The 70,860-nt window shown below is 46.4% G+C and overlaps 3 protein-coding genes and 2 pseudogenes across 5 annotated transcripts in view; 3 read left to right on the top strand and 2 right to left on the bottom strand.

Moving 5' to 3' along the window:
• Positions 1 to 6,161: 6,161 nt before the first annotated feature.
• Positions 6,162 to 11,190, bottom strand: LOC129694570 (zinc finger protein 271-like; annotated as a pseudogene).
• Positions 11,191 to 11,289: 99 nt separating this feature from the next.
• LOC129694572 (cytochrome P450 2D26-like) lies at positions 11,290 to 25,696 on the top strand (annotated as a pseudogene).
• Positions 25,697 to 28,564: 2,868 nt separating this feature from the next.
• LOC129694571 (cytochrome P450 2D26-like) lies at positions 28,565 to 53,612 on the top strand. Of its 3 annotated transcripts, none has more exons than XM_055631300.1 (9): positions 28,565 to 28,916; positions 42,862 to 43,030; positions 44,503 to 44,655; positions 44,797 to 44,957; positions 48,796 to 48,969; positions 49,658 to 49,799; positions 50,528 to 50,715; positions 50,838 to 50,979; positions 51,370 to 53,612. In XM_055631300.1, the coding sequence occupies exons 1-9, from the start codon at positions 28,806 to 28,808 to the stop codon at positions 51,549 to 51,551; spliced, it is 1,422 nt and encodes a 473-aa protein (XP_055487275.1). In that variant the 5' UTR covers positions 28,565 to 28,805; the 3' UTR covers positions 51,552 to 53,612. The 3 variants fall into 3 exon arrangements, with proteins under 3 accessions (XP_055487275.1, XP_055487274.1, XP_055487273.1); XM_055631299.1 differs by lacking the exon at positions 28,565 to 28,916 and adding an exon at positions 39,007 to 39,399 and having other exon boundaries at positions 42,868 to 43,030; XM_055631298.1 differs by lacking the exon at positions 28,565 to 28,916 and adding an exon at positions 39,009 to 39,399 and having other exon boundaries at positions 51,370 to 53,611.
• Positions 53,613 to 54,185: 573 nt separating this feature from the next.
• LOC129694568 (cytochrome P450 2D27-like) lies at positions 54,186 to 61,393 on the top strand. The gene is made up of 6 exons (XM_055631296.1): positions 54,186 to 54,596; positions 58,278 to 58,333; positions 60,433 to 60,632; positions 60,730 to 60,736; positions 60,931 to 61,101; positions 61,205 to 61,393. Exons 1-6 carry the CDS (start codon positions 54,350 to 54,352, stop codon positions 61,370 to 61,372), a joined length of 849 nt encoding a protein of 282 aa, XP_055487271.1. The 5' UTR covers positions 54,186 to 54,349; the 3' UTR covers positions 61,373 to 61,393.
• Positions 61,394 to 69,225: 7,832 nt separating this feature from the next.
• LOC129694569 (zinc finger protein 271-like) overlaps positions 69,226 to 70,860 on the bottom strand; it is a 3,211-nt gene continuing 1,576 nt past the window's right edge. Inside the window, exon 1 of the mRNA XM_055631297.1 lies at positions 69,226 to 70,860. This exon is cut by the window's right edge and continues 1,576 nt beyond it. Within this exon, the coding sequence (XP_055487272.1) occupies positions 70,676 to 70,860 (185 nt within the window). The 3' untranslated portion in view covers positions 69,226 to 70,675.

Here is a 70,860-nt window from a genome sequence, read left to right as displayed (position 1 = left end):
CCATTTCATCTGTCAACTTGAAGTGGGTGCACCAAACCCATTCTGCCAGGCATTGAAACAGCCGGCAGCTACTAGAGGTCGAAACTCTAACCTTCACGGTGTGGATCAATAACCCAAGCAAGGAGTTTCGAGAATGCCGGTGGAAAAGGAGAGCGCCACGCAGACTTACAAGAGGAGATCTAAGGTAGATCTGAATCTGTTAATAGACCAAGATAAAATGTGCAGTGACTCAGCGGGTCTTATTCTTAAAGTGTGACCCCTGGTTCTGGACTCCCCCTACATTGGGAACATAGGGGCGTAGGGCTCTTCTGCCACCTCTGAGCTTTTCATTATGGGAGAGAATCCTATCCTTCCAGTTACAATCTGTCTCCAGTCTACCAACATTCCCCCAACTCCTACCCAGCCTGCTACCCTCTCCGGACCTTTCTATATCCACTGTTGGTGCAATAACTGTTTTGACTTCTCCACTCCCACTGGCCCACTCAAACCGGAAGTGTCTCAATGTGAAATGACGAATGTCAGGGAGCATCTGTGGAGAACATGGATAGGTGACGTTTCACAGGACAGTGAAGCTAGTTGGAGGACTAGGGTGGGGGAGGGATGGAGAGAGAGAGGGAAAGCAAGGGTTATTTGAAGTTGGAGAAATCAATATTGATATCGTTGAGTTGTAATCTGCCTGTCCCGCTGAGTTTCTCCAGCATTTTGTGTCTATCTTCAGTGTAAACCTGCATCTGCTGTTCCTGCACATTTTGTCTTGCCCACATTGACCAAGATGCTCCATCTACACTAGTTCCTACTGCCTGAATTTGCTCCATATCTCTCCATACCTATCCTATCCATGTACCTGTCAAGAGTCAAGATTATTTTATTGTCATATATCACAAAATGAACAATTAAATACTGACTTACGATACGATAGAACGTTATCTATCCCAGGAGGGAAATTGATCAGCCAACAGTCATAAAACACAAGATAAAGGTGGTCACGGTGCGCAGCGGTAGTGTTGCTGCCTCACAGCGAATGCAGCGCCGGAAACCCAGGTTCGATCCTGATTACGGGTGCTGTCTATACGGAGTTTGTACGTTCTCCCCGTGACCTGCGTGGGTTTTCTCCAAGATCTTCGGTTTCCTCCCATACCCCAAGGACGTACAGGTTTGTAGGTTAATTGGCTTCAGTAATATTGTAATAGTCCCTAGTGTGTGGAGTAGTGCAAGTGTACGGGATGATCGCTGGTTAGTGTTAATGAAAAAGAGTCTCTGTCCTGTGGCGTTGCCAATGTGTGGCATCTGGTGCTGGACTCGTGTCTGACAGTGCTCCTCAGTCTGTCATGGAGCGTGTTACATCGCAGCACAACGGATATGTAAACATATTGCACTGTAAAACCTTTACTAAACAGCAAAAAAAGTTCAGTATATATTAGAGAAACAGACAGTTAGTCCAAAGAGTCCTGTCCAAATGTCTTCTAAATGCCATTGTACCAGCCTCCGCTACCTCCTCTGGCAGATTGTTCCATATACCCACCTTCTGGGTGAAGGTAGTGAATTAATTATGATAGACAAAAATGCTGGAGAAACTCAGCAGGTGAGGCAGCATCTAGATGCATACTACTGCCTCATCCGCTGAGTTTCTCCAGCATTTTTGTCTACTTTCAATTTTTCCAGCATCTGCAGTTCTTTCTTAAACAAGGTAATTATGGTAGTGCTTTAGGAATGTTGGATGCAGAACAGCGTACAGCCGAGTCTTAAACGATGCCTCTGTAGAATAATTTATTCAGTTTTGGACTAATTAAGCTTTTATTGTTGATGGGGTGAGAAAAAGTAGATCTTTGAGGCTAGACCAATAGCCATGGGACTGGCAAACAAGATTAAATTGGACAAATTGCATCTTCACTTCAAATGAAATAAATTGGCTTGTTTAACTGTTGCTTATTCTTCCACATGAACTTGTGTACAGCAACTACAGACTCCTTTTAATTTAAAATTATTTTAAAATAGGGTTGTCAAAGCTTCACTTGTAAACGCAACTCTTTGCATCTTTGAACCATGAATTGGAGACCCAAAAATCTCTGTCCAATTGGTTATCAAAATTACCGAGTGCTCCCCGGAATGTCGCCAGCTCTTGGGAACATTTTCATTATAATTCTTCACTTTTCCTTCAAATTCGATTTTTTAAAATAAAGGTTCAGCTTGCGAACTTTAAACAGCCTTTTTATTTTAAATATCCTTCGCAGACTCGATGGGCTGAAGGGCCTGTTTCCACTCTGCATCTCTAAAACTAAAACTAAACCCATACGCACGGCTTGTTGTGGGAATTACAGAGACATGGCTGCAAGAGGGCCAGGGATGGGAACTGAATATTCAAGGGTATACCTCCTATCGAATAGGAATTGTAAGGGTAAATAGACCCTATATTTGTACTGTATGGCTGTATGGTGATTACATTTCACTGTGCCAACTGGCACATGTGACAAATAAATGTATCTTGTTATGAGCACATTGGAAATAAACCAACCAATAGAACAGTTTTTTAAAATATATATTTTATTGGAGTAATTGTTCAAAAAGAAAGACTTGACAGTTCTACAACTCTAGTACAGCTTCAATTTTAACATTTCAAGATAAGGTACGAAGGTGAGCTAACCAAGAATATAAAGGAGGATAATAAAAAGCTTCTTTAGGTATGTGAAGAGAAAAAAATTAGTTAAGACAAATGTGGGGCCCTTGAAGATAGAAACAGGTGAATTTATTATGGGGAACATGGAAAAGGCAGATGAGCTGAACAGATATTTTGGATCTGTCTTCTCTAAGGACGACACAAACAATCTTCCTGATGCACTAGTGGCCAGAGGACCTAGGGTGACGGAGGAACTGAAGGAAATTCACATTAGGCAGGAAATGGTGTTGGGTTACGGATGGGACTGAAGGCTGATAAATTCCCAGGGCCTGATGACCTGCATCCCAGTGTGCTTAAGGATGTGCCTCCAGAAATTGTTGACGCATTGGTGATAATTTTTTCCAATTTTCTATAGATTCAGGATCAGTTCCTGTGGATTGGAGGGAGAGCGAAAACATGGAATTATAGACCAGTTAGCCTGACATCGGTGGTGGGGAATGAATTAATGAATAGGTTTATTGTTCAAGTATTCACATACAAGGAATTTGCCTTGGTGCTCCACCCGCAAGTGACAACATGACATACAGTGACAGTTAGGAATGACATAAAACATTAAAGATGCTCGAGTCAATTATAAATGATGAAATAGCAGCACATTTGGATAGCAGTAACAGGTCCCACATAGGAGATTAGTGGGCAAAATTAGAGCACTCCAGCAATCTGTATTATCTGAATGATGTCAGGTTAGGAAAACAGGAAGTACAACAAGACCTGGGTGTCCTTGTGCATCAGTCACTGAAAGTAAACATGCAGGTACAGCAGGCACTGAAGAAATCTAATGGCATGTTGGCCTTGATAGCGTGAGGAGTTGAGTTTAGGAGCAAGAAGGTCCTACTGCAGTTGTACAGGGCCCTGGTGAGACCACACCTGGAGAATTGTGTGCGTTTTGGTCTCCTACTTTGAGGAAGGACATTCTTGCTATTGAAGGAGTGCACCATAGGTTCACCAGGTTAATTCCCAGGATGGCGGGACTGTCATATGCTGAAAGAATGGGTCGACTGGGCTTGTATTCACTGGAATTTGGAGGAATGAGAGGGGATCTTATAAAATGGGATTGGACAGGTTAGATGCAGGAAACATGTTCTGGATGTTGGGGGAGTCCAGAACCAGGGGCCATAGTTTAAGAATAAGGGGTAGGCCATTTAGGACCGAGTAATGAATCTGTGGAATTCTGTGCCACAGAAGGCAGTGGAGGCCAATTCACTGGATTTTTTTCAAGAGAGTTAGGTTTAGCTCTTAGGGCTAACGGAATCAAGGGATATGGGGATAAAGATGCCAGCGGAGAAGTTGAGGCTGGGACTATCCCAATGTTTAATAAAGTTAGACAGGTACATGGATAGAACAAGTTTGGAGGGATATGGACCAAATGCAGAAATGTGGGATTAGTGTAGCAGGGACATCTTGGTCAGTGCGGGTAAGTTGGGTCAAAGTGCCTGTTTCCACACTGTACAAATGTGGAAGTGCTGGAGTAACTCAGCGGGCCAGGCAGCATCTGTGGAGGACATGGATAGGTGACGTTTCACAGAGTGCTGGAGTAACTCAGCGTGTCAAGTAGCATCTGTGGAGAACATGGATAGGAGATGTTTAACAGAGTGCTCACCGCAGCCTATGACACTGTGTGGCACAAAGGCCTCCTCCTAAAACTCACCAAAGCACTCCCTGCCTGGGCATCAGAAACCATCAAATCTCTGCTCTCCAATCGCAGGTTCAGAGTTCACCTTGGTCAGAACAAGAGTGCATGGAGAACGCAGAAGAATGGGCTCCCGCAAGGGTCAGTCTTAGCCCCAACCCCGTTCAACCTTTACACAAATGACCTACCCACCACCAAATCCCGCAAATTCATCTATGCAGATGACATCTGTTTGGCCTTCCAAGCACCAGATTTTGGTACATTGGAACAGGTGCTCAATGAAGACCTTGCTAAACTGGACAAGTACTGCAAAACCTGGCGCCTAAAACCAAGCCCAGAAAAAACGGTCTCCAGTGTGTTCCACCTCCATAATGCAGAAGCCACAAGAGAACCAAACATCTATCTGAGCAGGACCAAACTGAAGTATGCCCCCACTCCAACCTACCTCGGAGTGACCCTTGACAGGACCCTATCCTTCAAGGAACATCTCAAAAGAACAGCAGCTAAGGTGAAGTCCAGAAACAATCTCCTCAGTAAGCTTGCTGGCTCAAAGTGGGGGGCAGCAGCCCCCACACTGCGCATTTCAGCACTAGCCCTTGCATTTTCTTCAGCCGAATATTGTGCCCCTGTTTGGTCCAGGTCATCCCACACACACCATGTGGACACCCAATTGAACTCAACAATGAGGATCATCACAGGAACAATCCGCTCAACACCACTGCCCTGGCTCCCTGTCCTATCCAACATTGGCCCCTCCACACATCCGGCGAGTAGTCCTCACTCAAAGGATGCTCCAAAAGACCAAAAACTCCCCTCACCTGCCAATTCACATGGACATCTTCAACCCACCAACTGCTCGACTTCCATCTAGACGACGAATTTGGAAGAACCCACCACCAGCTGATTTCATCATCCAATCAGCTTGGAAAAAGGAATGGGAGTCCAAGGACATCCCAAATAAACATCTGGTGTCAGACCCCACCCTACCGGTCCCTGGCACCAATCTCCCAAGGAAGCAGTGGACGACGCTGAATAGATTCAGGACTGGACATGGCCCCTGCTTGGCCAGTCGTCACAAATGGGGCAGCAGTCCAACCCCACGGTGTGCTTGTGAAGAGCAGCAAACAATGCAACACATCATTGAAGCATGCCCTCAACAAAGACTCAAAGGAGGACTTGTCACCCTTCATACAGCAAATCAAGAGGCAACTGCTTGGCTAAAGGACTTTGCATTCGCTAAATAAATACAGAGTGCTGGAGTAATTCAGCGGGTCAGGCAGCATCTCTGGAGAACATGAATAGGTGACATTTCGGGTCAGGACCCTTCATCAGACTGACATGATGTTTACAGATGAGGGGGTCATCAGCAGATGAGTGAAGTAAGTGACAGAGGCAAGAGAAAATAAGGAGATAAAAGGATGTGAGATAAGGAGAGAGGTATGTATATGTGCAGATTTAAGGGACATTGGTCAGGTAGCATTTGGAGTGTTGCATAGAGTTCTGGTTATTCCATTACATGACTAATGTGGTAGCTTTGGGGAAGTTGTAGAGATGGTTAACCAGAAAACAAGGAACTGCAGATGATGCTTTACAAAAAAGGACACAAAATGCTGGAGTAACTCAGTGGGACAGGCTGCATTTCTGGAGAGAAGGAATGGGTGACGTTTTGGGTCGAGACTAAAGAAGGGTCTTGACCCGTAACATTACCCATTCCATCCAGCATTTTGTGTCTACCTAAACAGTGCTTATCCACGTGGCGGTGTGTCAGCAGGCTGGAGGAGCGGGCAAATGCCTTGTCACAGAGCTGGCAGGTCTAGGGGCGCTGGCCGGTGTGGACTCGCCGGTGCTCCAGCAGGTGAAGCCCTTACCACAGGACGGGCAGGGGAAGGGACGCTCACCGCTGTGGGTACGCCGGTGCTGCCACAGGCTGGATATGCGGGTGCAACCCTTGACACACTCAAAGGGTCTCTCTCCGGTGTGCTTCCGCTGGTGCTCCTGCTGCCCCCGTGCACTCTTGAAATGCTTCCCTCAGTGGGAGCAGCTCGTTGCCGGCGTGGGCCCGCCGGTGCTGCCGCAACCCCCGCAAGCTGTCAAACCCCTCACCACAGTTCGGGCAGTCGTAGGGCCGGCCACTGGTGTGCATGCGCTGGTGAGGCAGGACGTGAGAGGCCCTAGAAAAGCGCTCTCCACACACCGGACTGGGGATGGAATGGTCGCCGGCGTGCACCCGCTGGTGAGACAGCAGATAGGTGGAACGGGTGAAGTCCTTGCCGCACTGGGCGCAGGTGTAGGGGCGCTCGCCGGTGTGGGTGCGCTGGTGCACCAGCAGGGTGCTGGACTGGGTGAAGCTCTTGCCGCACTGGGCGCAGGTGTAGGGACGCTCGCCGGTGTGGATGCGCTGGTGCTCCAGCAGGCTGTTGGAGTGGGTGAAGCCCTTGCCACACTGGGCACAGGTGAAGGGGCGCTCGCCAGTGTGGATGCGCTGGTGCACCAGCAGGTCACTGGACTGGGTGAAGCCCTTGCCGCACTGGGCGCAGGTGTAGGGGCGCTCGCCGGTGTGGATGCGCTGGTGCTCCAGCAGGTGATGGGAGTGGGTGAAGCCTTTGCCGCACTGGGCGCAGGTGTAGGGACGCTCGCCGGTGTGGGTGCGCTGGTGCACCAGCAGGTGACTGGACTGGGTGAAGCCCTTGCCACACTGGGCGCAGGTGTAGGGACGCTCGCCGGTGTGGGTGCGCTGGTGCACCAGCAGGTTGCTGGACTGGGTGAAGCCCTTGCCGCACTGGGCGCAGGTGTAGGGGCGCTCGCCGGTGTGGGTGCGCTGGTGCCGCAGCAGGTGACTGGAGCTGGGTGAAGCCCTTGCCGCACTGGGCGCAGGTGTAGGGGCGCTCGCCGGTGTGGGTGCGCTGGTGCTCCAGCAGGCTGTCGGAGCAGGTGAAGCCCTTGCCGCACTGGGCACAGGTGTAGGGGCGCTCCTCGGTGTGGGCGCGCTGGTGCTGCAGCAGGGTGCTGGTCTGTGTGAAGCCCTTGCCACAGTCGCTGCAAGTGTAGGGGCGCTCGCCGGTGTGGGTGTGCTGGTGCACCAGCAGACTGCTGGAGCGGATGAAACCCTTGCCGCAGTCGCTGCAGGTGTAGGGCCGCTCCCCAGTGTGTAGGTGCCTGTGCATCTTCAATTCCGACGATGACTTGAAGCCCTTGCCGCAGTCGCTGCAGGTGTAGGGCCGCTCCCCGGTGTGCACGAGCCTGTGAGAATATGTAGAATTGGGGATACTTTAGGACTAAGGTTCAAGTATTCTGAGCTCAGTTTCAATTTCTTTATTTTGACATAATTTGGCTAAGTTTCATCATCCTTGCTGTGACATCGCTTTTCCTGCAAAACATGTGATGTTTAATGCTATGGTAATTGGCTAAGATGTATTATGCTGTGATTGTAATTGGGTAGAAAGATTGTCTGCACCTGTATAACCGTGTGATACTGTAATTATTGATCTAGAATCCCCACCCTTTGTTTGTACGTTTTCCCCTTGACCTGTGTGAGTTACCTCTCACTGTATCAACCATATATATATTTGCTAATTCCTTTGTTTGAGTACATGTGTTTCTCCGTGATCCACTGAGAGAGCTTCCCAGGGCTGTACAGAGAAACCTGGTCACCATGGTAAAATAAAGGATGATTTAAAGTATTCTAGACGGGGTTTTCACTGAACGGACTAAGGGATATAAATAGCGCAATTATCACCTGTGCATCTTCAGTTCCGAGGACGACTTGAAGCCCTTGCCGCAGTCGCTGCAGGTGTAGGGCCGCTCCCCGGTGTGCAGGCGCCTGTGTAGCTTCAGTTCTGCCGAGGACTTGAAGCCTTTGCCGCAGTCGGAGCAGGTGAAGGGCCGCTCATTGCTGTGCACCCGCCGGTGCCGCAACAGCCCCGATGAGTCGGTAAAGCTCTTGCCGCAGGTGGAGCATCCATAGGGCTTCTCGCCCGTGTGCACCCGCTGGTGGTTCTTCAGCTCATCCGCCCTCGTGAAGTCCTTGCCGCAGTCAGAGCAGTCGAAAGGGCGTTCTCCCGTGTGCACCCGCCGGTGGATCTCCAGCCGGCTCGGGCTCTGCCAGGCCTTGCCACACACGTCACATTCATAACGCTTCTCCTTTTTGTGCCCCGTCATGTGGTCCTCCATCAAAGCTCAGCCTCTTGACGCTCAGCGAGCACACAGATGGAGGGGGGGGGGCTCACCGGCACCCTGGCCGCCCTCAATGGCTGCTCACGTCCCCGTCCCTCCGTCCACAGCAACGGCTCCTAAACCCTGCAGGAGGGGAACAGAGCGTCAACAAGCTGGCAAACAGGACATTACTAGCACATATTGGGTGCGTTTATTTGCAGAGGAAACCGTTACATAATTCTGCACAGCGGTACAGCTGGTGCCTCACCACCAAAGACCTGGGTTTGATCCTGGCTACGGGTGCTGTCTGTGTGGAGTTTGTACGTTTTCCCCTTGACCTGTGTGGGTTTTTACTCTGGGTGCTCCAGTTTCCTCCAACATTTCAGAAGTTCAAGGTTGTAGATTAATCAGCCTCCGCATAATTGTTAAATTGTCCCTAATGTGCGCAGGATAGTGCTAGTGTACGGGGTGATCGCTGGTCGGCGCGGACTCCATGGGCCGAAAGACCCATTTCCACGCTGTATCTCTAAACTAAACTAAACCAAACCAAAGGGTCTCGACCCAAAATGTCACCCATTCTTTCTCTCCACAGATGCTGTGTTTAAGAAGGAACTGCAGATGCTGGACAATCGAAGGTACACAAAAATGCTGGAGAAACTCAGTGGGTGCAGCAGCATCTATGGAGCCAAGGAAATAGGCAACGTCTTCAGAAGGGTTTCCCCGAAACGTTGCCTATTTCCTTCGCTCTGATTTCTATGGGCGCAGTGGCCGCAATTCTGTTTTCTCTTGGTTAAAAAAAGCTGGAGAAAACTCCGCGGGCTGAGGGAGCAGCATCTATGGAGCGAAGGAAATAGGCAACGTTTCAGGGCAAACCCTTCTTCAAAATGGGGGGGGAGAATTCAATGTTCATGAAAGCCCCCCCAGGATGCAGACTCCCCAAGGGCTGAGGGAGAAACGGGGCCTATTTCCTTTGGCAAACATAATTGGGAGAATGCAATGCTGCCCCCGGATGCAGACTCCCCAAGCGGCCCGAAACGTTGCCTATTTCCTTCGCTCCATAGCTGCTGCTGCACCCGCTGAGTTTCTCCAGCACGTTGTGTCTACTCCACAGATGCTGCCTGACCCGCTGAGTTACTCCAACACTTTATCTCCACAGATGCTGCCTGACCCACTTTACTCCAGCACTTTTTGTGTCTATCCTCTTCACAGATGCTGCCTGACCCGCTGAGTTTCTCCAGCACTTTCTCCTAGAGTCATAGTGCTACAGTATGGGAAAAGGCCGTTCGGCTCAACTTGCCCACACCGGCTAACATGTCCCTGATACATTAGTCCCACCTGCCTGCACTTGGTCCATATCCCTCCAAGCATGTCCTATACATAGAAACATAGAAAATAGGTGCAGGAGGAGGCCATTCGACCCTTCGAGCCAGCACTGCCATTCATTATGATCATGGCTGATCGTCCCGTGCCTGCCTTCTCCCCAGATCCCTCGACTCCACTAGCCTCAAGAGCTCTATCTAACTCTCTCTTAAATCCATCCAGTGCTTTGGCCTCCACTGCCCTCCGTGGCAGGGAATTCCATATATTCACAACTCTCTGGGTGAAAATGTTATATATGTTCTTATAGAAACATATAAAATTATAAAAGGACTGGACACGCTAGATGCAGGAAAAATGTTCCCAATGTTGGGCGAGTCTAGAACAAGGGGCCACACAGTCTTAGAATAAAGGGGAGGTCATTTAAGACTGAGGTGAGAAAAAAGTTTTTCACGGTGGAAGAAGGAGGGGAGGGGAGTGGAGGGAGAGAGGAGTGAGGGGGAGGAGGGGGGGGGAGGTGGGAGAGAGGGGAGAGGAGGAGGGGGAGGTGGAGGGGGAAGAGAGGGGGGGGAAAGGGAGAGAGAGGGGAGAGGGGGAAAAGAGGGGGGGAGGGGGAGGGAGGGGGAGAGGATGGGGAGGGGGGGGAAGAGAGGGGTGGGGAAGAGAGAGAGAGGGGGGAGAGAGGGGAGAGGGAGAGGATGGGGAGGGGGGGGAGAGGGAGGGGGGGGGAAAAGGGGGGGGGGGGGGGGGGGGAAAAGAGAGAGAGAGAGAGAGAGAGAGAGAGAGAGAGAGAGAGAGAGAGGAGGAGGAGAAGGATGAGAGAGAGGAGAGGAGAGAGAGAGAGAGAGAGAGGGAAGAGGAGAGGATGGGGGGAGAGCGGGAGAAGGAGGGGGGAAGAGAAGGGGGGGAGAAGAGTGGGGGAGGTGGAGAGAGGGGAAGGGGTGAGGGGGAAGGGGGGGAGGAGGAGAGAGATGGGGGGAGAGAGGAAGGGGGGGGGGGGGGGGGGGGGAGAGAGGAAGGGGGGAGAGAGGAAGGGGGGGAGAGGAAGGGGGGAGAGAGGAAGGGGGGAGAGAGGAAGGGGGGAGAGGGGAGGGGGGGAGAGGAAGGGGGGAGAGGGAAGGGGGGAGGGAAGGGGGGGAGGGAGGAAAGGGAGAAGAGGGGGGGGGGAGAGAGGAAGGGGGGAGGGGAGAGAGGGGGGTAAAAAGGGGGAAGGGAGGGGGGGGGGGAGAGGAAGGGGAGAGAGGAAGGGGGGAGAGGAGGGGGGAGAGGAAGGGGGGAGAGAGGAAGGGGGGGGGCGAGGAAGGGGGGGGCGGTAAGGCGGCGCTACACCGACCTGGAGCCGCTGAGTATCCGTGAGCCGCCCGTACGTACCTACGTTCACCCGACCCGCACCGAGACGCAAAGATCCAAGAGCGGAGAGACGTCCGCCCGCCCTGCGCCGTGACGTCCGCCCGCCCAGCGCCGTGACGTCACCGCCAACCCGAGGGCGTGGCTTGGGGAAGAACGTTGGCGCAAAGATCTTATAGCGAAGCAAGATAGATTACTCTCACGCAAACGTGAGGTCCGCTCATGGGCGGTTTCAATCGCTCTAAGATCTTTGGTAACGAACTCGGATATAAAGTGTTTGGTTCAAGACGTGGGGTTACCGGACCTGGGTCAGGCTCGCCCCGCCCACTGGACCAGAGACCACGGGCTGTGAAGGGAAGGAGCAGGTTGTGTTTGATCTCATATCTGCTCCAACACCCACCGCACACAACAACCACATCTGGGCGTCAATGTGCAATGTCTGCGTGAGAGAGAAGGGGTCAGTGGGGGCGTCTCCCAGTGAAGTTTCCTGGCATCCACTCGCCTCTCTCCGCTCACAGTGAGTTTGCCGCTCGTTATCTCCGGTGAACATGGAGTTCTCGGCTCTCCCCGGGGTCGTGCTCAGGGTGTTTGGCGGGTTCCCGGCGCTGGCCGTGTTCTGCACCGTCTTTGCCCTGGCCTTTGACTTGATGAAGAGGTGGAAGAAGTGTGGCAACTACCCTCCCGGGCCCCGGGCTCTGCCTTTCCTCGGCAACCTTCTGCAAGTGGATCTGCACAACCCGCACCTGTCATTCACAAAGGTAAACACAGCGAGTGGAGAGAGAGAGAGGGAGAGAGGCCGTGGGAAGGAAGCGGCCGCGCACCCGGGACCACCTTTAACCCTTTGTCTCTCTCTGCTACTGACCAGTGGCCTTGACACCCCCGTTTCCATCCTATTAGTCGTGAATCCTTTATTCCCCTTTCCCCCCTCCAGTTTCATATTTCTCATACACGCGTTCTGAGCTTTCTTTCTACCCCCGGGTTTCGAGGGAATGCGAGCACCAGGAACAGTACTGAGTCCCGTTGACCGACTCCAGCATTTCGTGTCTACGGTGTAACCCAGCATCTGCAGTTCCTTCCTACACAGAAACACAACTGGGTCGTTCGGGTCATCTGAAATTAAAAAAAGCAAACTGTCGAAAACACTCGAGCAAAACACAACGTGCTGGAGGAGCCGACGCCGCCTGTCCATTCGCTCCACAGATGCTGCCTGACTCGCTCACTCTCGGGAGTCCAGTCGGCAGCTCCTCGATCATCGAAATCGCTGCTCAAAATACTCAGCAGACCAGGCAGCGCCTCGGGAGGGAAACGGTTGTGGGTTTGCTACCACTCTCCACCTGCGAACCAATCTTCTCGCTCAGCGATCAATCTGCTGGAGTGAGACAGCGGGTCGAGCGGCATCGTTGGGTGGAAATATTCCCAGTCTGTTTCCATCTCTTTAGCTACCCTGGTTCCCTCCATCCATCCCCCATTTCCACACCCACTTGTTTGTATTTTACACATTTTAGTTATCTGCACTCCTCGGTGTCCGTTAGTTTGCAGCGGGGGGGTCAGGTTAGTGTACTTTAAGACCAGTGTGTTTGGGGTTCTCGGAGGAGTCCGTCACTAGTGTAGTCCAGTTTAGAGACAGCGCAGAAACACCGACTCGGTCTGCAGCGATCCCTGCACATTAACACTATCCTACACTCACTAGGAACAAGTTACACATACCAAGTCGACAACCCTGTACGTCTTTTAATATTTCTGTGTTTTCATGTACGTTTAAGTGTTTTGGTTCCTAACATGTTTTATTTTAAACCGTGGACATTTTAATAGCTTCTAAATGTTTCGAAATGTAGTGAATATGAAAAACGTTGAGTGCTTCGATTGCTGAGGGCAAAGGACTGAAAGTTCAACGGTCAGTTGTTAAATTGACTCAGATTTAGTATCGCAGTTTGTTTCGAGTCCCGTCGAGTTTTTTTGTCATTGTGGTGAGATGCAGGTACAATGAAAAGTCTAGTGTGTATAGTCTAGCATCACAGACACATAGACTCAGACTAACATTAAAAATAACCCAAACTGTACATAAGATACACATAATATTTCTAAAAGAAAGGAAACTGGGAAAAAATCATTGGTGCAAATTGAGGTGAAGCGCAGCGTTCAGTGTCCGAGCCAGGATTAGGGTTGTACCGCAGTACAACCCGACCCGCGCCTGATCTCCAACTGCTCCCCCTCTGTCATAGAAACATGGAAACATAGGTGCAGGAGTAGGTCACTCGGCCCTTTAAGCCAGCAGCGCCATTCAATATGATCATGTTCTCTCTATGCGAAATATACCAACTCTGACTTGCAGATACTCAGCGAAGGGACCTGCAGGTCGCATTTGAATGTTCAAGAAGGAACTGCAGATGTTGGAAAATCAAGGGTACACAAAAATGCTGGAGAAACACAGCGGGTGCAGCAGCATCTATGGAGCGAAGGAAATTGGTAACGTTTCGGGCCGAAACCCTTCTCATCAGTCTGAAGAAGGGGTTCGGCCCGAAACGTTACCTATTTCCTTCGCTCCATAGATGCTGTTGCACCCGCTGAGTTTCTCCAGCATTTTTGTGTACCGGTCGCATTTGAATGGTGGTTTGAGATAACAGGATTTGTCGTGCAACACCAAAGGCTTCACTTAGAATTCCAAACCTTGGCTGTTAACATTACTATGTTATTGTACTGAGATTAAACGACATAAGGAGATAATTGTGGTGATTATAACATTTGGGTAAGGTTTCTTTCATGAACATTAATTAAAGAAAATTCCAATTGTTCAGTGAAATGGTGTGAAACCCCGTTTAACCAGTTCTTTGTCAGTGTTTCTGCCCAGTAATATCGCCAACAAAAGTAAACTTAAATCAGCAACTCCGGGCATTGATAGAGTTCCTCAAAAGTAGCAATTAAAGGGAACTCAAAATACCCAGCCTGTACTGTATGACACGGAAACACAAGGAGCTGCAGATGTTGGAAACTGGAGCAATGCACAGAGTGCTGGAGTAACTCTGCGGGTCAGGCTGCTTCTCTGGAGGACATGGACAGGTGACATTTCAGGTTGAACGTCTTTTTCAGACTGATAGTAGTCAGGAGGACGGGGCTGGAAAAGAGAGTTGGGGCAGGATAAAGTGGCAAGTGATAGGTGGATACAGGTGAGGAGGGGGTGGGGATGGGGTAGATTTTGGCTGATGGGTGGAGTAACTGACAAAGCTAGATATAAGAAAGAAACAAAAGGGTGTCAAAAGGAGTAAAACTAGATCGAGGGATATGGGTGTGTGTGCGTGTGTGGAGGGGGAGGGGGGGGGGGGAGGGAGGGAGAGATAGTAGAATAAATTATCTTCATTGCTAACCTTTGTCACTTACTCTATTCATCAACCCCCTTCACCTGTATCCACCTATCACTTGCCTGACTTTGACTCCCTTTCACCTCTTATCCAGCTTTCTCCCACACACCCCACCACCCCACTACAATCAATGTGAAGAAGGGTCCACACCCAAAACTTCACCTGTCCACTCCCTCCACAGATGCTGCCTGACCCACTTAGTGATTCCACTACTTTGGATTCTGTGCAATATGTTTGTTTCTCTGCTTCAGAAGTCCCCAGATGAAATCAGTGTTGAAACGCTGATTAATACAGAAGGGTATCTATCGTCAATGATGTAACATTGTGGCCTGCATTTGCGTTTATCCCTTGCATGCTCCCCGTGTTTCAGCTGTGAAGCCAATTTTTTTGTGGCGCTGCTCGGTATCTGTCCATCGCGACTGGATAAGTAGGTATAACAGCCGGGGAAGCAATGGCACGAGCAATTCAACTCATTGCACCCGGGATCCCAGCGCAAATGGCAGCAGGGGCGCAGAATAAACTAGTGCACTTGTGAGAACTTTGCGACTGTTCTGTCTTTGTTAAATGTTGCATTTGGCCTCCGTGAGTGAGTTACAATGACAGCCTCATGCTTTCTCCCATCTCCTCCACTTTAAGCTGCGGAAGAAGTACGGTGATGTGATGAGCTTAGACTATGGGTGGACAAACATGGTGGTATTGAGTGGCTACAAGGCCCTGAAAGAGGCACTGGTGAAGAAATCAGAAGATTTTGCGGGCCGGCCAGACCTCCCAATATACAAAAAGACCTTTAAGCAGTTTGGAGAAGGTGAGTGCTTAATCCTGTCTCAGGGAGCAGAATATAAAAACAATTAATAGAGAATAGAAGAATAGAATTCCTTTTATTGTCTGTTCATTCAAACAGACAAGTGAAGTCAAGTCAAGTCAAGTTTATTTGTCACATACACATACGAGATGTGCAGTGAAATGAAAGTGGCAATGCTCGCGGACTTTTGTGCAAAAGACAAACAACAAAACAACCAAACAAATTATAAACACAATCATAACACACATATTCTTTTACATAATAAATAATGGAAGGAAAAACGTTCTGTAGAGTTAGTCCCTGGTGAAATAGGCGTTTACAGTCCGAATTGCCTCTGGGAAGAAACTCCTTCTCAACCTCTCCGTTCTCACCGCATGGCAACGGAGGCGTTTGCCTGACCGTAGCAGCTGGAACAGTCCGTTGCAGGGGTGGAAGGGGTCTGCCAAGATTTTATTTGCTCTGGAGTTGCACCTCCTGTTGTATAGTTCCTGCAGGGGGGTGAGTGAAGTTCCCATTGTGCGTTCGGCCGAACGCACTACTCTCTGCAGAGCCTTCTTGTCCTTGGCAGAGCAATTCCCAAACCAGATGGTAATGTTCCCGGACAAGATGCTTTCCACCACCGCTGCGTAGAAGCACTGGAGGATCCTCGGAGACGCTCTGAATTTCCTCAATTGCCTGAGGTGGTAAAGGCGCTGCCTCGCCTTACTCACGAGTGCTGAGGCGTGTGATGCCCATGTCATATCCTCAGAGATGTGGACTCCCAGATATTTAAAACAGTTCACCCTATATAGACAAGGTTCGAACGAAATTTCATTCCTGCAGTCATGACATTACAAAAAAAACCAAGACGCACAATTAACCCAATTTACACAAACATCCATCACAGTGAATCTCCAACACCTCCTCACTGTGATGGAAGGCAAAACTCTTATCTCTTCCCTGATCTTTGTTCTTCTCCCTCGGTCCAGCAGTCCAACTGCTGTGTCGAGGCAACTGAGGCTCACGATGTGAAAGCCCCCGGCGGGCGATGGTAAGTCCTGCAGCCGTTTAAGCCGCGCCGGGCGATGTAAGGCCCCGCTCCGAGTTATTTAAACCCTGCGATTCCGGCGGGATAAGTTGCCGTTGCGGGAGCTCCGAAAAGCGGTCTCCCACCAGGGACCTGCGAGCTCCCGATGTTCCTGTCCACCGGGCCTGCGGCCGGAGCCTCCAAAGCTCCGAAGTCGGGTCACAGCCGTGCGCCACCACAGCTCTCCCCGCTCCGAAGTTGGCCAGCTCCGCAATGGCGAGTCCGCCGGCTCCATGGCTGGAGCCCTCAGATTGGTGCCAGTTAGTGGCCGCCGACAGCTCCACAATGTTAGGCCCAACGACACCGGTGACCCGACAGGGAAAGAGTCGGGTCCCCGTACAGGGAAGAGATTAAACAGTTTCCGCCACCCCCTTGCCACCCCCCACACGTACACAACTAAAAATTAATAAAAACTAAAACCAAAAAACATATATCTAACTGGACAAAAATTAAAAAAAGACAGATGGACCGTACTCGAGCCGCTGCTGTTAGGCACCGCCACACAAAATAATATGCTATGAGAAAGAGGATTGTTGGAATACAGTGACTAATAATGAGGGCCTGCATTATTCCTCCAATTTCCCCAGGTTCTATTCTAAGGATGGGCTGAAGACAATGTGAATTAAACAACAATCTCGTGTTCAGTAGGGATGCTGCCTGACCTACTGAGTTGCTCCAGCATTTTGTGTCTGTCTATGAATTTAACAATATTCCTGCTACCTCCATCCAGGTATTGTTCTAGCAAAGTATGGTGACTGGTGGAAAGCGCTGAGAAAATTTGCACTTTCGACACTGAAAAATTTGGGCTCGGAAAGAAGTCTCTTGAATTGCGAATTGTGGAAGAAGCTGGATTTTTAAACCAAGCATTTGAAGGTGAACAAGGTGAGTTAATCCTGATGAAGCCACTGCCTTATATTCATCAACGCACTACTTAGAAACATAGAAAATAGGTGCAGGAGTAAGCCATTTGGCCCTTTGAGCCAGCACCGCCATTCAATATGATCATGGCTGATCATCCAACATCTGTACCCCATTCCTGCTTGCCCCCCATATCCCTTGATTCCATTGGTCCGCAGAGCTAAATATAACTCTTTCTTGAAAACATCTAGTGAATTGGCCTCCACTGCCTATTGTGGCAGAGAATTCCACAGATTCACAACTCTCTGGGTGAAAAGGTTTTCCTCATCTCAGTTCTAAATATAACCATATAACCATATAACAATTACAGCACGGAAACAGGCCATCTCGACCCTTCTAGTCCGTGCCGAACACATAATCTCCCCTAGTCCCATATACCTGCGCTCAGACCATAACCCTCCATTCCCTTCCCATCCATATAACTATCCAATTTATTTTTAAATGATAAAAACGAACCTGCCTCCACCACCTTCACTGGAAGCTCATTCCACACAGCTACCACTCTCTGAGTAAATGGCCTACCCCTTATTCTTAAACTGTGACCCCTGGTTCTGGACTCCCCCAACATGGGGACCATTTTCCCTGCATCTACCCGGTCCAATCTCTTAAGAATTTTATATGTTTTTATACGATATCCTCTCATCCTTCTAAATTCCAGTGAATACAAGCCCTTCGATCCATTCTTTCACCATATGTCAGTCCCTCCATCCCGGGATTTAACCTGGTGAACCTACACTGCACTCCCTCAATAGCAAGAATGTCCTTCTTCAAATTGGGAGACCAAAACTGCAGACAATTCTCCAGGTGTGATCTCACCAGAGCCCTGTACAACTGCAGTAGGACCTCCTTGCTCCTAAACTCAAATCCACTTGCAATGAAAGTGAACATGCCATTAGGTTTATTTACTGCGGGTAATTTCAAACCACTGAAATTTGTTTCTTCACAATTTCTATTGTTTGTATGATCATTACTTTGGAAAAAAAAAATTCTTACCATTCTTTTGCTCCATACATCCATTCAGGTGGCCCTTTTGATCCTCGCATCTCGTTAACTTATGCAACCTCAAATATTATCTGTTCCATTATCTTCGGAGATCGTTTTGAGTATAATGACAAATGGTTCCTTGGATTTTTGCACATAATTGAAGAAAGCTTTGTATTGGAAGGTGGATTTTGGGGCCAGGTAAGGCAGATTGTTCATTTGACGATGTACCGTTTGTGGGCAATGTAGGGCTCTGCCTATAAGTCCGTCTCAAATGTATTCCAGCCGGTGGTAGTAGAGAGGAAAGAACTGAGTAAATATTATAGATGGGTAACTTGTGGCAGAACCGGATGGTTCTGATATACTCAGAGGGAGCAAGTTATGTAAAGTTGTTGAGATTGATATTGAGTCCAGAAGTTTGGAATATGAATGAACTCTAAATGGAAGTCGAAGTCTACGGAAGCCAGCATGTCTTTTTAAGATATGGTGCCCAAAATGGCACATAACATTTCAAATGAAGTCTGACCAGTGCCTGACTCAGCTTTCCATCCTTGTTTTTATATTCTAGTCCTCTCAAAATGAATGCGAAGATTGCATTTGTCTTCCTTACCACTAACTCAACCTGCAAAATAACCTTTTGGGAATCCTGCACCGGCACGCCCAAGTTCCTTTGCACCTCCGATTTCAGAATCCTTTGTCGATTAAGAAATTAGTCCAAACCTTTAAACCTCTTACCAAAGTGTGTGACACTTTGCTACGCCACTTCTTTGCCAAGTATCTCAACATGTCCAAGTCCTTCTGCAGACTTCCTGCTTCATCAACACCACCTGCCTCTCCACATATGTTTGTATCATCCGCAACTTGGCCACAAAGCGATCAATTTCCTTTGGGTTCCAACCTGAGTTAGCAATGCATATTCTCCAAAGATGCTATCTGACCCAGAACTTTGTGTCTATTTTTGGTAAAGCAACATTGACAGTTCTTTGAGTCTACATCTTGTGTTTTTCCGTTCCAATTCTGATGAAGGTTTCTGGACCTGAAACATTCACTGTTTCTCTCATCACAGATGCTGTCTAACCTGCTGAGTGTTTCTGTTTTAATTCCACATTTGCAGCATCTACAGTTTTTTTCAAAATTTGCTTGGCGGAACTTCTCCCAAAATATTATCAAGTGATGATAATGGATCAGATATTAGAAAATAAGACCTTAAAGACCAATTGACATCCAGTGATCTGCTGGTGTCCAAAAATGTTAAGATGGTCAGAAATGCATTGTACTCATTATGACAACCCTGTGACAAGCGATGATACTATGATCTTGGGATCTGAAATACAACAAATTAATTACATGTTCACCCTAGTGATTGGAGTGGGACAACTGGACAACTGAGCTATAGAGCGAAGGAGGGCTCTTTGACCGAATCCTGATGCAGGTCTCAAGTTGTGTTTGATTTCAAAGGCGCAACAACCATCTCAATACTTGATGACTCACTTACCTCTGCTGAAGCAAGAGGCTTGCTCTGCCACGGATCCTGCATGGACTAGCCCTGCTGGACATGGACATGGAGAATGGACATGGAGAATGTAACGGAGGCTTCCCACATTGAGACATCGCCGCACATCCAATCCACCGGCCATTCGATTTTCCATGGTGTTCTGAACAATTTTGGTGAAACCCCTTGATACTGGACACTACTCCCAACTTCCCATGTTCAACGTTCCCACCAGGGTGTACAAACCGATTTGATCCCTTATTATCACCCGGACGAGACAGTCCAAGGCAGTCACGGCGCCAGGCGGAAGAGGGTCCTGCCCGAACCAACTGCCTGCCCCTTGTCCGGGGTTACATAGACTTCATAGACTTCAGCTCTGCTTTTAACACAATCATTCCGCAGCAGCTGGTGGAGAAGGTGGAGCTATTGGGGGTTGATGCTGGCACATGTAACTGGGTCCTGAACTTTCTATCGCAACGGCAGCAGACAGTCAGGGTGGGCAGTAGGACATCAAAAACCATAGCCGTGAGCACTGGCTCGACCCAAGGCTGTGTCCTAAGCCCCCTTCTGTTTAGTCTGCTTACACACGACTGTACTGCTAGACTCAACAACAACTTCATCAACAAGTTCGCTGATGACACAACAGTGGTGGGTCTCATCAGTGACAATGATGAGTCGGCGTACAGGATGGAGGTGGAGCTGCTCACAGGATGGTGCAAATCCCACAATCTCACTCTCAACGTGGGAAAAACTAAGGAGATTGTGGTTGACTTCAGGAGGGCGGGAAAACAACACCATCCACTTCTGCACATCGATGGAGCTGATATGGAAAGGGTCAGCAGCGTGAAGTTCCTAGGACTCCACCTGTCAGATGACCTGATGTCCACGACCAACACCACAGCACTGGTCAAGAGAGCCCAGCAGCGACTACACCCTCTCCGAAGACTACGTAAAGCAGGTCTCCCCACTACACACCTACGAACTTTTTATAGGGGGACTGTCGAGAGCACATTGACCTACGGCATCACTTCCTGGTTCGGGAGCTGCAAGGCGTACGAAAGGCACTAACTAGACAGGATTGTGAAGACCGCCAGCAGGATTATTGGTGCTCCATTCCCTTTCCTGCTGGACATATACAGGAAGAGATGTATCAGCAGAGCCATCTCCATCATCAAAGACCCCTACCACCCATCGCATCACATATTCTCCATCCTGCCATCTGGGAAGAGGTACAGGAGCATTAGCTGCAAAACCAGCAGGATGCTCCTCAGCTTCTTCCCGCAGGCTATAAGACTGATAAACGGACTTTGCCCCCTGCCAAAGTATCGCGCACCAACCATCAACCTGGACACACTGCAGCAGAGCCACTGTCGTGCCGCTGCCGATCGGAACGCCTGTTGATGTTTAGTAGAGAGTAGAGTGTTTAATTTGTTCATGATATATGTATTTTTATTTCTATTTATTTTTTACTGCACACTGAATGGACACTGGTTGAGTAACGTTTTTTTGTTTCCTCTGGGTATGTGAGTACTCAGGAAAATGACAATAAAGATATACTATACTATACTATACTTCCGCACCCGGGTGGTTTTAGAAAGGGACTATTCGCTGTCCACCGGCACCCTGGGGGATTTCCGGGACCGCTAGGCACTGCGGGCGGTGGAATGTATCCTCAATAAGGATGGTGATACAGTTGTATATTAGATTATTCAGTATATTTGCTGGTCTTGTATTATGGTGGTGGGTTTTGTTTTGATATATTTCATACTGCAAATTTTATTGTAAATAATTGATTAAATTATTTTTGGTTACAAAAAAAAAGGTAGCAACTCACCTTGACATCCCACAGCCACCAGTGACGGCTGTGGGTAGAAAGGGCACCACAGGGCACTGCCTATCCCCGCGGCAGGCCTGACTATAATAAACCCACACCTTCCATTACATCCTCCCTCGCTGTATCACTGTGAAAACTTACTTTTTGTTCATTATTTTAAGAAAACTCAGAGGATTGAGAAAAATGTATTTAATTTCAAATCCTGTCTTTGTTTCAGCTGATGAATGTCTTGCCCTTTATTCAACACCTCCCGGGCCCACAACAGAAAGTATTTGAAAATCAATTTAAAATCACTCAATTTTTACACAACATAGTCATAAAGCACAAAGAATCGTGGGATCCAGATGATCCCAGGGACTTCAGTGATGCTTTCTTTACACAACAGGAGAAGGTAGGTGACGATTACTGGGGTATTCCAGGCACAGTGCTTTATGTGGTCGTGTTTCCCATCCATTCCCATGTGTTGGCTCCTTGGCGGGGAAGGGAAGGTAATTGCAGTGCTCTACACTTGGTGTTGTTTACCTGTACTTCCTTAGATTGTGAGGCCAGAAACAATATCCGAGGGGCAGGCTCACCTGGGCCCTATATAATGGAGCAAAATACCTCTATAGTTGTACTCAAATCCTCTTGCTATGTCTTTACCTTCTGAATTACTTTGTCTATCTGCATGTTCACTTTCAGAGATTCATCATGGAGTTGTGGCAGAGAAACAGTCCATATTGACCATGGTACTATCTCTTCTGGTCCACTTTCCGCGCATTTGGTCCATAATGCATCAATTTCTCTCTGCTTTTCCGTGATTCTCTTCCCTTTCTGTACCCAGTGTTACCTAGTCCTTGTCCCGAGGACTTTATTCAAGTCTCCTCTTAAATTTCCTCTGAGCTGCCTAATCTTGTGGCTGAAGCCCCATAGGAAGTTTTTCCCAGGACCTTCACTTCTTCCCTGAGTGTTCTGCCCAGAATTGGATGTTCATCTTCAGTTGTCATCTCATCAGCGTATTATACCATTTGAAGGCACTTTTAACGCAAGATGACTGACTCTAGCACCCTTCCGATGATCCACCGTTGATTCTACATCTTAACAATGGTTCTCTTATTTGCATCTTAGGTGAAACACATCCCCAACTCAAGTTTTCAGGAGTCCAAGATGGTAGTGACATTATGGGGCCTTTTTACTGCAGGTACAGAGACCACCTCCACCACCCTAAACTGGGCCTTGCTCTTCATGGTGCTCCATCCTGATGTACAGTGTAAGTGTAACAATGTCTTTGCCACATTATCAGGGATACTCTTGTGTTGATGAAAGATATCGAGGATGCGTGCAAAAGTTTTAAAAGAGGGGGAAGAATGGTATTAGGAAAGGTATCTGCAAGTAGCTTAGAGTTTAAAGATAACAGGCCCTTCAGTCCACCGAGTCCCCACTGACCAGGATCAAACCTGGATCTCTGGCAGTGTGAGGCATCAGATCTACCATTGTGTTACGGTGCTGCCCTCTAAAATTGCAGCTGATTTTGTGCCTAAATCACTCTTCTTCTTGCGTATGGCGTGCACAGCCTGAAGTTGTAGGACAACTTGTTCTATTTGATCTTATTTGATTGTGCACACCAGGTTGATTGCATTTGTTGAAATAGGGTGGACCACGTGAAGGTTGCAATCACCCACCCCCCTAAAACACTGAATTATCAACACCAGGTCTTGAAACCCGAAGTCCATGAAAATCCATTCTTTAAATCTGCATCCCAATGAAATTTGTGTGATCTTGTTCTGCATAAATTGGCTGCTGCAGTTCCTAGGTTAAGATTAGTCACTATGTTACCAGAATTTATTTTAACAGGAACACTTTTGGGGACATTTTGAGGGAGTGACAGATACAACAAAAACACCGGCACCTTTGGTGAACTGAAACTGAAAATGAGTTCTTGCTTTGTTCCTGCAGCCCAGGTCCATGAGGAGATCGACAGAGTCATTGGGAACGGGAGGAAGCCAAAGTTGGAAGACCGTGAGGAAATGCCATTCACTAACGCAGTTATCCACGAAACCCAACGCTTAGGAAATATTGTTCCAATTTCACTGCCTCATGAAACATACAGAGACACCGAGGTCATGGGTTACACCATTCCTAAGGTACGATCTAGAGCTAATCTTGTATGTTCATCGCCCTCTGTGCAGAAGTGGTACAGACGGACAACTCCCCCATTGTTCTTAGGTACTGTTGCTGACTAATTTGTTTCCTTAAATTACTTTTAGGGAACAACAATCTTTCCAAACATTACCTCAGTCATGTATGATGAAGACATTTGGTTGACTCCACATCAGTTTAATCCGGGACACTTCCTGAATTCTGACGGGATGTTCGTGAAGCCAGAAGCTTTCATCCCATTCTCTGCAGGTAATGTGGGATTTATAGATTTTTGAATGTATTAAGAGGTAGCTTTGATTATGGATATCTAGATCCATCTTCTGCACTGTGAGGGGAGTGGACGAGCTTACTCCTGGATTTATAATGTTCAGTTCATTAACATCTAAATTTGTCAAATGCTAAAATACTTTATTGTCAGCCCAGGGCTGAAAGAGCACATTTTATGTGGATTGAAAGTGAACAGAATGAGCATTTGCATAACAGTGAGGATGGGAATGTACTGCTTTTGTGAGGGATTAAGCAGGATAACATTGGGACTCTAGACTGTGGGGGAACTCATTCCAGTTCAGTCTATGCGGCCCTGCCAGTCCCTCTCTCGGTTCACTAACCACTCTTGCCCTCACCCCACAGGTCACCGTGTGTGTTTGGGGGAGCAGCTGGCAAAGACAGAGCTCTTCATCTTCTTCACGTCCTTGCTCCAACACTTCACCTTCTTTCTCCCGGAAAACGAGCCACGTCCGAACTTCAGGGAAGCTAAATATGGAATTACCCTCTGTCCTCTCCCCTATCGTCTCTGTGCTGAAACCAGATGAGATGTAATAGAGTGAAAACTAGTCAGAGGTTGCCGAATCTGTGGAAGTCATTGCCGCAGACGGATGCTGAAGCTAGGTTATTGGGTATTTTTCACAATCACAACCACAATAATACTTTATTAGTCAAGTATGTTTTGCAACATATGAGAAACTTAATTTGCCAAGTCAGTTCTACAAATAAAAAGCAGCAGAAAACACAAAATATATTTGAACTTAAACATCCACCACAGTGACTCCTCCACATTCCTCACTGTGAAGGAAGGCGAAAAATAGTGTTCAAATTTCTTCCCTTATTTGCTCTACCATGGTCGGGGGCCTCGAGCCCTCCGTTGACGGGACGGTCTTGACTCCCGTAGCCGGCGTTGTTTGGGCCCTCCGTGTCTGGGTGATAAGCTGGTGCATCGGGGGGATATCAGCTCTCTGTGTCGGCGAACGGACCCTCGTCAAACCTCTGCGTCATTGGAGCTCCCGACTAGCCTTTCCCCAGAATGCGAGCTAATGATGGTAATGTCCGCAGGCCGCGTTTGGAGCGATCCCAGGCAAGGGATTGATTCTGATGTTATGTAATTAACAGATATTTGATTAGTATGGGTATCAAGGGTTATGGGGAGAAAGCTGGAGAATGTGACTGTGATAAAGATTGCTCAGCTGTGATTGAATGGCAGAATGGACGATGGGCCAAATGGACTACTTTTACTCCTTTGACATATAAACTTATGACCTGGCAAAAAAATGAATTCTGCAGCATCACAGTACAGAATAGTTCCATATTATCATACTCACTTACTCCTGGGCCAATGGGGCTATTTCTAAGTGACTTGGCTGAAGGGAGGAATTGTGGGGACATCTCAGATTGGTGCTGCACCACCAACTCTGATATCGCCATTAGGGTCAGTGTGTACAGAACCCACTTTAGGTTCCTGTGCACTCTTGGTGTGACCCAATTCCTCACCTAAATAGAGAACCTTCTTCCACTTCCCCCATCACCCTGACCGCAAACACACCCTGTTAACAAACCTATCGTGGTGTCCAGAATCTAAATTGTTAAGTTTGACCAATCATTCTCAATGTCATGTTAATTTGCACGTCGTGTTATACAGGTGTGTGTTGGCCTAATGGCACAATGGGTGGTTGTAATATTGTAATTTAAATAAAATATATATATAAAATAAAGAATGTACAACCGTAGTGCATTTGATGATGTGGTCAGATGGCACCTCCAGCCAGAATTAATCTCATTTCAAACAGAGGTGAAGAATGTGTTCCAGGCCTTATCTACACTTCCTGGAGGATGCGCAAAGTCCATCAAAGTTTCATCTGAAATAAACATTGCGGCCTCCACCGGACACTGGACCAACACCAACAGTGACCAGAGGTAAATGGTAGGGACAACCAAAGGTTGTCTATATGGACTTTAGAAAGGCCTTTGACAAGACTCCTCATGGAAGGTTGGTTAAGAAGGTTCAACTGTTGGGTATAAATGCAGGAATAGCAAGATGGATTCAACAGTGGCTGAATGGGAGAAGCCAGAGGGTAATGGTGGATGGCTGTTTATCGGGTTGGAGGCAGGTGACTAGTGGGGTGCCTCAGGGATCTGTGTTGAGTCCTTTGTTGTTTGTCATGTACATCAATGATCTGGATGAAGGTGTGGTAAATTGGATTAGTAAGTATGCAGATGATACCAAGATAGGGGGTGTTGTGGATAATGAAGAGGATTTCCAAAGTCTACAGAGTGATTTAGGCCATTTGGAAAAATGGGCTGAAAGATGGCAGATGGAGTTTAATGCTGATAAATGTGAGGTGCTACACCTTGGCAGGACAAATCAAAATAGGACGTACATGGTAAATGGTAGGGAATTGAAGAATACAGTTGAACAGAGGGATCTGGGTATAACCGTGCATAGTTCCTTGAAGGTGGAATCTCATATAGATAGGGTGGTATAGAAAGCTTTTGGTATGCTAGCCTTTATAAATCAGAGCATTGAGTATAGAAGCTGGGATGTAGTGTTAAAATTGTACAAGGCATTGGTGAGACCAAATCTGGAGTATGGTGTACAATTTTGGTCGCCCAATTATAGGAAGGATGTCAACAAAATAGAGAGAGTACAGAGGAGATTTACTAGAATGTTGCCTGGGTTTCAACAACTAAGTTACAGAGATAGGTTGAATAAGTTAGGTCTTTATTCTCTGGAGCGCAGAAGGTTAAGGGGGGACCTGATAGAGGTCTTTAAAATGATGAGAGGGATAGACAGAGTTGATGTGGACAAGCTTTTCCCTTTGAGTCAATAGTCAATAGTCTATTTAATTGTCAGGAAGGTAGGCAGGAAGGAGGCAGGAAGATTCAAACAAGAGGACATGACTTCAGAATTAAGGGACAGAAGTTTAGGGGTAATATGAGGGGGAACTTCTTTACTCAGAGAGTGGTAGCGGTGTGGAATGAGCTTCCAGTGGAAGTGGTGGAGGCAGGTTCATTGGTATCATTTAAAAATAAATTGGATAGGCATGTGGATGAGAAGGGAATGGAGGGTTATGGTATGAGTGCAGGCAGGTTGGACTAAGGGGAAAAAAATTTGTTCGGCACGGACTTGTAGGACCGAGATGGCCTGTTTCCGTGCTGTAATTGTTATATGGTTATATGTTATATGGTAAACAAAAAAGCTGGAGAAACTCTGCGGGTGAGGCAGCATCTAAGGAAATAGGCAAAGTTTCAGGTCGAGACCCTTCTTCAGGCTGATGTGAGGGTGGGGGAGCCGGGAAGAAGAAAGGAAGAGGTGGAGACAGTGGGCTGAGGGAGAGGTGAGAAGGGGAGGAGATAGTAGGGACTACATGAAATTAGAGAAGTCAATGTTCATACCGCTGGGGTCACCTGGCTAAAAACTGAACCGTGCAGCGTCACTGTACACAATATTTCTATATTATCATACTCACCTGCACGGGGGGGGGGGGGGGGGGGGGGGGAATACTCACCTGCACCAGGGGCGGCGGGGGGGGGGGGGTTTCTAAAACGATGTACTTAAAGGGAGGAATAGTGGGGACGTGCCTTTACGGCCACTAACCAGTTTCCAGGCAACAATTCTCTTGTTCAGACTTTCTTTCAATATGTTCACAAAACCTCCCACATTAACTTGTACAACTAGAGTGATCAAATAAATTAAACTTTACAAGCCATTTATGAGAACATCGATCAAATAATTTAAGCAAATTGTGCCGTTTAGCCAATCTTCATTCTCAATGTCATGCTGATTCGCACATCCTGATAACGGCCGCGGGACTTGACATCGCCCGCCGGGGGTTTTAACCGGGAGAAGAATGGAACACAAGGGAGAGACAAGACTTTGCCTTCCATCACTGTGAGGAGGAGATTCACTGTGATGGATGTTTGTGTAAATTGTGTTTGGTTGTGTGTCTTGGTTCTTTTCTTGTTGTATGACTGCAGAAACCAAATTTCGTTTGAACCTCATTTGAGTTTCAAATGACAATACAATTGGGCTGTTGTAAATTTGTTTCCAAACTTGAATTTAAAAAGTAGAATAAAGAATGTACAACTGTCGTGCAACTGATGATCTGCTCAGATGGCACCTCCACTTAGAATTAACCTCATTTCAAACAGGAAAGTCCATGTTTAATTTGGATACACCTGCTCTGCTCTAAAATAAACATTGTGGCCCCAAGCAACACCAACAGTGACCATAATGATCTGATCTAATGGTAACGAGTGACCTAATGCTCTCTTAATGTTAACGAGTAACCACGCTTTTTATAGCTTGTTTAGTGCTGCGCTAATTTGAAGGATAGTCAGGCATGCAAAAACTTTGAATTGAATTTTCATCTATAATACGCCCTGATTCGGAAAATGCAGATGCATCGACAACAGGTTGAGCAACACGCTTTCATGTAACGAACTCGGATATAAAGTGTTTGGTTCAAGACGTGGGGTTACCGGACCTGGGTCGGGCTCCCCCGCCCACTGGACCAGAGACCACGGGCTGTGAAGGGAAGGAGCAGGTTGTGTTTGATCTCATATCTGCTCCAACACCCACCGCACACAACAACCACATCTGGACGTCAATGTGCAATGTCTGCGTGAGAGAGAAGGGGTCAGTGGGGGCGTCTCCCAGTGAAGTTTCCTGGCATCCACTCGCCTCTCTCCGCTCACAGTGAGTTTGCCGCTCGTTATCTCCGGTGAACATGGAGTTCTCGGCTCTCCCCGGGGTCGTGCTCGGGGTGTTTGGCGGGTTCCCGGCGCTGGCCGTGTTCTGCACCGTCTTTGCCCTGGCCTTTGACGATGAAGAGGTGGAAGAAGTGTGGCAACTACCCTCCCGGGCCCCGGGCTCTGCCTTTCCTCGGCAACCTTCTGCAAGTGGATCTGCACAACCCGCACCTGTCATTCACAAAGGTAAACACAGCGAGTGGAGAGAGATGCCAGAGAGTAATGGTGGATGGTTGTTTGTCAGGTTGGAGGCCAGTGACGAGTGGGGTGCCACAGGGATCTGTGTTGGGTCCACTGTTGTTTGTCATGTACATCAATGATCTGGATGATGGTGTGGTAAAATGGATTAGTAAGTATGCAGATGATACTAAGATAGGTGGGGTTGCGGGTAATGAAGTAGAGTTTCAAAGTCTACAGAGAGATTTATGCCAGTTGGAAGAGTGGGCTGAAAGATGGCAGATGGAGTTTAATGCTGATAAGTGTGAGGTGCTACATCTTGGCAGGACAAATCAAAATAGGACGTACATGGTAAATGGTAGGGAATTGAAGAATGTAGGTGAACAGAGGGATCTGGGAATAACTGTGCACAGTTCCCTGAAAGTGGAATCTCATGTAGATAGGGTGGTAAAGAAAGCTTTTGGTGTGCTGGCCTTTATAAATCAGAGCATTGAGTATAGAAGTTGGGATGTAATGTTAAAATTGTACAAGGCATTGGTGAGGCCAATTCTGGAGTATGGTGTACAATTTTGGTCGCCTAATTATAGGAAGGATGTCAACAAAAAATAGAGAGAGTACAGAGGAGATTTACTAGAATGTTGCCTGGGTTTCAGCAACTAAGTTACAGAGAAAGGTTGAACAAGTTAGGGCTTTATTCTTTGGAGCGCAGAAGGTTAAGGGGGGACTTGATAGAAGTTTTTAAAATGATGAGAGGGATAGACAGAGTTGACGTGGAAAAGCTTTTCCCACTGAGAGTAGGGAAGATTCAAACAAGGGGACATGACATGAGAATTAAGGGACTGAAGTTTAGGGGTAACATGAGGGGGAACTTTACTCAGAGAGTGGTAGCTGTGTGGAATGAGCTTCCAGTGAAGGTGGTGGAGGCAGGTTCGTTTTTATCATTTAAAAATAAATTGGATAGTTATATGGATGGGAAGGGAATGGAGGGTTATGGTCTGAGCGCAGGTATATGGGACTAGGGGAGATTATGTGTTTGGCACGGACTAGAAGGGTCGAGATGGCCTGTTTCCGTGCTGTAATTGTTATATGGTTATATGGTTATTAGAGAGAGAGAGGGAGAGAGACCGTGGGAAGGAAGCGGCCGCGCACCCGGGACCACCTTTAACCCTTGGTCTCTCTCTGCTTATGTCCAGTGACCGTAACACCATTTGCTAAAGTGAGGGACAGCGCCTCATGTTCCACTTGGGTATCTTGTAACCCATCATTGAATTCTCCAATTTTAGGTAACTCAGCGCGTCAGGCAGTATGTCTCGAGAAGTTTCTTTCATTGTCAATTGTACCGAGGTTCAGTGAAAATGTTTTGTTGCATGCTAACCAGTCAGCGGAAAGACCACACATGATTACAAACGATCCATCCACCGTGTACACATACATACATAATAACGGAAATATCGTTTAGTGCAAGTTCAGTAAGAGGGCCGGCCTTAGGAGGTGCGGGGCCCAATTGGGAACAATTTTAGTGAGCCAGGTTCCCAGCCAAGGTCTGTAGAATTATATAAATAAAGTCTATAATATTATATATTTTTGGTAGAATGGGAAGTAATCAAAATGTGCGCTTAAAAGTACATGCGAGTTAATGGACCAAACATATCTAAGCTACATTTTAATATAAAATTGCATACATGTAAGCCTACAAGTAGCAAACTAAATGTGTAGATCGCCTCTGAAAAGTACATAGTTACAATACCACTTGTTTTAGTGACTGAAATGAAAAAAAAAGTAATTTAATTAACTAGATACTGGAAAACCAATAACCATTGGTGAAAAAACCAGTCCAGGCATAATATTTTGGGCTTCAGCCCCATCCTACCCTTTGGGCTTCTACCCCATCCTAACTTAGTTGTGTGTGTGTTAGTTGGCTGCGCATTGTGTGTGTGTGTGTGTGTGTGGATGGAAGGAGAGAAGGGGGAGGGAGAGAAGGGGGGAAGGAAAAAGAGAGAGGAGTGAGGGAGGGAAGGAGAGGAGGGAAGAAGTGATGGGAGGGAGGGAAGGAGAGAAGGGAGGGAGAGGGCCCCAAACCCGGCCCTCCCCGTATTGTTCACTGCATCTTCCCGGGGAGAGAGAGGGGTGGAGTCGAGGCTGTGTGAGTGAAGCACGGCGACTGGAGGGGCAGGAGCACTGCCCCGGGACCATGAGGGAACAACCCATCTCCCCCTTTCTCCATTCTCCCTCACACCCCTCCCCGTCTTCCTCTTTCCACCCCTCTCTTCCCCCCTCTGCCCGGGATAGATCTACCCGAGCCAAGAGTAAATTACCCTTAGGCGCGGGGCCCAATTGTGAGCAATTGGTCTAATTGGCTTAAGGCCTGCCCTGTCCAGTAAAGTCTGATCAAAGATGGTCCAATGGTCTCCAATGAGGCAGATAGCAGCTCAGGACTGCACTCTGGTTGTTGATACAATGGTTCAGTTGCCTGATAATAGCTGGGAAGAAACTGTCCCTCAATCTGGAGGTGTGGGGTTTCACACCTGTATTGACAATTTCATCCTTTTCCAATGTCCAACTTTCAGATGCCATTACTGCACAGGTAGGTAAGAGTGATCTTATGCAGATTAAAAGGACAGATCTTCCAGTCGTGATTTCCAGTTGAACTGATTCTTTATTGAAGTAGTTCTACAAACAAACAGATGAACTTACCAGGTCCTCCTTATTCTCATCCAAGTTGTAGCTTTCTGTTTTATCGCTCTAGTGGGAACTGTGTTCTCTCCAGCTTCTGTGCCTGGTCTGATCTGGTCGCTCCCTGTCCAATATGATATATGTAACGTCTTTCTATGCATCAAACGCCCGCCCCCAAGTGTTCAAAATAATACTGATAGAAATATCTGGGCAAAATAATATAATATGCCAACAGTAGCTAACATGAACATAAATGGCTCATACAATACCTCTTGTCAGATGGGAGACGGGAGAAGAGGGAGTGGCCAGGGTCGACTGGTCCTTGATTATGCTGCTGGCGTTGCCTAGGTTTAAATGGAGTGGGGATCAGTTTGTGTGATGGTCTGGCCTGCGTCCACAATTCTCTGCAATTGCATGCAGTCTTGAATGGAGCTGTTCCAAAACAATGAATTGATGCACACCGATAAAATGCTTTCCACGCAACATTCGTAGAAAGACATCGACGGGTGACGTTTCAGGTTAGGACCCTTCTTCAGACTGATGGTAGTAGTCGGCAGATAGCTGGGAAAGAAAGTTGGGCAGGGTAAAGCTCGACAAGTGATAGGAGGACGGGGGATGTTGGCAGATGAGTGGAGTCAATAACAAATGAGACATGAAAAAGAAACAAAAGGGTGTCAGATAGGAGACAATAGATGTCAAGTCTGTGGAATAAACCAGTGCAGTGTCTGGTGAGAACTTAGCGACTGTTCTGTGTTTGTTCAATGTTGCATTTGGCCTCCGTGCGTGAGTTACAATGACAGCCTCATGCTTTCTACCATCTCCTCCACTTTAAGCTGCGTAAGAAGTACGGTGATGTGATGAGCTTAGACTTTGGGTGGACAAACGTGGTGGTGTTGAGCGGCTACAAGGCCCTGAAAGAGGCGCTGGTGAAGAAATCAGAAGATTTTGCGGGTCGACCAGATCTCCCAATATACGAAAAGATCTTTAAGCAGATTGGTGAAGGTGAGTGTGAAGTGGGCACCAGAGACAGTGCCTGGGCACCAGGCTCAGGGCAACCAGGAATTGTCAGATTCAACTGTTGGCGTGGCTGTAATGACGTGGCTTTTTTAGGTAGACATCTGGTGTGACACATTTGATTAAATCTTTTTAGAGGTAATAAAATAGCAAATAAATGGTAAGAAAGGCAGTGTAGCTTTTGTTACGTGGAACAATTAGGGGCCGGTATGTAGCAACCATTAAGCTTAAGTCAGTATATTATAGCCATATCTAATATTTTTAGTTTATACGTCTGTACTTTTGTAGGTGGGATTTCATATGTAGAAGGGTGTGTCTACTTTGGATGAGACTAGCACAGACTCATAGATTTGAGTTTTAGTTTGTCTCGAGGGATGTGAAGGCTCATTTTTACCACGATCTCACGATCACACAAGACGCCACACTCTTATAAGCCACTCATATGATTTATATACTATGAATGGAACAGCTACTGAGAACAGAAAGTTAGGAGTTATATCTTTGTTATGTATTACTTCAATAAAAACAAATTAATCAAGAAGCAATGTCTGAAGGATTTGTTTTGCTATCATAAGAGGGCGGTGAGTGCGTAAACTATAGCTCCATCACATTCCCGACTAGTAATGGCTATCGAAGTTGGAATTTGAGAAGATATAGAAACTGCCATTAAATCGTTTCAAGGCACTTTTAATGCGATGACTGATGTCAGCACTGTTCGTATGATTTATCTTTGATTCTACATCTTAACTCTGGTTCTTTCTTTGCATCTTAGATGAAACACACCCCCAACACAAGTTTTCAGGAGTCCAAGCTGATAGGGACATTATTTAGCCTTTTTGCTGCAGGTACAGAGACCACCTCCACCACCCTAAACTGGCAAAAATCTTAGGGCTGCAGTCTCTTCCCTCCTCTTCCCGCTCAGTCCCGCGGCTCACTGAACCCCGCAAACGGGCCGGCTCAAACACCGCGGCCCGGGGTGGTCGAAGCTGCCGCCCTCCAGTCCAGCGGATGCAGCCGCCGGCCCGCAGCTGAACCCCGGACTCAGGTCACCGCTGCCAGAACGCCGTCCCAGCCACCGGAGCACAGTTCCAGCCCCGAGCCGGATCGCTCTCACGTGAGTGCCGTTCCTCCCTCGAGCGAGCTGGGCAGCTCCGACGGGAGCGTTGTACCTCCCTTGAGCTGGGCCGCTACCACGGGAGTGCTGTTCCACCCTCAGGCTGGGCCGCCCCGACGGGAGCGTCACAGCCCCTCATGGGAGCGTCACAGCCCCTCACGGGAGCGTCGTTCCAGCCCCGAGCTGGGCCGCCCTCACAGGAGCGCCGTTCCAGCCCCGAGCTGGGCCGCCCTCACGGGAGCGAGCCCAGGGCAAGTCCTGACTGGCTCTGCCTCCGGAGTCTCGAGGTCGCCAGCTCCACCATTAGGCCTCAGCGCAGACGGAGGCAGAGAAGGGGGATACGACAAAAAAGTCGCATTCCCCCGAAGGGAGAGACAGCAAGCCCCGTTTCAACCCCCCAGCCACATAAACACAACCTAAAAACCAAAAACAACACAAAAAAGTAAAAACAAACGGACTGCAGGCGAGCCGCAGCCGTTCACCAGCGCCGCCACTTCCAGAACAATTTTCTGATTGATGAAGAGGTGGAGGAGGTGTGGCAACTACCCTCCTGTAGCAATGTTACAAAATTTTGAGATTTTAAAAATCAAGTCTGCAATTTATCCCATCAGATGAAGCATAAAAAGAAGTTTAATTTGACACCTAATTCACTTTCATATCTCAAGTATTTAAAAGGTTATGGCCATTTTCATACTCGGAAATTAGCATCTTGTTCCATATTGATTTTCTATGGACGTAACAAAAAAGCTGTGATCGTGGACAGTCAAAAGCCCATAACTTTCTTAAAAATTAAGAGAACTGAATGAAATTTTCAGTTATCATAGATTGAAGCATTCTGAAACAAATATAAATCAATCTTACTTGGGTGACCTGAAATTAAAGCATATAATTAGTTAGTTACCCAATTGGAGCTAATTTCAAACTTCAATTACTAGATCTAAACATCTATCTATTTCTTAATAAATGATTAACATTTTTAAATAGCCTAAGTGTCCAAATAATATTCACAAATAATTCACAATAAAACATGATTTTTAAATCTCATTTACATTAATTTATAGGCTAAATGGAAGGAATTTAGTGTTCAATTGCTGTAAATTAAAGTCCATTTAAATCAGCTTTCTAGTGGGTTCCTGTGAACGCGCTGGTTTAGAACGTTCACATTGCGCTAGATTTGTGCCCTCAAATGCCCAGAAAAATACTGCGGGATATAATGGGGCCCAAATTAGCTACTCGCAACATTAAACTTTGTATAAAGGGATCTTAAGAAGCCCTTTTTAATGTAAAAACAAACAGCCTACCTTCTGTTGTCTGCTGTATGAGACCCTGCCGGTTGCCGGTGGTCGTGGGTTTAGAGGTTAATTTTTAAACTACTACAACAATTATATAAAGCCTTTAAAACTAATAATAGCTAAAGCGACGGAATATTCCAGCGATTTTCCGTTAATAATTAACTAGGCTGAACATCCTCGATTGGAACAGCCTAGGGAAAATTGCGTTTTAAACCCGCCCCCTCTAAACGGCGCCAAAATCGCGCACACGGGCTGGGACAGATTTTCAGCGACGCTTCAGGTAGGCTTTGCAACATACCTACCTCCTGGGCCCCGGGCTCTGTCAAGTCAAGTCAAGTCAAGTTTATTCGTCACAGACACATACGAGATGTGCAGTGAAATAAAAAGTGGCAATGCTCGAGGACTTTGTGCAAAAAAACAAACAAACAAACAACCAAACAAACTACGAACAGAATGGAACAGAATCACATAATCTTTTACACATTAAATATTGTGGGCGGAAGGAAAAAGGGGGAAAAAAAAACAAAACGGCAATTTAAAAAAAAAAAGCAGTAGAGTGGTACAGTAAAGTTAGTCCCTGGTGAGATAGGAGTTTATGGCCTCTGGGAAGAAACTCCTTCTCAACTTCTCCGTTCTCACAGCATGGCAATGGAGGCGTTTGCCTTTCCTTGGCAACCTCCTGCAAGTGGATCTGCACAATCCGCACCTGCCATTTGCAAAGGAAAACTATGGGCGCTGCCTGTACAGAGTTTGTATATCTCCCTGTGACCTGCGTGGGTTTTCTGTGAGATCTTCGGGTTCCTCCCACATTCCAAAGACGTACTAGTTTGTAGGTTAATTGGCTTGATAAATGTAAAAATTGTCCAGTATAAATTTGTCCAACTTCCAGTATAGTGCCTGGTGGACTCTTTGGAAGGTACAAGGAACAGGAAGTGAGACCGTGGGAAGGAAGTGGCCATGCACCGAGGACCACCTTTAAACCTTGGTCTCCCTCTGCTTCTGTCCAATGGCCTTGACACCAATGGTTCAATTGCCTGATAATAGCTGGGAGGAAACTGTCCCTGAATCTGGATGTGTGAGGTTTCACACTTATATACCTCTTGTCTGATGGGAGAGGGGAGAAGAGGGAGTCGCCTGGGTGCTACTGGTCCTTGATTATGCTGCTGGCCTTGCCTCAGATTAAATTGAGCCAATGGAGGGAGGATCGGTTTGTGTGATGGTCTGGGCTGCGTCCACAATTCTCTGCAATTGCTTGCGGTTTTGGATGGAGCTGTTCCAGAACCATGAATTGATGCACCCCGATAAAATGCTTTCTACGCAGCATCTGTAGAAGATATCGGCGGGAGACGTTTCAGGTCAGGAGCCTTCTTCAGAATGATCGTGGTAATCAGCAGATAGCTAGGAAAGAGAGTTGGGCAGAGTAAAGCTTGACAAGTGACAGGGGGATACAGGTGAGGGGGGTGGGTGGGGGATGTTGGCAGATGAGTGGAGTCAATAACAAAGCGGGATATGAAAAAGAAACAAAAGGGTGTCAGATAGGAGACAATATGAGTAAAGTCTATGGAATAAACCAGTGCAGTGTCTGGAGAGAAAATAGCGACTGTTCTGTCTTTGTTCAATGTTGCATTTGGCCTCCATGAGTAAAGTTACAATGACAGCCTCATGCTTTCTCCCTTCTCCACCTTAAGCTGCGGAGGAAGTACGGCGATGTGATGAGCTTGGACTTTGGGAAGACAAACGTGGTGGTGTTGAGCGGCTACAAGGCCCTGAAAGAGGCGCTGGTGAAGAAATCGGAAAATGTTGCGGTCCGACCAGATCTCCCAGTATACGAAAAGCTCTTTCAGCAGATTGGAGAAGGTGAGTGTGAAGTGGGCTGCAGAGGCAGTGCTGGGCACCAGGTTCAGAGCGACCAGGAATTGTCATATTCGACTGTTGGCGTGGCTTTCTCAAAAACGACGTACTTAAAGGGAGGAATAGTGGGGACATGTCAGATTGGTGCTGCACCACCAACTCGGACATCTCCATTATGGTAAGAGTATACAGCACCACTTTCAGGTACCTGTGCCCCCTTGGCCTGACCCACTCCTCCACCTAAATAGAGAAACTTATTCCATCTTCACCTAACCTATGGCTGTCTCCAGAATCGACCTCACACCAGCGATCCATCCTGTTGAAGGTGGGCATGCAGGTGCAGCAGGCAGTAAAGAAAGCGAATGGCATGTTAGCTTTCATTGCAAATGGATTTGAGTATAGGAGCAGAGAGGTTCTACTGCAGTTGTACAGGGTCTTGGTGAGACCACACCTGGAGTATTGCGTACAGTTTTGGTCTCCAAATCTGAGGAAGGACATTATTGCCATAGAGGGAGTGCAGAGACGGTTCACCAGACTGATTCCTGGGATGTCAGGACTGTCTTATGAAGAAAGACTGGATAGACTTGGTTTATACTCTCTACAATTTAGAAGATTGAGAGGGGATCTTATAGAAACTTACAAAATTCTTAAGGGGTTGGACAGGCTAGATGCAGGAAGATTGTTCCCGATGTTAGGGAAGTCCAGGACAAGGGGTCACAGCTTAAGGATAAAGGGGAAATCCTTTAAAACCGAGATGAGAAGAACTTTTTTCACGCAGAGAGTGGTGAATCTCTGGAACTCTCTGCCACAGAGGGTAGTTGAGGCCAGTTCATTGGCTATATTTAAGAGGGAGTTAGATGTGGCCCTTGTGGCTAAGGGGATCAGGGGGTATGGAGAGAAGGCAGGTACGGGATACTGAGTTGGATGATCAGCCATGATCATATTGAATTGCGGTGCAGGCTCGAAGGGCCGAATGGCCTACTCCTGCACCTAATTTCTATGTTTCTATGTTGGCATGCTTAACCCTGACCTTTGACCCAACCCCTGCACCCATCGTGGGAGCCCATGAGAACCCGTGTGCTTCCTGCCCTCGGAGATCCAGACCCCATTTAGTTTATTTGTATGCATTCTGCAACGACGCCTTGCACTGTGGAAATTCCCCGGAGTTGCGTGCCTTGACGGCCACCAACCAGTTTCCAGGCAACAAATCTTTTGTTCAGACTTTCTTTCAATATGTTCACAAAACCTCCCACATTAACTTGTACAACTCGAGCGAACAAGTAACAGAAACTTTACAAGCCATCTATGAGAAAATTGATCAAATCATTTCAGCAAATTGTGCAGTTTGACCAATCATTCTCAATGTCATGTTTAAGAAGGAATTGCAGATGCTGGAAAATCGAAGGTAGACAAAAATGCTGGAGAAACTCCATTCTCAATGGCATGTTAATTTGCACGTCCTGATATACAGACGTGTGTTAACCTAATGGCACGGGTTGTTGTAAATTTGTTTTTAAAAAGTAAAATAAAGAATGTACAACTGTCGTGCAACTGATGATCTGCTCGGATGGCACCTCCAGTCAGAATTAATCTCATTTCAAACAGGAAAGCCCACGTTTAATTTGGATACATCTGCGCTGCTCTAAAATAAACATTGTGGCTACAATCAACACCACAGTAACCAAGAGCATTGCTCTCTCAATGCTAACGAGTAACCACACATTTTACAGCTTGTTTAGTGCTGCGGTAATTTGAAGGATAGTCATTTTGCAAGTACGGGCATGCAACAACTTTGAATTGAATTTTCAACTGTAAATACGCCCTGATTGGGAGAATGTGAATGCACCGGCAACAGGTTGAGCAACACACTTTCATGTAACGAACTGGGATATAAAGTACACAAAAATGCTGGAGAAACTCAGCGGGTGCAGCAGCATCTATGGAGCGAAGGAAATAGGCGACGTTTCGGGCCGAAACCCTTCTTCAGACTGAAACGTGGCTTATTTCCTTCGCTCCGTAGATGCTGCTGCACCCGCTGAGTTTCTCCAGCATTGTTGTGTACCTTCGATTCCAGCATCTGCAGTTCCTTCTTGAACACTCGGACATAAAGTGTTTGGTTCAAGACGTGGTCAGACCCGCCCACTGGACCAGAGAAGCCACGGGCTGTGAAGGGAAGGAGCATCATATCTGCTCCAACACCCAGCCGCGTGTGGACGTCAATGTGCAATGTCTGAGCGTGAGAGCAAAGGCGTTAGTGGGGGCGTCTCCCAGTGAAGTTTCCTGTTGTCCCCTCGCTCCCCGCTCACAGTGAGTTTGCCGCTCGTTATCTCCGGTGAACATGGAGTTCTCGGCTCTCCCCGGGGTCGTGCTCAGGGTGTTTGGCGGGTTCCCGGCGCTGGCCGTGTTTTGTATCGTCTTTGCCCTGGCCCTTGACTTGATGAAGAGGTGGAAGAAGTGTGGCAACTACCCTCCCGGGCCCCGGGCTCTGCCTTTCATCGGCAACCTTCTGCAAGTGGATCTGCACAACCCGCACCTGTCATTCACAAAGGTAAACACAGCGAGTGGAGAGAGAGAGAGGGAGAGAGACCGTGGGAAGGAAGCGGCCGCGCACCCGGGACCACCTTTAACCCTTGGTCTCTCTCTGCTTCTGTCCAATGATCTTGACACCATTTGCCAACGTGAAATTCTCTAACTCAGCAGATCAGACAGTATCACTCGAGGAGTTTAAGTTTAGTTTATTGTCAATTGTACCGAGGTACAGTGAAAAACGTTTGTTGCATGCTATCCTTTTGTGCCTGGTTTGATCTGGTCACTCCCTGTCCAATATAATATAGGTAACGCCCTTCTATGCATCAAATGCCCGCCCCTAAGTGTTCAAATAATACTGATAGAAATATCTAGACAAAATAATATAATGTCAACAGTAGCTAGCTTAAACGTAAATACGTATATAACGAAATAATTACCGATAAACATGAAAAGGAGCTAGAAAAGCTTTACATATAATCAAAAACAAAGGTCTGTACTGCGTGTTGGCACTTAATATTTTTTAGTGATTCTTCGATCTTCTTCTATGGCTCCTTGGAGCAGACATATCTTTGTTATCATCTTCCCGTCTCGGATATGAAACAGTACCGTAGCCACTTTCACTTGCTGTGTTGCGACCCGACCTCCGGAGGTTTACCGCAGGTCTGGCAGACAGTAATATCGGGAGCCCGCGGGTCCCGCTTTTCGAGGCTTCTGCAACGGCGACTTCTCCTGCCCGAGTCGCGGGGTCGAGGAGTGCCTGGAGCGGGGCCTTACATCATCGCCCGGCGTGGCTTCAACGGCTGCGGGACTTTGCTAGAGCCCGCCAGGGGCTTTGACTCTGACATCGGGAGGGGAATGGGGAGTGCAGGGGGGAGATAAGTTTTTTTGCCTTCCATCACAGCGAGGAGGAGATGCGCTGTGATGGATGTCTGTGTAAATTGTGTTGTGTCTTGGGTCTTTTTTTCCATGTGTGTATGACTGCAGAAACAACATTTCATTTGAGCCTCCATGAGGTTCAAGTGACAAATAAATTGTATTGTATGTATATCTGATTTTACCAACATTAGCGGGCTTCATGCACCGGCCCACTTTAAATTCTGACATCTTGTTGAGATCTGCTATCCATCCTGTCAATCGTTGAGAGGTTTGGGATATGTTCTCATCCCGACCGAGTCTTTCCTTACAGAGCTCCTGCATAATCAGCTTTGCTGGCAGAGTAAATGGTGCTAGAAATCCTAAAGGGTCGTTTATAGAGCCAACCACGGACAAAATGTCGTGTCTTGTGCATGGTCAATCCTGTGTTGCAATTCTGAACTTGAACATATCTGTTTCAACGCACCAGTGCAATCCCAGTGCTCTTTCCATAGGCAGATTGTCTTTGTCCAAGTCCAACTCCCTGGTCTCCTTGGCTCCGTTTTTTTGTGGAATGGATGCCAATACTGTTGTGGCTGTTGCTGATCCACGTTGACAGCATGAATCCTCCCATTTGGCAGAGGGAAGTCAGGTATTTTGCCATTCGAACTGCTTCCTGTTCCGAAGGCAAGGATTTTAAACAATCATCTACATAGAAGTTGTTCTTTACTGTGTTTGTCACCTCTGCTGGAAAGTGAGCTTCACTGTCTTCAGTAATCTTCCTTAATGCAAACAACTTGGTGATGGCACTGCTCCATGCAGTAATCAACAAGATCTTGCTGCACACCACCCTCAGGCCACCACAGGAATCGCAAATAGTCAATATGCTTTTCTGGTATCTTGACCTGATGAAACATTGCTTTGATATCTGCGTGTGCAGACGGGGCATTGAAGGAAGAGAAACCGAAGCAAAGGAGTGGAAGACAAATAACAAAATGGAAACTAAGCCAAAACGCCAAATAACCAAAAGTGTATGAAGACGAAACGCTAACTAACTAAAAGGGTGGGACGACTAAAAGCAAACTCACCGAAAGGCCGCTCTGCTAAAACGCCAACTCACTGAAAGGCTGTGTCGCCTACTAGTCAACTCACCGAATGGCCGCTCTGCCGAAAATTCCAATAACGGACATGACTACGCCGGGGGCCCGTGACTTGTCAGCGATTGATCCAGACCCCCGTGGCATCTCTGGAGAGAAGGAATGGGTGACGTTTTGGGTCAAGACCATTCTTCAGATCTGAAGACTGAGTCTGAAGGGTCTTGACCCAAAGCGCCACCCATTCCTGTCCCACTGAGTCACACCAGTATTTTGTGTCTCTCTTTGGAAATAATCCCACCACTTAATTAACCAGGTTCCTGAATGTAAGAACTATTTATACATGTAACATTTTTGTTTTCAAAGTTTGGGCTCCGATATACCAACCAATCCCAAAGATGCCATGACATTCTGCTGTTTGGGAAACTGGGACCCAGAAGTTGAAGCAGTTAATGGAATGAAATCACCAAGGTCAGCTGCATTCTTGTAGGTTATAACAGGCTGTATCAAAGTTCCCAGGCCTTCACAAGCTCCAGTTTCACTCATGGAGACGAGTTCTCACTTAAATGGCAATTTCTTCCAAAGTCCAACTTTCTGCTGCCATTAATACTACACAGGTAGGTAGGTAGGAGTGATCTCAACCAGATTAAAAGACCATATCTTCCTGGTGTTATTTAATTGATTCTTTATTGAAGTAGTTGAACAAACAAAGAGATGAACATACCAGGTCCTCCTTATTCTCATCCAAGTTGTAGCTTTCTGTTCTCTTGCTCTGGTGAGAACTGTGTTCTCTCCATCTTCTGTGCCTGGTCTGATCTGGTCGCTCCCTGTCCAATATAATATATGTAACGTCCTTCTATGTATCAAATGCCCGACCCCAAGTGTTCAAAATAATACTGCTAGAAATATCGAGACAAAATAATATAATATGCCAATAGTAGCTAACATAAACATAAATGGCTCCTACAATACCTCTTGCCAGATGGGAGACGGGAGAAGAGGGTGGCCAGGGTGTGACTGGTCCTTGGTTATGCTGCTGGCGTTGCCTAGGTGTAAATGGAGTCAATGGAGGGAGGATCGGTTTGTGTGATGGTCGGGACTGCGTCCACAATTCTCTGCAATTGCTTGCGGTCTTGGATGGAGCTGTTCCAAAAGCATGAATTAGTGCACCCTAATAAAATGCTTTCTACGCAGCATCTGTAGAAGACATCGGCAGGTGACTTTTCAGGTTGGGACCCTTCTTCAGACTGATGATAGTAGTCGGCAGTAGCTGGGAAAGAGAGTTGGGCAGGGTAAAGTGATAGGTGGACGGGGGATGTTGGCAGATGAGTGGAGTCAATAACAAAGCGGGATATGAAAAAGAAACAAAAGGGTGTCAGATAGGAGACAATAGGAGTAAAGTCTGTGGAATAAACCAGTGCAGCATCAGGTGAGAAATTAGCGACTGTTCTGTCTTTGTTCAATGTTGCATTTGGCCTCCATGAGTAAAGTTTCAATGACAGCCTCATGCTTTCTCCCATCTCCTCCACTTTAAGCTGCAGAAGAAGTACGGCGATGTGATGAGTTTAGATTTTGGGTGGAAAAATGTGGTGGTGTTGAGCGGCTACAAGGCCCTGAAAGAGGCACTGGTGAAGAAATCAGAAGATTTTGCGGATCGACCAGACCTCCCAATATACGAAAAGATCTTTAAGCAGATTGGAGAAGGTGAGTGTGAAGTGGGCACCAGGTCTCCGAGCGAGCAGGAATTGTCAGATTCAACTGTTGGCATGGCTGTAATGACGTGCCTTTTTTAGGTAAAGATGTGGTGTGACACACTTGATTGATTTTTTTTTTTAGAGGTAATAAATGGATAGAAAGGCAGTGTAGCTTTTGTTTCGTGCATAGACTTTGGTCAGATCTTTTCAAGTCCCCACGTGGGAAACTGGCCAAAGAGATTAGAGCCATTGGGAACCAAACCAAATGGGCAAATTGGATGAAAATTGGCTTGGTATATGGAAGCAGAGGGTGGTGGTGGAGGGTTATTTCTGTTCCTTGGCTTATCCCTGCTGCCTTGCTTCAATTAATGCATCACATTTGCTCTCATCAAGTCACATGGCACCTCATGATTGGCCTTAAAGATTTAAACATTTCTGTCACGGGCCCAGCAGTTTAGAGCAGCCTTGAATATATCTCAGATCCAAAAGATTTTTCCACCTTTAAACCTACTAAAATATATATATTCACTGTGTGTATATATATACACACACACATATATATATAATTACACACATAACAAATAAACAAAAGATAAGAGTGCAATAATAACTAGTGCAAGACTATCCTCATCACTATCAACACCATTTTTTAATCAAATGTATTAATTTTAGGATCATTATATCTAGATCATTAATCTATATAACAAGCAGCAGAGTCTCCGTACAGTCCCTGTGGTACACCACAGCTTCCAATCACATAAACTACTACATTTACACACTTCTGTGTCCAAATACAAAACCAATTTTAATTCAATTTGTCTATTTGGTTTGTAATCTATTGGCTGTAATCTATTTGGCCAGTTTTTTACGTGAGAACTTGACAGTTCTTAACCAAATTCCATGCAAACTGCATAAGCCTGCGTGCGTGTGTGTGTCCCCCATCCAGAATGTGGCCATGATTGAATGACAGAGTGGACTTGATGGGCCAAATGGCCTAATTCTGTTCCTATGACATACACATGAACAAATCCCCTTTTAATGTCTCTTGAATTGCGGGTGAGGGCTTCTACTCCTGTCATTAGTTACAGCAATTCAATGAAATGAAGAAATGGAACTGCCAATGCACAGCCTTTGGGACCCAGCAGGTTGATCAGTGCGACCTTCCTGTCCACATGTTCCCAGGTCTTTATGTCACTGAAAATCCTATAGATTGCTTAATCTTGTCTCATGGCGCAGAATTGTAACACAATTGTATACTATGAGAAAGCAGCATTGCAGGAACAGTGTGCCTAACCCCCACCACAAGGAGGGCCTTGGTTATTCCTCCAATTTCCATAGGATCTAGTTTAAGGACTGGCTGAAAACAAATATGAATGAAACAACATTCTCATGTTCTGCAGTGATGCTGCCTGACCCACTGAGTTGCTCCAGCATTTTGTGTCTGTCTATGAATGAAACAATATTCCTGCTACTTCCATCCAGGTATTGTGCTCGCAAAGTATGGTGACTGGTGGAAAGCGCAGAGAAGATTTGCACTTTTGACGCTGAAAAATTTTGGGCTCGGAAAGAAGTCTCTTGAATTGCGAATTGTGGAAGAAGCTGGATTTTTAAACCAAGCATTTGAAGGTGATCAAGGTGAGTCAATCCTGAGGAAGCCACTGCCTTATTTTCATTGTAGCACTGCTGCGGGCAATTTCCTACTTCCATACCGTTTGTATGATCAATACTCGAGGGGAAAAAAATCTAACCATCCTTTTTCTCCCCTCATTCATTCAGGTGGCTCTTTTGATCCTCACATCCATTTAACTTATGCAACTTCAAATATTATCTGTTCGATTATCTTTGGAGAACGTTTTGAGTATCATGACGAAACGTTCCATGAATTGTTGGGCATACTTGATGAAAGCTTTGTATTGCAAGGTGGATTTTGGGCCCAGGTAAGGTCGATTATTCATTTGATGATGTACCACTCGTGGGCAATGTTGGGCGCTGCCCATAAATTCATGTCAAATGTACTCCTGCCGGTGGTAGTAGAGAGAAGAGAATATTACAAATGGGTAACTTGCAGCAGAACTGGACGGTTCTGATATAAACAGAGGAAGCAAGTTATGTGAAGTTGTTGAGATTGATATTGAGTCCAGAAGGTTGGAATGTGTCTGAATGGCAGTCGAGGCATTACACCTCAAGTTTACACTGGGCCCCATTATAACATTACAGGAGGCCACAGGCACACATGTTGGAGTGGGAACATAACCTTTACTTGAGTTATCTTTCTCTAACATCACGACCGCTGCCTAATCTACTGAGCATCTCCTGAAGATTCCCTTCTTTGTGTTCTTTCTCTCCAGACTCTCATTAACATATTGTAATTTGAGTTTCACTGAACCTTAATTGCTACATGTGACAATAAACTAACCTTTGAATCTTTGACATGGGTTCATGAGCAGCGAATGAATCCATCAATGATTAGGTCAACTATTCCATCGCAGCCATAAGGCTGAGTACAGCTCCAGAGTCATCAAACACTACTCATACAACCATCCAATCATTCTCATAAACCTCCCTTGGATCCTCTCCAGCGCCAGCATATCCTTCTTCAGATATGGCGCCCAAAACAGCAGACAATATTCCAAATTAGGTCTGACCAGCGTTTTATCAAGATTTAGGATTACATCCATGCGTTTATATTCCAGACCTCTTGAAATGAATGCTAACATCACATTTGCCTTCCCTACCACAAACTCAACTTGTAAACTAACCTTTTGGGAATCCTGCACTGGCACTGCCAAGTTCCTTTGCATCTCTAAATTATGAATCCACTTCCCATTTACAAATTATTCTATGCCTTTATTCCTTCTATCAAAGTACATGACCAGTCAGTCCATTTGCCATTTATTTGTCAACTATCCCAACATGTCCAAGTCTTTCTGGAGATTCCCTGCCAACTCAACATGACTTGCCCCCCTACCTACCTTTGTTTCATCTGCAATCTTGACCACAAAGTCATCAATTCCCTTTGGTTTCCAACCTGAAAAATCACCTCTGCGTGTTCTCCAGAGATGCTACCTGAACCAGCACAGTGTGTTTTTGGTAAACCAGCATCTACAGTTCCTTGAGTCCACGTCTCGTTTACTTACTTCCCAATTCTGATGCGTGTTTTCTTCCCTAATATTATCAAGTAGTGATAATGGATCATATATTAGAAAATAGGACCTCAAAGACAGATTGCCAGCATTTATGGAGAGAAATGTTCGCGATGTCTCTTGCGGAACCCCTCCTCATCCATTCATGGCACACCAGCGCATACCCTCGCCAATATTGTGTCTAAGGGGATTTACTCCCCAAATATTGGCATGTGACGCATGCCTTAATTGAGTATCTGAGTGAAGATCCACTCAGTCCTTCTCCTCTTGCTGCTCACTGTATAAGGCAATGAAACGGGTGGATAAATGCACAACTGTGCCCTGAAGAGGCTGAGCTGGGGTGAGGTTGTTGGTGGTAACACGCAGTAGCAAATTATTCTGGTGCTGACTCCTATCTGGTTCAGCTCTCAAAGGATTACTCCACTACAAACTGCCAGGTCATCTTCCAAACTGGTGTCCTTCCAAAGAGAAGAGTGCAATGTCCAGTACACATGTGTTGCAGTAGACAATGCCCTGGACACGGAGTCTGCTCCAAGTGAAAGGAGATGGCAGAAGGAGATGATGCCACCGGTCCTGTGTGATAGTTCTAGCAACTTCAACCCTCATCCCACCTCGACAACAGAGACACTTACGTAAGAATACTGTTCATCGATTACAGCTCAGCATTCAACACCATTATACCATCAAAACTGATCACCAAACTCGGTAACCTGGGCATCGACCCCTCCCTCTGCAACTGGATACTGGACTTTCTAACCAACAAACCCCAGCCTGTAAGGTTAGACAAGCACACCTCTTCAACCCTCACCCTGAACACCGGCGTTCCACAGGGCTGTGTGCTGAGCCCCCTCCTCTACTCCCTCTTCACCTATGACTGCACACCTGTACATGGTATTAACACCATCATCAAGTATGCAGATGATACAACGGTGATTGGCCTCATCAGCAACAACGATGAGTTGGCCTACAGGGAGGAGGTCCAGCACTTAGCAGCATGGTGCACTGACAACAACCTGGCCCTTAACTCCAAGAAGACCAAGGAACTCATTGTAGACTTCAGGAAGTCCAGAGGCGGCACGCACACCCCCATCCACATTAACGGGACGGAGGTGGAATGTGTTTCTAGCTTCAGGTTCCTGGGAGTCAACATCTCCGATGACCTCTCTTGGACCCACAATACCTCTACTCTGATCAAGAAGGCTCATCAGCGTCTCTTCTTCCTGAGGAGACTGAAGAAGGTCCATCTGTCTCCTCAGATCCTGGTGAACTTCTACCGCTGCACCATCGAGAGCATCCTTACCAACTGCATCACAGTATGGTAGGGCAACTGCTCTGTCTCCGACCGGAAGGCATTGCAGAGGGTGGTGAAAATTGCCCAACGCATCACCGGTTCCCCGCTCCCCTCCATTGAGTCTGTCCAAAGCAAGCGTTGTCTGCGGAGGGCGCTCAGCATCGCCAAGGACTGCTCTCACCCCAACCATGGACTGTTTACCCTCCTACCATCCGGGAGGCGCTACAGATCTCTCCGTTGCCGAACCAGCAGGTCGAGGAACAGCTTCTTCCCGGCGGCTGTCACTCTACTCAACAACGTACCTCGGTGACTGCCAATCACCACCCCCCCCCGGACACTTATTATTATTTATTCAAATCATTTGCTATGTCGCTCTTCCAGGGAGATGCTAAATGCATTTCGTTGTCTCTGTACTTTACACTGACAATGACAATTAAAATTGAATCTGAATCTGAATCTGAATGATCAATCGCTCCAGGAGAATACAAACCAAGTGATCTTCTGGAGTCCAAATAGTTAAGATGGTCAGAAATGCATTATATATTATGACAACCCTGTGACAGGTGATGATATTATGATATTGGGATCTATTCTGCTGAACTTCAACAAATCAACTAAACGTTTACCCTTGTAATAGGAGTGGGAAAATTGGACATCTGGGTTATAGAGAGTGAAGGAGGGCTCTTTGACCCAGTGCTGATGCAGGATCTCAAGTTGTGTTTGATTCCAAAGGTGCATCAACTATCTCAATACCTGGTGACTCACTAACCTTCAGTCAGTAGCACCTCTGCCGGAGCGAGGGTCTCGGCCACTGGCGTTGGCAGCTACCAACGTAGGCTCTGTCATGGATCCTGCTTGGACCGGCCCTGCTGCCTGACAACCCATCCACCCATGGACATAGAGAATCTGAGTGAGGCTTCCCACATTGAGACATCACTGCTTGTCCAATGTACCAGCCACTCGATTCTCCCGGGTGTCCTGAATAGTTTTTATTAAACAGCCCTTTGGTCCTCTTGATACTGAACACTGTTCCCAACTTCCCACATTCAATATTCCCACCAGAGTGTGCAAACCGATTTGACCCATTATTACCACTTTGACAAGACAGTCCAAGGCAGTAACTCACCAGGACATTCCACAGCCTCCAGTGATGGTCAGGCAGAGAGGACATCACTTGCCACTGCCTGTCACCCTAGCAGGCCTAACAATAATAAACCCACACCTACCGTCACATCCTCCCTCACTGTATGACGGTGACAACTAACTTTTCGTTCAATATTTTAAGAAAACTCAGAGGATTGAGAAGAATGTATTTAATTTCAAATCCTGTCTTTGTTTCAGCTGATAAATGCCTTGCCTTTTGTTCGACACCTCCCGGGCCCACAACAGAAAATATTTGAAAACCAAAAGAAAGCCTCTCAGTTTATGCAAGAAATAATCACAAGGCACAAAGATTCATGGGATCCAGATGATCCCAGGGACTTCATTGATGCTTTCTTTATACAAATGGAGAAGGTAGGTGATGATTACTGGGGTATTCCAGGCACAGTGCTTTATGTGGTCGTGTTTCCCATCCTTTCCCATGCTGTTGCCCCCTTGGGGAAGGGAAGATAATTGAAGTGCCCTACATTTGCTGTTGTTTGCCTGTCCTGCCCTTGAATGTGAGGCCAGACGCAGTCTAGCATGGGCCTAACATAATGTAACAAAATATCACGGTAGTTCTACTAAAAATCCTCTTGCTATGTCTTTACCTTCTGAATTACTTTGTCTATGTGCAGGTTCACTTTCAGAGATCATCCTGGACTTTCACAGAAACTAACCACGTTGACCATTGTATCTCTACTGGTCCAATTTCCCTGCATTTGCTCCATATTACATCAATTTCTCTCTGCTCTTGCCTGGTTATCTTCTCTGTCTGTACCCAGTCTTCACTAGTCCAGGTTCCGAGGACCTTCTTCAAGTCTTCTCTCAATTCTCCTCAAGATCTCAGCAGTGTAATCTTGTGGCTGATGCTCTTCAGGATTTTTTTCCCAGGATTCTCTGGGTGTTCTCCCCAGAATTGGATGTTCATCTTCACTTGTCACCTCACCTGTGTGCTATACCGTTTCAAGGCACTTTTAACACAGGATGGCTGACTTCAGCACCGTTCCTATGATCTATCTTTGATTCTACATCTTAACTGGTTCTCTTCTTTGCATCCTAGATGAAACACACTCCCAACACAAGTTTCCAGGAGCCCACGCTGATCGGGACATTATTGAGCCTTTTTGCTGCGGGTACAGAGACCACCTCCACCACCCTAAACTGGGCCTTGCTCTTCATGGTACTCCATCCTGATATACAGTGTAAGTGTAACAATGTCTCTGCCACATTATCAGGGATGCTCTTGTGTTGATGCAAGATATGGAGGAGGAGTGAGAACGTTTTAAAAGAGGGAGAAGAAGGGTTTTAGAAAAGGTATCTACAAGTAGTTTAGAGTTTAAAGATAACAGGCCCTTCAGCCCACTGAGTCACCACTGGCCATCGATCGCCCGTCCACACAAGTTCCATGTCAGCCCGCTTTCGCATCCTACACACTTGAGGTAATTTTACAGAAGCCAATCAAACGTGCACATCTTTGAAACGTGGAAGGAAACCGGAGCACCTGTAGAAAACCCACACAGTCACGGTGCAAAGGTACAAACTCCGCACAGACAGCACCCACTTTTCAGGATCAAACCTGGTTCACTGGCTTTGTAAAGCAGCAGCTCTACCATTGCGTGACTGTGCGGACCTCTAGTATAGTAGTTAATTTTCAGCCTAAAACACTGATTATAATGATTCCATTATCAACACCAGGTCTTGAAAGCCGAAGTCCATGAAAACCCATTATTTAAATCTGCATTCCAATGACATTTGTGCGATCTTGAATTGGTTGATGCAGTTCTTATGTTAAGATTAGTCACTATATTACCAGAATTTCTTTTTACAGGAACACTTTTTGGGACATTTTGAGAGAGTGACAGATACAACGAAGACACCAGCACCTTTAGTGACCCAAAACTGAAAATGAGTTCTTGCTTTGTTCCTGCAGCCCAGGTCCATGAGGAGATCGACAGAGTCATTGGGAACGGGAGGAAGCCAAAGCTGGAAGACCGTGAGGAAATGCCATTCACTAACGCAGTTATCCACGAAACCCAACGCTTAGGAAATATTGTTCCAATTTCACTGCCTCATCAAACATACAGAGACACAGAGGTCATGGGTTACACCATTCCTAAGGTACAATCTAGAGCTAATCTTGAATGTTTGACTCGCTCTGTGCAGTAGTGGCACAGATGGACAACTCCCCATTGTCTGCAGGTCCTGTTGCTGACTAATTTGTCTCCTTAAATGACTTTTAGGGAACAATGATCATTCCAAACATTACCTCAGTCTTGTATGATGAAGACATTTGGTTGACTCCACATCAGTTTAATCCGGGACACTTCCTGACTTCGGACAGGATGTTCATGAAGCCAGAAGCTTTCATCCCATTCTCTGCAGGTAATGTGGGATTTATCGATTCCTGAATGTATTAAAAGAGGTAGCTGTGATTATGGATATCTAACTCCATCTTCTGCATTGCATGAAGGGAGTTGGGGAACTTACTGCTGGATGTATAAAGTTCAGTTCATTAACATCTAAATTTAAGTCAAATGGTATAATACTTAATGGTCAGCCCAGTGCTGAAAGAGCACAATTTATGTTGACTTAAAATAAGCAGAATGAATATTTGCTTAACATTGATGAAGGCTGGGAGTATACTGAGAGATTGGGCAGAGTAGGTTAAGGCAGGTTGACTCTAGACCGTGGGGGAACTCATTTCTGTCCACTCAGTGTGGCCCTGCCAGTCCCTCTCTCGGTTCACTAACCACTCTTGCCCTCACCCCACAGGTCACCGTGTGTGTTTGGGGGAGCAGCTGGCAAAGACGGAGCTCTTCATCTTCTTCACGTCCTTGCTCCAACACTTCACCTTCTTTCTCCCGGAAAACAAGCCGCGACCCAACTACAGGGAAGCTAGATACCAAATTACCCTCTGTCCACCCTGCTATCAGCTGTGTGTTAAAACCAGATGAGATGAAATGAGAATATCCTGGTTATGTAATAATTGTAGTGTAAAATATCTTATTAAGTAAATGTTTAGCTTGACTTTTTTGGGTTCTGAATAAAATGAAGTTTTATAATTCTGTACAATATTAGAGGAACTATGGGGATCAGGGAGCTAGAGGCCTGCATACCAAGCTTTTATAATAGTGTTTCCTGTTATGCCCAAGGAAAAGACGATTAACTACAGTGGGAGAGGATGTTGTTTTCTGTGGACTTGGAAATTGGGTAAACAGAAACTTCCGTGGGTAACTGATAAAGATCCTTACATTGTTTCAGAAGGTACTGCAGATGCTGGACCTGTTTCCTGTTATGAAGATGTTTTGTGATCAACCGTTTGTGATCAATATAACCACAGTATGACAAGTGTATTGTATTGTAACAAGTATGCTTTGAATGGGTTCAGCCTGATTGATTTGAGTATTGTGTTGAATGTCATTATTGCAACTCTGTATAAGCATGTGACCATGTTTCCAAAACACTATAAAATATGCCGTATGTCTTCATTCATTAGAGGGGTGGCTCAGGAGAATCAAGTGTCTGTTGCATACTTGACTCTGTATCCCTGCCCATCTTGCCGACTGATGATCAGTAAAGCTTGAGTTGGTTTACCTAACCCATTGTGAGTTGTTTGTTTGAGAAGTGAACCTTAACAGAAGTAGAGGGAAAACTAGGAGATCCACTCTTCTCAAACCTGCCTGTGATCAAATCAGTAATTGTTTCCTTTTTTTTAAAGTTTGTAAAATCTTATGGATGTATATTATTCGAAAATGTAGCTTTCAGAGGAATGGTCCTCCTGGTGCTCTGGGACAGGGCCCATTAGTTTTATGAATCCAAACCCTGGACCATCTGCAGACAATTGGGAGGAGACTCTCCACAGAGGATTCTCGATACATAGAAACAAAGAACTTTGGTTGCTGGTTTATTCCAAAACATCCAGGCCTTTCACTATTCGGTAAGTATCATTGATGTTCCCATCAACCTTCTAAACTCCAGCAAATACAGGCCCAGTGCCGTCATACACTCATCATATGCTAACCCAGTCATCCCCGGGATCATTCATGTAGACTTCCTCAGGAACCTCTCCAACACCAACGCACCCTTTCTCAGATATGGGCCCAAAACTGCTCACAATACTCCAAATGCGGTCTGACCAGCGCCTTATCTGTGTTGAGTGTTTGGCGGCACTGGGCTTGTACTCGCTGACATTTAGAAGGATGATGGGGGACCTCAATGATACTTACCAAATAGTGACAGGCCTGGATGTTTCCATTAGTGGGAGAGTCTAAACCAGAGGGCATAGCCTCAAAACAAAAGGACGTACCTTTAGAAAGGAGATGAGGTTTTTTTTTTAGTCAGAGGTTGGTGAATCTGTGCAATTCATTGCCACAATGGCTGTTGAAGCCTGGTTATTGGGTATTTTTAAGGTGGAAATTAACAGATATTTGATAAGTATGGGTGTCAAGGGTTATGGGGAGAAAGTTGGCGAATGCGGTTGAGGGAGAAAGATAGCTCAGCCATGATTGAATGACAGAATGGACTCGATGGGCCAAATGGCCTACTTTTACTCCTTTGGCATATAAGCATACGACCTGGCAAGAAACTGAATTGTGCAGCGTCACAGTGCAGAATAGTTCCATATTATCATACTCACTTACTCCAGGGGCAGGGGGGCTGTTTCTAAGTGACGTTTTTAAAGGGAGGAATTGTGGCGACATCTCAGATTGGTGTTGCACCACCAACATGGATATCGCCATTAGGATCAGTGTGTACAGAACCCACTTTAGGTTCCTGTGCACTCTTGGTGTGACCCACTCCCCCACCTAAATTGAGAACCTTCTTCCACCTCCCCTGCCATCCTGACCACAAACACACCCTGATACCAAATCTATTGCTGTGTCCAGAATCTAAATTATTAAGTTTGACCAATCATTCTAAATGTCATGTTAATTTGCATGTCATGTTATACAGGTGTGTGTTAGCTTAATGGCACAATGGGTGGTTGTAATCGTGTAATTTTGTCCCCCAAATTTAAATAAAAATATAAAATGAAGAATGTCCAACCATCGTGCATTTGATGACGTGGTCAGTTGGCACTTCCAGCCAGAATTAATCTCATTTCAAACAGAGGTGAAGCATATGTTGCCTGCTTTGGCAACACTGCCTGGAGGATACGCAATGTCCACATTTAATCTGAAATAAACATTGCGGCCCCCACCGGCCACTGAACCAACACCAACAGTGACCATGATGATCTGACCCAAGAGAACTGCTCGGTAAGTTTTTAGTGCTGCGGTAATTAAACAGATTTTGTACGTACAAGCGTCCAAATGTCTTTGAATGGAATGTTCAACGAGAATACGCCCTGGTTCGGATGATATAAATGTAATCGGCATCGGGTTGAGGAACACGCGTTCATGTAATACGATATAGGTATATAGGTGGGTGCAGTAAGACTGCCGGGAGGACAAAGATACTTGTAAAGTGTTGGGTTCAAGACGTGGGGTTACCGGACCCGGGTCAGACCGCCCCAGAGACCACGGGCTGTGAAGGGAAGGAGCAGGTTGTGTTTGATCTCAGGTACACAACCTGTTTGTGTTTGATCTCATATCTGCTCTAACACCCACAACAGCTGGACGTCTGGACGTCAATGTGCAATGTCTGCGTCAGAAAGAAGGGGTCAGTGGGGGCGCCTCCCAGTGAAGTTTCCTGGCATCCACTCGCCTCTCTCCGCTCACAGTGAGTTTGCCGCTCGTTATCTCCGGTGAACATGGAGTTCTCGGCTCTCCCCGGGGTCGTGCTCGGGGTGTTTGGCGGGTTCCCGGCGCTGGCCGTGTTCTGCACCGTCTTTGCCCTGGCCTTTGACTTGATGAAGAGGTGGAAGAAGTGTGGCAACTACCCTCCCGGGCCCCGGGCTCTGCCTTTCCTCGGCAACCTTCTGCAAGTGGATCTGCGCAACCCGCACCTGTCATTCGCAAAGGTAAACACATCGAGTGGTATATTGTCATTATACCGAGGTAGAGTGAATAGCTTTTGTTGCGGGCTAACCAGTCAGCGGAAAGTCAACACGTGATTACAAACGCTCCATCCACGGTGTACACATACAGGGCAACGGAAATAACGTTTAGTGCAAGTTAAAGTCCAGTAATGTCCGATCAAAGATAATTCAATGGTCTCCAATGAGGTACACAGCAGCTCAGGACTGCTCTCTGGTTGTTTGTACAATGGTTCAGTTGCCAGATAATAGCTGGGAAGAAACTGTCCCTGAATCTGGAGGTGTGAGGCTTCACACATATATACCTCTTGCCTGATGGGAGAGAGAAGACGAGGGAGTGGCCAGGGTAGACTGGTCCTTGATTATGCTGCTGGCCTTGCCTCAGTGTAAATTGAGTCATTAGAATGAATGTCAGTTTGTGTGATTGTCGGGGCTTCGTCCACAATCCCTGCATTTGCTTGCGGCTTTGGATGGAGCTGTTCCAAAACCATGAATTGATCCACCCCAATAAAATGCTTTCTACGCAGCATCTGCAGAAGATATCGGCGGGTGACGTTTCTGTTTGGGACCTTTCTGACTGATGGTAGTAGTCGGCAGATAGCTGGGAAAGAACGTTGGGCAGGGTAAAGCTCGACAAGTGAAAGGAGGACGGGGGAATGTTGGCAGATGAGTGGAGTCAATAACAAAACAAGACATGAAAAAGAAACAAAAGGTGTCAGATAGGAGACAATAGACGTAAAGCCTGTGGAATAAACCAGTGCAGCGTCTGGTGAGAAAGTAATGACTGTTCTGTCTTTGTCCAATGTTGCATTTGGCATCAGAGAGCGAGTTACAATGACAGCTGTTGTGTCTTCGTGTCTGATATCCTGATAATAAACGACACAATTCAGGTTGTTTTGGTTGCCTTATTGTACTCCTTTATTCAGCTGCTTTCTCTGTGTGGCGTTGTGATACTAAAAGTGCTTACATACCTAATCACAGTGTGTGTGTGTGTGGGGTGAGTGTGCCTGATACAAAGTAGTGCAGGAGGTTGGGACTGCTACAATGAATATGTAGCATATGTAACATCCCCCCTTCTCAAAAGAAAGGAACAAAAATTAGTGACACTAGAGGATTGCCAGAGCGAGGGTGGCAATCCTGTAGCAGATACCGTGGGATTATTCTGCCCACATTCATGGCATTCTGCTTTCTACTATACTACACAACAAAATATATAAGGGCAGCTTGTTTTCTTTCAGGTAGTGCGTAGCCAGTCAAGAGTCATGTCTTGGCGTGACTTGTCCCTTCCAGTGCTAGCGATAACGCGCTGGGGGTAAGATGTTGCTCCTGGATCTAGTAGATCTGGTTGTTGCCTGCAGTGTTGCACTCGATGTATTGGTGTCTTGTTGAGGTGTTTCCTGGCCATTGGTTGGTGCTGGTTGACTATATGACTCACTGGTAGCAGTTTGTGAGAATGTGTTGTCATCAATGGTAGGTGTTGCTGCTGCTGTGGGTGGTGTCCTAGGAGTTGCTGGTGTTGTCTTTGAAGTTGCAGGTGTTGACATTTTCAGGTGTCGGGCGGATGTGAATTCTGTTTCGTCTCAACTGCCTGCCCGGTTCTGTCTCTATGATATATGATTTTGGGGTTCCAGCCCTGCTGGTGATTTGTGCTGGGGTCCATTTCTTTGTTGTTGGATCCTGAGCATGTACGTTTTGGCCTTGAAATAGTTCAGGCAAGTACTGTGCATTTTTGTTGTATGTGTTTCAGCCCCTCCTCCTGGGCAGCTGCCAATTTTGCCCTTGTTTCTTCTTGGTCGATAGGGGGTTGGATTTTGCTTGGCAGGGTGGTTTTATATTTCCTGCCATTTAGCATTTCTGCAGGAGACTTCATGTCAGCCTTTAGTGGAGTTGCCCGTAAGGATAAAAGTGCCAGGTTTGGATCCTCCTTTGCCTCTCGGCATTTTATTAGTGTTTTCTTGACTGTCTGTACTTGCCTTTCAATAAACCCATGGCCCTTTGGGTAATGTGGTGAAGATGTTGTGATTTTGAACCCGTATTCGGTGGCTAGCTCTCTGAATTCCCGAGATGTGAATTGGGTTCCATTGTCACATACGATCTGCTCAGGTATTCCTTGCTCTGCAAACAACCCTCTAACAATTGACACAATTGTTTTAGCTTTCAGATCCTTTACGTTTCTCACAAATGGGAATTTGGAGTAGTAGCAGGCCATAATCAAATACCATTGCTGGTTCTCTGTGAACAGGTCTGCTCCGATGGTTTGCCATGGCCGGCTTGGGATATCACTGGGTGTCATTTCCTCCTTCTGTTGTGAATTCCTGTATTTTTGGCATATGTGGCATGTAGATACCAGCTTTTCTATGTCCTTGTACATGCCTATCCAGTACACAGCGGATTTAGCACGGAGTCTGCACTTTTCCATTCCTAAGTGTCCCTGGTGGATCTTTTCGAGGATTTCTTTTTGCATGGACTTGGGTATGATGATTCGTGATCCGGCCATCAGGACTCCATTCTCTACCGAAATATCATCACGGATGGTCCAGTATTCGCGGAGGAGAGGCTGAACTTGTTGTCTCTTTTCTGGCCACCCCTGTATTACCATTTGGGTGAGGAGCTGGAGTTCTTCATCTCTGGCTGTTTCCTCTTTGATTTGTTCCAGCTTCACGCTTGTCACACTCACAATGTGGTGGATCTTTATGCTCAGCCCTTCCATCTCTTGTTTGTCATGTGTTGATAGTCTGGATAGGGCGTCAGCTAGCAGCAGGTCTTTTCCTGGCTTGTATCTGATGTTGTAGTCGTAGTGCTGTAGCCTCAGTAATAGTCTCTGTAGTCTGGCTGGTGCTTTGGTGAGGTTTTTTTTTTTTTTTTCGATTTGTTCTAGAGGGCGGTGGTCTGTTTCAATGTCGAAATACCTTCCATATAGGTAAGTGTGAAATTTCTCGCAGCCATAGACTACTGCTAAGAGTTCTCTCTCTATGTTTGCGTACCTTGATTCTGTAGGAGTGAGTGCTTTGGATGCATACGCAATAGGTCGGCCATTTTGTATCAGTACTGCTGCTCCGACTCCTCTCATGGAGGCATCAACTTGGAGTGTTACAGGCTTCTGCCTGTCATAGTACTGCAGGATCGTTTCTTTGCTGATGAGTTGTTTTTAATTTTTCAAAATCTTGGCTATGTGAAGCACACCAATCAAATTCAGCGTCGTCTTTCATCAATTCACGGAGATTTGCTGTGTGATTAGCAAGCTTAGGTATGAAGACTCCCATGTATTGTATGAGCCCTAGGAAGCTTCTTAGCTGTTTCTTGTCTTTGGGTTCCTCCATGTGGTTGATAGCATCCACTTTTGTAGGGTCCGGTTTCACTCCTTCTGCAGAGTAAATCAGTCCAAAGAATTTGCACTCCCTTTCTTTGATTATGCATTTGTCTGCATTGAGCTTTATGCCGGCTCTTCGAGTTTTTTCCATAGCCTCATGGAGGTTGTAATCATGCGTGTTTTCATCTCTGCCGTATACTTGGATATCATCTGCTATCCCGATTGCCCCTTTACAGCCTTTGTATGTTTCATCTATTTTCCGCTGGAAGACATCTTGACTCACCTTCAGCCCGAATGGGAGCCTGTTGAATCTGAATCTGCCAAATGGCGTGTTGAAAGTGGTGAGCATTGATGACTCTCGGTCTATTTTGATGTTCCAATATCCATTGCTAGCATCCAGCTTGCTGAACACCTTGGAACCGGCCAGTGCTGGTGTGATCTCTTCAAGGGTTGGAGTTGGATAATGGTCGCGCTTCAATGCATTGTTCAGATCCCTGGGATCAAGGCATATCCTTAGTTGTCCGTTTGGCTTTTCTTTGTAATCAATTGAATTTACCTAATCAGTTGGTTTAGTTATTGCTTTGATGATGTCCTTTTTTTCCATTTCGTTTAGTTTTTCCCTTAGCCTCTCTTTCAGTTCAAGGGGAACCCGGCGGGGTGGGTGGATCACTGGTTTCACATTGGGGTCTACTGTGATATGGTATTCGTATTCCTCAAAACAACCAACGGTATCGTCAAAACACTCTGGGTACATGTCAATCAATTCTTCTTTGTTCCTGATGGGCGACCGGTTTTTTGATGGGTATGTTTTTCTGTCAATTCTGCAGGAGTTTGTCTTGATTTCATGGTTGATTGACACAATCTTCAGTCTTTGGCACGTGTTCAGGCCGAGAATAGCAGGTCCTTTCGATTTAGTGATGTAGAAGGGGCATTTCACTTCTTTCCCTTTGTATGTTCCTGCTATGATTGTTTTGCCTAGCTGTGGGATTATGGAACCTCCGTATGCAGCTAGGACTACATCGCTACTTCCAAGGATTCCTTTCCTGACGCTGCCATCTTTTGTCATGTGTTCAGGGAATATCTTTCCGTAAAGATTGACTGGTAAGATATTGCTCTGGGCTCCAGTATCAATTTTGAGCCTTAGATTAATCGTTGTTCTTTTCTTTCCCACTTTTTTCTGTAGTTGTATTATAGTATATGCTTCATCTCTGTTGCTATGTGGTTTGTTGTTTCCCATTTCGTGGACGTCAATGGTCCCAACGGAAAGGAATTCTTCCTCAGAGGTATCTGAGGTTATCTCCTCTTCCTGTTGGACGTGTGCGTGTATTTGTTTCCTTCTCGTATTTCTATCATTCTTTGACCACTGCTGCTTTGGCTTGGTGCTGTATGATTTTGTTGACCTACACATTTTCTTCCAGTGGTTAGGCCTCCCACAGGAGTTGCAGGTAGTCCCGTATGCTGGGCACTCCCTGCGATCATCAAATGCATGCTCTGTACCGCAGTTCCAGCAGCTTCTTTGGCTTGCTTGTTTGTTTGCATGCCTAGAAAATGTCTGCTTTGGAGCCTTTAAGGTGGAGCCAGGGCCACGTTTTGAGAGAGCGTCTATATTCACTCTGGTGCTGCTCTGAGATGAGCCAACTTGAAGGGAGAGGGAGGACATTTGTTTCCTTGTGGCTTCGAAAGCTCTGGCAGCATCTACGGCGTCTTTTAGGTTGAGGGTGTCTTTCCCTATTAGGGACTTTTGGACCTCTTGGTGGGCGCACCCCCATATTAGCTGGTCGACAATTCTGTCATCTTCATCACCAAATCTGCATTTCTTGGCCACGTTCCTTAGTCTCGACAGGAAAGTGTCGGTTGTTTCTTGTGGGTCTTGTCTTAGCCCTTGGAACTCATACCGATGGATTCTGTGGTTTGATTTGGGCTCCATATGGTTCGCAAACCTTTCAAGGACTATTCCCGGATTATTGCAGTCGGGCTCTGTTAAGCTCCAACTGTTAAAAATGTCTAGACCCTTCTCCCCGAGCCATAGTAAAATATAACTGACCTTCTCTTCATCTGTAGTTCCTTTCAGGAAGCTTTTGAATGCCAGCTGGCTCTTTTGTTTGAATTTCTTGAACGCCTCCCCCACATCATCAGCGTCCCAGTTCATCGTAGGGTGGAGGTTCATTGCTGCTGCAACAGCTGCTGTGGAGGCCGCCATCTTGTGTTGTTAGGCCGGTGCACAAAAAAAAAATCAATGTCTCTGCAGCCGCTGTTCCTAATTCCCAATAGTGATTCACAATAGCGCGGTTTTGTACTCGAAAGTCACCGCTGCCACCATGTTGTGTCTTCGTGTCTGATATCCTGATAATAAACGACACAATTCAGGTTGTTTTGGTTGCCTTATTGTACTCCTTTATTCAGCTGCTTTCTCTGTGTGGCGTTGTGATACTAAAAGTGCTTACATACCTAATCACAGTGTGTGTGTGTGTGGGGTGAGTGTGCCTGATACAAAGTAGTGCAGGAGGTTGGGACTGCTACAATGAATATGTAGCATATGTAACAACAGCCTCATGCTTTCTCCCATCTCCTCCACTTTAAACTGCGGCAGAAGTACGGCGATGTGATGAGCTTGGACTATGGGTGGACATACGTGGTGGTGTTGAGCGGCTACAAGGCCCTGAAAGAGGCGCTGGTGAAGAAATCAGAAGATTTTGCGGGTCGACCAGATCTCCCAATATTCAGTACGCTTTCAGCAGATTGGAGAAGGTGAGTGTGAAGTGGGCTCCAGAGACAGTAAATACATGGTGAGAAAGGCAGTGTAGCTTATGTCGTCTGCAGGGACTTTGATCAGACCTTTTTTAAGTTCCCACGTGGGCAACTGGCCAAAGACATTAGAGCCATTGGGTGCCAAACCAAATAGGCAAATTGGATCAAAATTGGCTTGATACATGGAAGCAGCGCCCCTAGTGGTTTTGAGGGAATAACAGATACAACAAAAACACCAACACCTTTGGTGAACCAAAACTGAAATTGAGTTCTCACTTTGTTCCTGCAGCCCAGGTAGATCGACAGAGTCATTGGGAACGGGAGGAAGCCAAAGTTGGAAGACCGTGAGGAAATGCCATTCACTAACGCAGTTATCCACGAAACCCAACGCTTAGGAAATATTCTTCCAATTTCACTGCCTCATGAAACATACAGAGACACCGAGGTCATGGGTTATGCCATTCCTAAGGTACGATCTAGAGGTAATCTTGAATGTTCGGCACAGACGGACAACTCCCCCATTGTTCTCAGGTCCTGTTGCTGACTAATTTGTCTTCTTCAATGACTTTTAGGGAACAACAATCTTTCCAAACATTACCTCAGTCATGTATGATGAAGACATTTGGTTGACTCCATGTGAGTTTAATCCGGGACACTTCCTGAATTCAGGCGGGATGTTCGTGAAGCCGGAAGCTTTCATTCCATTCTCTGCAGGTAATGTGGGATTTATGGATTGTTAAATGTATTGATAGAGATTATTAGAATATATTAAAATCTGTGGTTATGAATATCCAGCTCGATCTTCTGCACTATGTGATGGTAGCTTGCTCCTCGATTTATAAAGTTCAGTTCATTTAGGGAGGGGGGGGGGGGGGGTTGGTTTCTAAGCAACGTACTTAAAGGGAGGAATCGTGAGGACGTTTACAAGAATGATCCCAGAAATGAGTGGTTTAACAGCACTGGGCCTGTACACACTGGAGTTTAGAAGAATGAGGAGGGACCTCATTGAAACATACAAAATAGTGAAAGGCATGGATAGAGTGGATGTTGAGAGGATGTTTGCACTAGTGGGAGAGTCTATGACTAGTGGTCATAGCCTCAGAATTAAATGGTTCCTTTAGGAAGGGGATGAGAAGGAATTTCTTTAGTCAGAAGGTGGTAAATGTGTGGATTTCTTTGCCACAAAAGCCTGTGGAGGCCATCAATTGATAATTTTAAAGCAGAGATAGATAGATTCTTGATTAGTACAGGTGTCGGGAGTTATGGGGCGAAGGCAGGAGAATGGAGTTAGGAGGGAGAGATCGATCAGCCATGATTGAATGCGGAGTAGACTTGATAGGCCAAATGGCCGAATTCTGCTCCAATCACTTACGACCTTATGATTCTGTGCATCCTTGGTGTGGCCCACTCGCCCACCATCCTTTGAACCCATTTTCACCCTGACCACAAACGCAGGGTCCCACTGCCATCCTTAGTAGCTAACATTTGACCAAACTCCTCCACCCATCTTGAAGCCCATGAGAATCCATGGACTCCCTGATCTCAACTTTAAACTCCCAACCCACGATTTGTGCGATGATGCCTTGGGCCCACTGCACTGTGGAATTTATTCTCTGAATTACGTGTCTTTTTACAGCTACTAACCAGTTTCTAGGCAACCATTCGTTTTTTCCAGACTTTCTATCAATATATTCTCAAAGTGGCCAATTTTAACTTATGCAACTAGAGCAAACAAGTAGAAGAAACTGTATAAGACTTTTACGACTAGATTGATCAAATCATTTTAGCAAAATATTCAGTTTGAACCAATCATTCTAAATGTCATATTAATTTGCACGTCCTGTTATACTAATGGCACAATGGATTGTTGTAATCTTTAGATTAGTTTCCAAACTGAAATAAAAATATAAATAATGAATGTCGTGCACCTCCAGCCAGAATTAATCTCATTTCAAATGGAGGGGAAGGATGTTGTAAGGGGCAAGAATGATATTGTAATTCCTTTTATTCTAACACGCAGAATAAGCATAGTGAGATAATGTTTAATTGCTGTGGGTACACAAAAATGCTGAGAAACTCAGCGGGTGCAGCAGCATCTATGGAGTGAAGGAGATAGGTAACGTTTCGGGCCGAAACCCTTCTTCAGCTGTGTTTGTTTCATCTCGTGTCTAGAACAGACTGGTTTATCAGGTTTGATAAACATATAGTATGTCCTGTTGAGGGGCTGCTGCTCACCTGGCTTTAGTGCTTTAGTGCTGAAGAAACAAATTGGGCCTCAGAGACGGAGTAAGAAGCACACAAAATAACCAGTGGAGTCAAACGGTTTCCTTACCGTGTCATTCCGAGTCGTTCCGTGTCGTTCTGTGTCGTACCGTGTCGTTCTGTGTCGGACTGTGTTTTACTGTGATTAAACATTCCTGGCCGTGCATGTAAGTTTTGGTCATCTTACAAAATAAATCAGTGTTTGTTTAACTTAAACACGGAGTCTAGTGGATAACTGGAATTTATGGGACATTGGTACGACTCGCGTAGGCCGTGACTATCAACTGGTACATTCTGCCGTAACCGATGTGTTTCTGACCTTAGCTACACTGCCTGGAAGATGAGCAAAGTCCACATTTAAATCGATTACATCGGTGCTGCTCTGAAATAAACATAGTGGCCACCACCGGCCACTGAACCAACACCACCAGTGACCATAATGATCTGTGTCAATAGCACTACTCTCCTAATGCTAACGGGTGACCCCACATTTTACAGCTTGTTACAACTACAGTAATGTGAAGGAGAATTATTTTGTAGGTACAAGTATTCAAATGCCTTTGATTGGCAAATTCAACTGGAATATAAATTTATTGGGCAACAGGTTGACAAGCAGCACCTTCATGTAATGGACTTGGATATACAGTCGGTGGGTGCAGATTAAGACTGCTATGAGGGCAAAGATACGTGTTAAGAGTGGTGAACAGGTTTGATGTGCTGCAGAGACAAACAACTGTACAGGGTTATGGTGTAGTGATAACTTGTAAACATGGCTCAAAGTGTACAGGAATAATCACTTACCTTTCCTCCACACAAAAGGTAAGGAAGGAAAAGAAAAGTATGGGGTGTCAGTACTGATTAAGGAAAATGATATGGTGCTGAGAGAAAACCCTTTGAGAGATCAAGGAGGGAATCCATTTGCTTAAGTGCGAAGGGAGCTATTGTGTGAGTGGGAATGTTCCTTAGGGCAGCACATAGAGATGGAAATCGAGGAGGAAAGCTGCAAGGAAGTTACAGAAGTGAAAAGAGTGGTGATATTGAGGGAACAAACAATAGGGGAGCTGCAGGCACCATCTGATGCTTTGGGTCGAGATCCTTCATCTGGACTGGTAGAGGGAGTGTGGATGTCATATGGTGGTGGAACAAGTGCTAGCAAGCAGTAGGTGGATTAGAGGGGTCGATTGGCAGTTATAATAATCAGGTGGGGAGGGGTGTAGATAGTGACAGAGGCTGGGAGGTGATGTGTGGAGAACACTAGTTCCTGGTATCTGATAGCAAAGTGAAGAGTTGAATTGAGGAAGATGGAGACAACAGGAGGTGAAGGGGGTGAGCTCTGGGGAGATGTTGGAGAAATGCCAGTGCAAGGAGATTGTAGGAGATGGGCAGATGGAGCAGATGGGGGAAGTGGGAAAGAAACAGTAATGGGGTGTATTGTGGAGTTATGGGTGTGTGTGTGAGGGGACCAAGGTAGACAGGAGGAGAGAGAAAAGGATGATAGGGTGTGCATGTTCCTTGAAATTGGAGAATTCAGTGATCATGCCGTTGGATCGTAGACCACCCGGATGGAATATGAGGTGCTGTTCCTTTTGTTTGTGCTGGGTCTCACCGTGACAGTGGAGAAGGCTGAGGACATGCAGGTCAGTGTGCGAAGGGGAAGACAATTTAAAAACAACATTAACTGGACAGCCATATGGCCATAGTGGACAGAGTGCAAGTGTTTAGCATAGTAGACGCCTGGTCTGCATTTGGTCTCACCAATGTAGTGTAGGCTGAATGCTATTTTGCAAGGTTTTTCAGGAAGTACAGATGAAATTGTGTCTCGCCTGGAAGGGCTGTTCAGGCTCCTAAATAGGTTGCAAGTGGAAGTGCCTGGGGATGGAAATGATGGGTGGGGAAGGATGAGCAAACCAGGGAATTAGGGAGAGAATGGTCCCTGCAGAAGGTAGCAGGGAGGGTTAGACTTGACGGGTGGTGGGATCACAGCTTGCGTAAATGTTGAAGGATGATGTGCTGGAAGCGGAGGGTGGGGTGAAAGGTAAGGACTAAGGAAATTCTAATCCTGTTCCGTCAGGGGGAAGGTGAAGTTAGAGCAGTACTGTGTGGTATGGAGGAGATGCAGATGAGAGCTTGGTCGACCACAGTGGGGGTGAAGCTCTGTTTCCTGAATGAGGACGACATTTTTCAAATGTCTGGAGTGGAAAACCTCAACTTGAGAACAAATGCTGCAGACGTGGAGAAACTAAGAGAAAGGGATGGTGGCCTTACAAGAGAGGGTGGGAGGATGGGAAGAGGTGTCGTCTAGGTTGCTGTGGGGGTCAGTGGGTTTGTAGTAGATATCATCGGATAGTTTGACTCCTGAGATGTTTTCAGATTGATCTGAAAATGGGTGAGAGGTGCGAGAAATGGTGCAAGTGATGTTGAGGGCAAGGTGGGGTTCTTTCCGAGACTTCCAAATCCCCAAAACAGCTGAATGAGATAAACTGGCTGTTGTAAATTGGTATGTTGGTGAGTGGTGGAACCAGTGAGGAGTGATCCACGGATGATAACAAATGGGATTATTGTAGATGGGTGTTTGGGGGTCGGCGGGGAGTTCCACTTCTTCTTCTTATAGGATTCCGGCAGTGTAGACCAAAGATCTTATAGCGAAGCAAGATGGATTACTCTCACGCAAACGTGAGGTACGCTCATGGGCGGATTCATGGGTGATTATAGGACACATTTTAGCAACCTGACTCCGCCATCTTGTTCCGCCATCTTGTTCCGCTTTCTTGCTCCCGCCTTCTTGCTTCCGGCCAAAGATTGGATCCGCAGCGGGGAGAAGGAGTGCGGGGCCCGGGGCAGCGGGGAGAAGGAGTGCGGGGCCCGGGGCCGCGGGGAGAGAGAGTGCGGGGCCCGGGGCAGCGGGGAGAGAGAGTGCGGGGCCCGGGGCAGCGGGGAGAGAGAGAGTGCGGGGCCCGGGGCAGCGGGGAGAGAGAGTGCGGGGCCCGGGGCAGCGGGGAGAGAGAGTGCGGGGCCCGGGGCAGAGGGGAGAGAGAATGCCCCAAGACAATGTTTCTTATTTAATGTCCCTTGTCTAGTCTGAAATAAAGTTCATTATTGGATTAGAAGAAATATAATTGTGTGTGTTATATACATTTATATAATTTTCATGTATGTGTGTTTATAAACATTTTATTCCTTAACAAGAATCAACAGAATTATGAACTAACAGAATTATGAATCTAACCCTATAATCACGCACAAAAAGTCCCCCCCTGTCAATCACCCTGCGAGTCGGGTCGGTTCCGGTTACTACAAAATCAACTCAAACACTGTTTGTGAGCCATTTAAAAAGAAATGATTTAAAAAACATTAAAAAAGACAATTACCAGAATCAAATTTTATTCTTGACAAGAAGTTTGAACTGACAGATTTATGAATCTGACCCACACAAACTGTTGCCCCGCAACATTGATTACAGTGCGAGTCGGGTCGGGTTAGGTAGGTTCAGGTTGCTAAAATGGGCGTGGAAAAATGCCCATGATCCCCTCCATAGCGTACTACACGTCAGTCCATTGCATTTAGCAGGAGTAGCCCATCTTGCTTCGCTATAGGATCTTTGCGTTGGCGCACGCTGGCGGTTTATTTTTAAATGTGAAGGTGTCGATGCCGGACTAACTGACTCAGCGGCACCGGCGGGAAACGGGTCTGGAGAGAAGCTGCTGGGACACGGTTCAGGTTCAAATCCTGTATTGATTCAGGGAGAGGGGAAGGGGAGAGAGGGAGGAGGGAAAGGGGGAGGGAGAGAGACTGAGAGGGGGGGAGAGAGAGAGTTCAAATACAAGTTCAAGTGAGTTTATTGTCATATGTTTCAGCACACAGAACATAGTAGGCATTGACTACAAAACAGATCAATGTGTCCGTCAGAGAGGCAGAGAGAGGGACAGAGGGAAACAGAGAGAAAGAGAGAGGGACACAAAGAGAGAGGCAGAGAGAGAAAGATAGATTCAGAGAGAGGGAGAGAGAGACAGAGAGACGGAAAGACAGAGAGTGACAGGGGGAGAGAGAGAGAGAGGGAGACAGAGAGAGACAGAAAGACAGTGACACTCAGAGACAGAGAGACAGATACAAATAAATTAATATTGAATTGCTAAACTTGCTATTCTGTTGTACTACTTACAGCTGCAAGAACGTGTAGCAATCAATAAAGGGCTATTCTTCTGCAGTTGTATAGGGCTCTGGTGAGACCACATCTGGAGTATCGTGCACAGTTTTGGTCTCCTAATTTGAGGAAGGACATCCTTGTGATTGAGGCAGTGCAGTGTAGGTTCACGAGATTGATCCCTGGGATGGCGGGACTGTCATATGAGGAAAGATTGAAAAGACTAGGCTTGTATTCACTGGAGTTTAGAAGGATGAGGGGGATCTTATAGAAACATAAAATTATAAAAGGAGTGGACAAGCTAAATGCAGGAAAAATGTTACCAATGTTGGGCGAGTCCAGAACCAGGGGCCACAGTCTTAGAATAAAGGGGAGGTCATTTAAGACTGAGGTGAGAAAAAACGTTTTCACCCAGAGTTGTGAATTTGGGGAATTCCCTGCCACAGAGGGCAGTGGAGGCCAAATCGCTGGATGGATTTAAGATAGTTAGATAAAGCTCTAGGGGCTAGTGGAGTCAAGGGATATGGGGAGAAGGCAGGCACAGGTTATTGATAGGGGACGATCAGCCATGATCACAATAAATGGCGGTGCTGGCTCGAAGGGCCGAATGGCCTCCTCCTGCACCTATTTTCTATGTTTCTATAGGTGTATTGCGAGTTTATGTACAGCAGTGGTTCCCAACGTGGGGCGTACGCCCCACAGTGGTTCAATTTGATTTTTAAGGGGGGCAATTTCCACCTAATGTTTTTTTCTTTTTTTTTTTTTTACAATTTTTTAGTAATTTCTTGCTCAGAACTTTAACTGTCTTTTGTTTATTTCATTTTTCTTTTTCATGGATGCCATGTTCTTTTGAAGCTTGTTTAAACCAAGGTATTGGCGTTTTAAGCTTCTTCAGCTGAAACAGAGTTCACTTTTTAAATGATAAGAATTATATATCACCACATGGGGGGGGGGGGGCATCAGGATTTTAGAGGTGATTAGGTGGGGCATGGCCAAAAAAAGGTTGGGACCACTGATGTACAGGGACATTTCTATCCATGCACTGTATACTTGTATTTATATTTATGCATTTCAATGTGTATGTTATGTTTTATCCTTTGGCAATATAACAATGTATTTTATCATGCCAATAACGTTTTTTAAATTGAAATTGAATTGAGACAGAGACAGACAGACAGAGAGGGAGAGTGAGAGACAGAGAGAGAAACAGAAAGAGAGACAGAGTAAGAGACAGAGAGAGAGAGAGACAGAGAGAGAAAGGCAGAGAGAGAAAGCGACAGTGACAGAGAGAGAGAAAAAGTGAGTGAGAGAGAAAGAGACAGGCAGAAAGAGAGTGACGCAGAGAGAGACAGAGAATGATACAGAGAGAGGGACAGATACAGAGGGTGAGTGAGATAGAGACAGTGAGATAAAGAGAGAGAGAGAGACGGACAGACAGAGAGAAACGGAAATAGAGAGAGTGAGAAAGAGAACGAGAGACAGAGAGAGAGATGGGGACCAAGAGAGAAGGAAAGAGAGAGACAGAGCGAGATAGAGAAAGAGAGAGATAGAGACAGAGATTGAGTGAGGCAGAGAGACAGATACAGAGGGCGACAGAGAGAGAGAGAGAGAGAGAGAGAGAGAGAGAGAGACAGGCAGACAGACAGAGAGAGGCAGGGACAGAGAGAGAGAGGCAGAGACAGACAGAGAGAGAGAGAGAGAGAGACAGACAGAGAGGCAGAGACGGATACAGAGAGAGCGACAGTGAGAGAGACAGAAACAGAAAGAGAGGAGAGGCAGAGACAGATAGAGAGACAGAGAGAGGCAGGGACAGACAGGGAGTGAGAGAGCGAGTGAGAGAGAGACACACAGAGAGAGTGAGAAAGAGACAGACAGGGAGAGAAAAAGAGAGACAGAGAAAGCGAGAGCAACAGAAAGAGAGAGGCAGAGAGAGAGAGAGAGAGAGAGAAAGAGACAGACAGAGAGAGAAATGAAGAGACAGTGAGAGAATAAATAATTATCATGGCATCTGTGTCAGTAGCTGCCTAGGGAAGTTATTCTGCAGTATCATAAATAACAGAATGCAGGATTTCCTTAACAAATACAACATTCTCAGTAAAAACCAAATTGGCTTCCTCCCAAAACACCGTACCACTGACCACATTTATACCCTCCACACTCTCATTGAAAAACATGTACACCAAGCAAAAATTGGGAAAATATTTGCCTGTTTTATTGACTTTGAGAAAGCATTTGACTCCATTTGGCATGAAGGGCTCTATTACAAACACCTCTGTTGTGGTATAGGTATAAGGTATATGACCTTATCAAATCAATGTATCTGAATAATAAATGTGGCATTAAAATTGGGGACAAACGTACTTATCTCTTCGCCCAGAGAAGAGGTGTCCGACAAGGCTGCAATCTGAGCCCGACACTGTTTAATGTATATATCAACAATTTGGCAGTAAAGTTGGACCAGAGCACAGCGCCGGGCCTCTGTCTTCTGGACGGAGAGGTTAAATCCCTGTTTTATGCGGATTACTTGGTTCTGCTGTCGCCCACTGAACAGGGGCTGCAGCAACAGTTGGACCTACTTGATGAGTACTGCCAAAATTGGGCCCTGGCAGTAAATCTAAAGAAAACCAACATCATGATTTTTCAGAAAAGACCCAGATGTCAGGAAGATAAATACAAATTTACTCTCAATGGTATTGTTATCGAACACACTATGAGCTATACTTACCTTGGTCTAACTGTTGCAGCATCAGGGAGCTTCAATATGACAGTGAATGCACTAAAAGAGAAAGCTCGAAGAGCTCTGTATGCAATAAAAAGAAGATTCTACAACATACAAATTCCAATTAAAATCTGGCTTAAAATATTTGACTGTAATCCAGCCTATTTTGCTTTATGGTAGTGAAGTATGGGGTCACCATAGTTATAGTGTTACTGCAGCTCCACCACTGCGATGGGAAGCAACTCGCTCCCCCCATATTCTAGAAGGGTTGCATCACGTGTTTCATTTCTCTGCTTTACAAAGTCCTGCAAACTCAGCTTGAGACATCACATTGCATCTTGCACCTGTTTGTAACAACAGTCACATGGTTTATCTTTAACGTGACCACGGGATCTCTGTATCTGAAGTTGGTCTCGGACAGAATATGTTTTGAGATAGACTCCGTCCACTGAAGGCAAGGTGAACTATGTGGGACATGTTTTCAGTAGCAGCGTCAGATAAGTAGTGTGAAAGCTCAGAGTGTAGCACAGTTTGTTTTGACTCGCTGGTGCTGGAGCACTTCCAGAAATGGTCTATGCGTTTGCAACCATGGCAAATCTTTCCAAAAGCCAGTGATTTCTCCTGTTTACCAATGTGAGAGCTTCCACAATTGTTGCAATTGTTAATAAATCTGAACCCAAACCCGCCAGTGCCTACCTATCCACGTGGCGGTGTGCCAGCATGCTGGAGGAGCGGAAAAAGACCTTGGCACAGACCGGGCAGGTGAAGGGGTGCTGGTCGGTGTGGACTCGCCAGTGCTCCAGCAGGTGGTGAATGCGGATGAAACTCTTATCACAGGACGGGCAGGGGAAGGGACACTCACCGCTGTGGGTACTCCGGTACTGCTACAGGCTGGACATGTGGGTGAAACCCTTGACACACTCAGCGCACACAAAGGGTCTCTCTCCGGTGTGTACCCGCTAGTGCTCCCGCAGCCCCCCTGCGCTCTTGAAACTCTTGCCGCAGTGGGAGCTGCAGCTCGCCGGCATGGGCCCGCCGGTGCTGCCGCAACCCCCGCGAGCTGTCAAACGCCTCACCGCAGTATGGGCAGATGTAGGGCTGGCCAC

This window comes from Leucoraja erinacea, unplaced genomic scaffold (genome assembly GCF_028641065.1).
Source record: "Leucoraja erinacea ecotype New England unplaced genomic scaffold, Leri_hhj_1 Leri_711S, whole genome shotgun sequence".
In the NCBI taxonomy this organism is placed as follows: domain Eukaryota; kingdom Metazoa; phylum Chordata; class Chondrichthyes; order Rajiformes; family Rajidae; genus Leucoraja; species Leucoraja erinaceus.
This window is presented reverse-complemented; position numbering and strand designations above follow the sequence as displayed.

What these genes read in the sequence shown, in the direction of transcription:
- LOC129694568 (XM_055631296.1), top strand. Translation starts at nt 54,350, where the DNA reads ATGGAGTTCTCGGCTCTCCCCGGGGTCGTGCTCGGGGTGTTTGGCGGG. An exon ending in TATATTGTCATTATACCGAG is followed by an intron (nt 54,597 to 58,277) that starts GTAGAGTGAATA and finishes ATCCATTGCTAG; the next exon opens with CATCCAGCTTGCTGAACACC. An exon ending in CTGGTGTGATCTCTTCAAGG is followed by an intron (nt 58,334 to 60,432) that starts GTTGGAGTTGGA and finishes ATGTAACAACAG; the next exon opens with CCTCATGCTTTCTCCCATCT.
- LOC129694571 (XM_055631298.1), top strand. Translation starts at nt 39,190, where the DNA reads ATGGAGTTCTCGGCTCTCCCCGGGGTCGTGCTCAGGGTGTTTGGCGGG. An exon ending in TGGGTTACACCATTCCTAAG is followed by an intron (nt 50,716 to 50,837) that starts GTACAATCTAGA and finishes AATGACTTTTAG; the next exon opens with GGAACAATGATCATTCCAAA. An exon ending in TTTCATCCCATTCTCTGCAG is followed by an intron (nt 50,980 to 51,369) that starts GTAATGTGGGAT and finishes CTCACCCCACAG; the next exon opens with GTCACCGTGTGTGTTTGGGG.